The sequence below is a fragment of the Passer domesticus genome, chromosome 3 (assembly GCF_036417665.1).
Source record: "Passer domesticus isolate bPasDom1 chromosome 3, bPasDom1.hap1, whole genome shotgun sequence".
In the NCBI taxonomy this organism is placed as follows: domain Eukaryota; kingdom Metazoa; phylum Chordata; class Aves; order Passeriformes; family Passeridae; genus Passer; species Passer domesticus.
In genome coordinates this window covers 63,051,242-63,123,330 of record NC_087476.1, presented here as the reverse complement: position 1 = coordinate 63,123,330, position 72,089 = coordinate 63,051,242, and the positions used below count along the sequence as shown (strand labels likewise).

Below are 72,089 nucleotides of genomic sequence, written 5' to 3'. Positions count from 1 at the left end.
AAACCAATACATGTATGGTCAGTCCAGAAAAGTCTCTTTGATAAATGCCTTGTGAAAACACAGAATCAGTTCTGAACCTGTGTGATGCTCAGTTCTCTTCTCTTCTCTGTATTGAGTATATGCATGAAGAGTCTGTGATATGAGAACAATGTTTCAGATTAGGCTTTATTTATTGTCTTGTTCTAATTAGTTGGGTTCACAGTGATAAAATATGTAATGTTGCCAGACTCCTGTCTGGAAGATTCCTCTCTTCACTGTAGTCCCCTGTCAGCTCTGACCCCTCCATTGTCAGCACTGTCAAACCTAATAGCACCTGAAGCAGGGCAAGAAGTGGACAGAACAAAGTCTGAATGAAATGGCTTCACCTTCACTTTTAGCAATGTCAGTTCCTCTCCACATTCGGTATTTCAGGCTTTCTTTTGACAAGGTTGGCAATAATTTTGGAAATACATTCAAATCAGAAACTTCTGAACAAGTGAACTTCTTCACTGCAGAACAATATCTTCCCGCATCTTCATTCTACCTGCATGTGTGATAATGGCATGGAACAAAATGCTAGGTGTGATTAGAGTGTCAAACTCTGGTAGTGATGCCTGTTTGCTTTTTGGCTGACTGCCCTTTGAAGGACTAGGAAGAGGGTGGAAACACTTTCTAATTTGTTATTAGGATCAAATTCAAACCAGAATTAGGGTGAATAATGAGCTTTAAATTGTGGTGACAAATGAAAAGTAATTAATTTTGTCTCAAATGGTGTTTTTGGAGAGGATGCAAGTGTTATCCTGTTTTTATCATGTTCATTAAATAAAGTAGATGGGGAACTGTGTGTGATTTTGGGTGTCCAGGCTGAGACAGGTTTTCACTGGTTTTGACTGAAGTCACACTGTTGATCTGGACCTGACACCACCATGGTGGTGAGAGGGTGGTGTTCCCTACAGACAAAGCCTCTCTCAATGGACCAGCTCCACACCCATCCCTCTCTCAGGTGGGCAGTCAGACACATGGTAAGACACATTTCTTTTTGTATTCTTTTCATAAGACACCCAGGTCAACCTAGTAAGTGCTTGCTACTTTCTACAGTTTTTTTTCTGGTATCTTTATTAAAGTTTCAGCTGATGGGTCCTGGTGGTTAAATACAAAACTTTTATTCTTCCTATTTTTATTCTGTTTTTCCACATAAGCAACTATAACAATGCGACTGCATTATGAAGAAATTGTTTCTGTTTTTCATTTCAGTCTGCAGAGAACTATGTGAGCAGAGTGCACATTAAATATATAAATGCCACACACACAAAAAAAGAAATAAAATCTATTACCATTAAAAGAGATTTCCATAACTAGTTGAAATATCATTATTCTTTTGTAACTGGTCCTACAGTTTCTCAGCATTTGGAAATACTTTAGTTGATGCTATGATAATTTCTATTTTAAGAAAATGTCGGGTCTTTTATAAAGCATGACACTCTTTGTTTCCATTCTTTGTTACAATCTTTTGAATCTCCTCGGTGTTTCTCTAATAGTGTGAGAAATACTTTCAGCACCAAATAATTCAGTGAAAGACTAAAATATATTTTATTTTCCCCCCAAAAAAAATCTATTCACCATGCTTTCTTGATGTTTTGAGAGTTCTTCTTTTGTCTGTCATGTTGGTATTCTGCATGCAGTTTGGAATAATGTGAGGAGACCTTATGCCTTCAAATCACTATTGAAAATTATAATACTACTTTGTTCTTAAACTAGGCTTTAGCATATGCATACATATACTAAGAATGGCTCTGAGATATGACATACAAGTTTAATTTTTCCTTAAAGAAAAATATTCCCTGAAAGTCAAGAAGACAAGGAGGTGAGGAAGAAAGAAGAAAGATTGAGAAATATTTGTGAGAAATTTTTAAACTTTGTTCTAGAAATTCTGGTGCTGAATTTATTGATAGAGAAGAACAATGTTTTACTTGCATACTTGTAAAGGGTGAGGGAGCAGGTTAACAGAACAAATTGGGAGGATCAAGTCTGTCTGCTGTCATGTCTGTTTGAAGGGTACTGGTCCAAAACAACAGTGTTTGATCTGGAAAAGTGCTTTTCTCAGGCACACAGATAAATAGTTTCTGGCATGAATGATTTAGTGGGACACGGTGCAGTGGTGAGAGGCCACCCAGAGGAAAAAAAATTAAATTTCTCCTTCAGTTTTAGGGTGGGAAGAAATATGAAGCTGAGCATTAAGCCAGTAGAGGTTTCTATTGAGAAACAGGAGAGGATGAGAAGCCAAAGGCTGTGAGCAGCAGTGGGAGGAAAAGCCTGGAAGTGCTGCAGTGGAAAACAAGTTTTAAGTAGACACACAGGTGTGCCACGGACAGGTGGAAACTGAGAGCTAAGCAAAATCCTCAGACTTCAATACAAGTGGAACTGTCAGCCAACAACTTGCTGTCTCTTCATGCACAGTGACAAGGGATCTACAGTATATAATTACTCTCCAGAGGAGTCTAGGCCAAAAAGGGTTAACAGTACCAAGACAGAAAAGTCCAGGTAACAATTCCCAAAAGACTGATGTTGAAAGACAGTTTTGCTTATCTTTTCCTGCATCTGTTGTCAGTTGTCTGCAGAATTTATAGCTTCTCTCACATGTCAACCTCTGTTAAAACTCTACCTTGCTTAATATCTGAGTTAATAAGTCCTGCTTCCCCTGCCTTGCCTGGAAGCTGTGCACAACCCATCAATGGGAGCTGTAGGTTGCAAATGAGAATTTAAGAATCTTCAAGTTTTATCCCTGTAGTACCACTGAGACAAAGGTGTTTCGTTCACTTTCAAACTTGATTTGGGTTATAAGGAAGTTTATGATCTTACCTGCTGCTCTCCTAGGCTAACCACTGGTTTGCTCACAGGCAGAAACTCCACATACTGCAGCACAGACCTCTTACAGACTGATGACAGCAAGGTCTCTCTTCTGCTCACTGATCCATTGTGAGCTTTTCCCCTCTTCTAGCCATAGCACTGCATCTTTGTTTCTTGTCAGGCTCATGGCTGAGGCTGCAGAGGGTGGGTTGTGTCTTATTCACTTGTGAACAGATTCAGGAGAACAAGTTTAGGTGGTGAAATTTAAACTGGTGGTAAAAGGAGTTTCCAAAAGCGCCTTGCCAAGTGGTTCCCCCAAGGATGACTGGTGGGTTTGGAGGGCGAAGCAAGCTGCCCTCTATTTGCCAGAGGGAAAAATTTGGCCCTTATCCTTTATGTAGACTAGGGATTAAGTGATTCTGACTTTTTTTTTTTTTTTTTTTTTTTACGGAAAAAGCACGTAAGTGTGTTTTTCATAGGTAGCTACATTGAGAAGGGTAAGAAATTTGGCAAAAGATAAACAAACATGAAAATGCCACTTTCATACTGTTTAAAATATTTCTGATTTTTCAGCCTTGTTGCAAGACCAATAAAGAAACACAAAAATTTGACTTTTCATTTAGGAGGATTTTCTGTTGCATCACTTTTGTATTAGTTTTATTAGTGTGAATAGGAATCCAGAAATATGAACAAAATGTAGAGAGTGTGTAGAGACCATGCTGGGACAGTAAATGTATACAAGTGTGTGATCTCTGCTGGTAGAGATTAAGTACAACATAAGAATAAACTGAAGCAGAAGAGAAATCTGGAGACATCAGGAACTGGAACCTTCTCATCTTCTGAACGTTGTAGTTTGCCATACTTGTTGCTTCAAGCTGCCTCCTTGTTAGCAGAACCTACTACTAATTCTAGACTTCAGGTGACAGCATTAGGTGACACTAAATACTGCAGCAGCTGGCACCTCTGGAAGCACTGTGTGAGATCTTCACATCTATTGATCTCTATAGAGGAAGCTACAATTTACAGGAGTTTACAGAGCCTTGCTAAGCAAGCAGAAGTGTTTGTGTACATGAGGAGTTCCAAGTCCAGTAAATATTACTGTTTGACTCAGCTTTATGCTCCTATAATATACTCTTTTTCTTCCATTAAATATACTGATGGAAAACTTAGGCACCACAGTGAGTAAATAATTGAATAACATTATCATGTCCAAAGGCATATTAAATTTACATTATCCCATTATGCCTCATGTTTCTCTCATGATTTCAGGTAGTCTTTAACAGTGGGAAAAGTTCTGTTTGTGTGTTTCTCTGCCACTAACTGTTCTGTAGGCTTCCTTGGCTGCTAAATGTTTGTGCATTTTGTGTGTTTATATTTGGTATAAAGGTGGAAGTTTTCTTTCTCCTAATATTTCCTTGAAGACTTAGATTGCCCAGACAAGAGTGATGTGGGTACTGGGAAAGATACAGAAGACTTAGAGGCAAGCTTAGGGTTTATTGACAGATGTTGTGTTTCTAGTGTATGACACGCAGTCCTTGCTAAAATGTTGTTGTCTTGCGCAAGTATTGCACTGTTGGAAGTAGTTGTTGCTATAGAAGCACTGGAGCTGCTGACAGTGCTGGCAGCAGGAACTGCAGCAACAGCAGAAGGTTACCTTATGGGCTTGGGAATGAGAGTTTGCATTTTATATCCCATTGCTTCTCTTTCTATTGGGAAAACAATAGTGGAAGGAAAGGAGAGAAAAGAAAAAGAAAAAGAAAAAGAAAAAGAAAAAGAAAAGAAAAGAAAAGAAAAGAAAAGAAAAGAAAAGAAAAGAAAAGAAAAGAAAAGAAAAGAAAAGAAAAGAAAAGAAAAGAAAAGAAAAGGGAAAGAATTTCTGGATTTGCAAATTTGTTTTTAACTCCTCTCAGGTGGACCAAATTAGATGAATTAGTGAAATGAGGATAGGGAACTGTTCAGAAAGGGTTGGATATACTCAGAACTGTTTACAAATAGCTGCCAAATGATAAGGAAAAAAAAGATCAAACAGTCCCAATGGGAGCTGTAAATGGGAATAACTGTGGTGTGCTGGAGGAAAAAGAGAAGAAAGAAGCCTCTACAACAGCAGGAACTGGCTTCAGTCATAAAGGACAAGAACTTGCATAGAAAACTCTCTAGTTTGTAGACCTATGTCATGACTGCCTCGAAAATTATGTCTTGTATGTGGGTAATCATCTCCATTCAACAGCTTTAAACACTGCCCTTCAACAAAGGAGTACTTTCACATCAGCAAGGATGGGTGGGAACAGTATTCAACAGGACCTGATAAGATCTTGTGTGCACTTCTGAGTCCAAGAAGCTGTACTAGGGAGACACTCTGCTGTCCCACAACTTGTGAAGCAGGAATGTGCTCTCCTTTGCATCAATTTCGTTATATTTACTTCCTGACTGTCACTCCTCTTCTGCAGTGCTGCATCCTGCCAACAGCCTCTCCACTCCACTTCCCTGGTTCATCTCTTCGGGGTGGATCTTCTGCCTAGCCTGCTGGGCTAAGAAGGATTCCTGTGTGGCAATGCTTTCTCTATTTTCTTTCCATAGAATATGAGAAAAGAGGTCAGTGAAAAGGACTCCCTTATCTCCTGCTATTCAGATATGAAGCACTTTTCCCTCCTCTCCTGTACAACTGAGGATGAGCCCCAGCTGAGAGCAGTCTGTGTGCACGCCCAGTTTTAGGGCACTGAACACAGCAGGAGAAAGCAATGAGCATATAGCAGGGTTGCTGAGGAATTCACACTTCCACAGATTAGAGTCTGTTCTTGATTTCTCAAATATTAACTATAATGTTTGAGAAGATCTCAAATGCTGTGCATTTGCTCTTCATTAGTTGCAAACAGTGAAGCATTAGTGTCAGTCAGAATTTCATGCTCTTAAAATTTATTTTATATTATTTCAATAACTATAATGTGAGAATGGAAATCCAGTGAACACTGCGTTTGACTAAAAGCCCATCCAGAACAACAGCCTCAATATAAGGTTAGATTGTAAGAACAATAATTCTGTTGTATATTCTCCTCTTCTCAAGATGTCTGTGGCCCAGGATGATTTTAAGCAAGAGGTGATAGTTTTGTATTTAGTAGCCCCAGACTGACTATTTTTTCATTACGTTCTCCAGATGATTTCCAAACCCATGGAGGTGTTTGAGTCCACAAGACTGCAAGCAGGTCCACAGCTTCAGTATCTGGTTTTGGACATAAAGGTACCGATGGTTCATCTGAGCCTGCCGAGAGCAGGGAGGGGCTTACTTCATGCCTCTTAGATTTGTGGCAGAGTAGTAAAAAATGCCATGAAATCGTGTCTCTGAATTTGGATGAACTCGATGGCAAAGAGAAAGCTGAAGAAAATGATCTGAGAGTTTTTTGTGGTGGAAGAGGATTTGATACTTGTACATACCTTAACTGTGTCTATCTGAACTGCGCCATTGTAAGATAACCTTGAAGGCAGCTGCACATGTATCTAACCCCTGTCTTTCAGAACACTTTAATCTTGCACCCTGACAAATATTGCCACAGTGAGTACTGTATAGATAAGATGTGAGCTAAAGCCTACCAAAGTTTGCCAAACCCTTTTCTACCTATGAAATCCTAAATAAGCTTAGTATAGAAAAGTGGTTTAAGGTATCTTTGTTTCATCCTGTGAGCAGCTTGCAAGGCTTAAATGACAGTATTTTACCTTTTGAAAAGATATTCACCCCCAAAATTATTCACCCCCCCCTTTTTTTCCCCATTTAAACCTGCCTAAACAAGGATTCATTACTGTTAATGGGATTTCCTTTTTCTTTAGTGTCGTTAAAGATTTGCTATCCAAAGTCTACTTGGATAGCAACAACAACATCTACTTGGATAGCAACAAAAAATGGAGCCAGAAGGCAGAATCCTATTCCAATGTAGGATATCACTAATGTAAATAGTCTTCTTGAAAAATATTATATATATATATTTTAAAGTCTTAGAAACACTGTAAACATTTCAGATGTTATCCCATGCGGTTAACACAATGTCTAGGAAAAGAATGAATTTGTTTAAAACTGGCATTTCCTAAAGCAGAAAAAGAAAGCTTTATACATAATAACAAAAATGAAGCTTCTAAGTGAATAGTACACAGCTCATTAGAAAGAATAAACTCCTGGGGTCCCTGAAGGTAAAATAAAATGAATGTAGTCTATTTAAAACTTCATTCAATGAATATGACTTTTTCATACTGAAGTAAATCATATTTCATAACACAATGGTTTATTTTAAATTACTTCTTTTTACTATTTAATGTTCTTATTATATAAGCTACATTTTCCACTCAACTGTCTTTAAGAAATCATATTTTCCTAAATGTGGTTTACTAAGGAATGCATTTTAAAAATGAATCATCAGGCAGTACTGAGATTTCTCTATTGTTTATTTGACATATAAATATTTGGCGATACATTTGAGGTAAAAAGTCTCCCTGTAGTATACTGTAGTAATTCACAGCTGCCATGTTAAAAGACAAGTATCTAAAAATTATGTATGGAAACTGTTGGGACACATTGGGTTATGTGGAAAAATACTGACATACCAATATGCCAATACTTAACAAAATGTCTATGATTTTAAAAAGCATTGTAAACAACATTTATCCTGGACCAATTTCTTTAGCTTTGCTTTCAAGCCACCAATATGTACAGAGAATTTAGAAGAGGAGAAGACTCAAAGACAAAGCATAACATTTTCATAACATTTTCATTTGAAGTCAGGTAAAGCAGTAAATGCATCTTGTAGTTGATCCAGAGCATGTAAGAAAGAGTCTCTTCATGTCTGTCATAATACCCTTGCTGAAAGTGAAGTGTTTGGTTAATCAGTAGCTGGCGCCCAGTTCAGAATTCTCTTCTCTATAGTATGGTTGATGAGATCACAGCAAAACAGCTGAGGCTTCTCTTTAGTGCTGCCAGCCAGAAAGGATTAAGGGTGTTTAAAGGCACAGCCGCCACTGACAGATGGGTGAGCAGTGCAAAGTAAGTGAGCAAGGCAGAGGCCCTTGGTTTGACAAGACTCCACCAGCTGATGTACAGCCACCTGTGCTGGCCACGCTGGGCCAAGGGTGAATTTTCTGCTCATTTGATTCGCATCTCAGACTGGTCTACATGATATCTGCCATGAGCATAGCTTGTGATGTGTTTGAGGAGACTGTTCTGCACAAGCAAGAAGCATGTACTGCATGGCCAAACAAGTGCTGTAAGTTCAATTCACTCCTTGAAGACATACAATGCTCCAGCTACATTTGGCTACCTGTGCAGGAGACCATACTCAGTCAGAAGCTGAGATGTATAACAATGGAACACTTTGTATTTTTTTTTTTTAATATTTCATGGCATTTGCATGCTTGTATTTCATCTTGTCTGACTTTTGTTTGTCTCTGAACAGCTCAGACTTACACAAGGAGGATTTAGATGAAGCAGCACACATTCTGAGACCTAGATTAGATAGTAATGGTACATGACTGAAATTCAATGAGAAGACATATGATATATTAACTTTTTTTATAATCTGGGAATCTGAGTGTCCAGATGTGCTGACTGGGCAGAAGTGCTCTTCAATAATTTTGACAAGTTTTTCCTGGAAAGAAAGCTGTGACCTTTCTCTTTCAATATTATTGAAGTCCAAGTCTTTTGCGGGTTGAATTACTTCAAAAGGCTCTGGACTGTGTTATGATCTTAAACAAACAAAAGAATAATATTTGCCTAGCCTAGAAGGGGCTGAATCCCTCAGATATGATTGTGAATATATTTGTATTTTGTTAAATAATGGGGGAATTTTTAGGTAGTGTTACAGGAGCTTTATCTTCAAAATTCTATCTTGTGTAGTTACAGCTACCTCAAAAACCTTCCCTTCCCTTCCCTTCCCTTCCCTTCCCTTCCCTTCCCTTCCCTTCCCTTCCCTTCCCTTCCCTTCCCTTCCCTTCCCTTCCCTTCCCTTCCCTTCCCTTCCCTTCCCTTCCCTTCCCTTCCCTTCCCTTCCCTTCCCTTCCCTTCCCTTCCCTTCCCTTCCCTTCCCTTCCCTTCCCTTCCCTTCCCTTCCCTTCCCTTCCCTTCCCTTCCCTTCCCTTCCCTTCCCTTCCCTTCATTTCTCTCCATTTCTTACCAGAAACAATGTACATTTCTGGTGATAATAAGATAAGATTTTCAAGAAAATATCTTTTCAATAAGTATTGGACTGAGTCCCACTTAATTTCACAGGTCACACTTGACCATCACATCTTTGGCTGCTCCCCAGCCATTTGTACAGCCTGCCCACTAGGGATGTAAAACTACACAATATTCAATTTGGTCCTGGAAAAGTCATAGGGGGTCCTAGAATTTTAAAATTTCCATTCTTAATAGCTTTACTTAAATAAGGATTGTAGGAATATTGACAGTTTTAAAGGGGTCTTTTTCAGTAGAATAAAAAAAATGAGAATCTATTGTTATTGAGATCTGTTGTGATGTTAATTTTTTATTACCAAAATTTCACAGTGTGGAGAGGGTTTATCCCTCTCAGTTTATTATGGCAGCAGTATCAAAACTAAAACCTATGCAGAGGCTAAAATAATGTCTTAAGAACTCTGATAGAAAGAAATGTTAAGAAAATTATGTGTTTTCAGTTACATTCATTGTTTACAACTATCATTTATATGCTAAATGCTCTCCTAGGTAATTACTATCCTTGTCAGGCTAACCTGTTCACTATGCAATAAGTGTAATTTATTAGGTATCCTTCATATCTTTAATAGTCCAAAGCTCTGGTCACCACCAAAGAGGTGCCATTTTGCCTATTCCTTTAATTGCTTTTTAAGTCATTGTATTTCACTGGAAAATACAGGTGAGATTTTCTGCCATGAACAGTCTGTGTGAGATATGGCTAAAACTCAACTAGAAGTCAAGGCCATTTGTTCCAGTAGCTTGTATCTTACATGTTCAGCACTGGATGTTGTCAGTTCATTCCCCTATCCAAAAGCTGTCGGATGCCACTATAAGATGATGTGTCTGGCTGAGTTTTAGGGAGTGAGTTTGTGTTTGGGTGTACATTGTGCATCTTTTGCATGGGAAGCAGTGTAAAGCAGTGTTCTTTACAAGAGAGCTTCTCTACTACAGACTAGAACTAGACTAGACTACATGGCACAGAACTGGACCTGCTGGCAGAGCTGGGAGATGTCAGGGGAGCCCCAGTGCTAGGGACAGGCCAGCAGCTTAGGCATGGTGCTGTGTCCAAGTTTAAAAGCCCAGTGCTGGGTCACAGCTCATTTGTGACTCCCTGTGTGTGACTGATGCACCATTATTTTCACACCACAGTGCACACCACGGTACCTCAACATCTAAGCCTGGACAGCACTAACTGGCTATATATATATGGATATATATTTATAGGCTTACTTGCAAAGACTGCACAGAGGTAGGGAGAAGGGTAGAGTTGGTGGAGGGGTCTTCTCCATTTTGGAGCAGTGTGGATTTTAGGAACGGCACACATGGAGGTGGGGTAGAAGACTGCCCAGCACGCATGTTTGACACTGATTTAAGAAACTGTGTGCTTGGGTTAAAAGATGTTGAATTGATGAGTCAGCTCCTTGGAGCCCCCAGTCCCTGGTAGAGCATGTTTATAAAAAAGATTTGGGACCAGAATGTTTACTAAATATTTAATTAACTGAATTATTATCAGAGTGCAATGAATATCTGCAACTAAACTTTTAGTTTCCACTCCTGTCACTCCCTTTGCAATGTGGGAGATGCAAAGGATAAGGAGCCATGCAAGTTTTGTCAGTAAGACTAGCTGTGACTTTTAAATATATTGTCTACACCCTAAGGGAAGCCTATAAAAACTTGAACGTGAAATCATTACACTGTTTTGTCATGCCCAAATGACAATAACAACCATGAAACCTTTGCTGTGAAATGCCTTTACTTAGGCTAACTCGATTTGCAATGATTTAAATACTGAAACAAATTCCCTCTATTTTCATCTTGCATTTAAACAAAATGACAGCATATTGGCACCATCACTGCCTCATCTTACTATAAAACAGCAGAAATGAGCAATCTGTCAAGTTCCTTATCTGTGCTCTTTTTAGTCTTCTACAGTGTGTGCATATTCAGACGGAAAAAAATCCCCACACAAATACTGGTGTGCTCCCTCCCTGTGTGGCTGTTTTTAATATCCTTGTTATAGCTAAAGCTCTAGAAACCTGGAAAAGCTTCATGGGTGAGGATGAGTAGTCTCACTGGTGGGCAAAAAAACTGGGAAGGTAAAGTAATGATGGCAATACTCATTCAGCACTCCTGGGAATGAATAGCTGTCATGTATTTGGCTGGAGTTACCTCCAAGAATAAATGGATGTTTAAAACTTGGTTCATCACATCAGAAAAGGACATGAAGCAGTTCTTTCAGGGAGTGGCTACTGGTCATCCTTGCAAATGAAAGAGAAGATTCTTCTCTCTAAATATTCCTGTTGTTTTCAACAGAGAATATTCAGGAAGTAATAAGCTAATTCAGTCTGCCATGAATCTGGTCAAGTGAGAATATATGACTCAGTTAAAAAAACTCACTTAGAAATTGAATTTGAATTTAGATTTATCTAGGCTGTTTAGATTTACTAAATTACTTAGGCTGATTTAGATACAGATGAGTCAAAGACAACTTGCTCAGCATTCAGAAGCATATAAGCCATATGTATTGATGGATTGCTTCTATTAAGGAATGGATTCCGGTTTTTGTTGTTCATGATGATATTTGCATATGATACAGTGCTTTAAATAAAAAAGATGTAGTACTGAATTTTGCATGTAAATATACTGATAATATCTATGTAAAATTAACTGAGGAATCTTATTTGAAGCAGTCTATTGCATCTACAATAATAATATATTCTATTGCCTTTGTTGAGATGTTCACAATGTGACTTTAAGGTGGCAAATAATCATGAGAATGAAGCCTCATGCTTTTCAGGCAGAAACAAATATGTTCTGTCTTATTTTTAATTTTTTTTTAAGTCCAAGAGAGATTAAAAACAACATGCATAATGTTGTCAAGATGATTATTATTCTTGAATTCAAATGGCAGGTATGAAATAGAAGCAGACTGTGTCTGTACTAATGTGAAAATGTCAGAATGAAGGTAAGCATGTTACAAAGGGTAAAGACAATAAAGGGTGAAAATTAAAGCAACTTTGCACTTGGTTGTAGCATTTCTTCACAATAGGGGGATATTCTAAAACATATTAGAAGTTATTACATCATAGTGTCCCAACCTTTGATTTTTCTGTTTGTTATCCATTCTCTGATAATTGGAGAGCATGATTCTTAACATCCTATTTTATCTGGCTTGTATGTGGTACATGCACCTTCGTGCCACATGTAAAGCTTTCAAAGCAGCCTAGTTAATGTAGTTGTGCTGAATAGAGTTATGCTGCTGTAGACAGCTACATGGCACATGCCATGGAGAAGTGGGAGGAGAGAATCTATAGTTCCAGGAAACGATAGGGGGCTGCAAGAAGTTAATTGAATAAACCTGCTGACAGAAAACACTGTGTTTGTTATGCACGACAAGAAGAAATAAAGCAATTTGTATGTTCTGGTGTCCCATGGGGGCACAGGAAGATACCAAAGATTCAGACTAACATCTGAAAATGTTGGATTATAAACTGGGCATCTAAGGCTCTCAGTGAGGAACAAAACTTTATTCAATTACATGCTGCACTAATATGCAATGGCTATTGTTACAAAGGTCTTGCTTGAAATCAAGATCTAACGGAGGGCAGTACGGAACATAGACAGAAGATAAACACAGCATGAAACTACACAGCCTGTAATAACATTTAAAGATGGAATATACAGAACAAAATTCTGTAATATTATCTACAACTGGCTTGGTTTTACCAACATATCTCACAAAGCTGCTACCTATTGCAATATTTTATCCTTTCTTTTCCCCTTCCTCTCCCCATTTTTTCCTGTTCCCCTACTCCTCCTTCTTTCCCTTCACCCCTCTGCCCTTCCCCTTCCTTTCCACATCTCCATTCTGTTTTTGAAAAGACTGGTAGATTTGCTGGCTCCATTTTTCTTTGCAAGAAAGAAATTATTTTCCCTTTATGTCAAAATGCTCTCTTTTCTCCTCTTTTGTATGAAAGTGACTTTACATTATGTGAGACCCTCAGAAGTGTTGTGGGTCCTGACAATCCTTGGCAAAATATGCTGGAAATAATTTGCACATAGGCTGATGTTCAGTATTTAGTCCTGTGTCTTACCAAATGGCTACACTATTCGTGCCTTATGCAACTTCTAGTGGAACAGCTATAAAGACACTTACTGTAGTGTCAAGTATAATATTCAATGTACAAAAGCCGTAAAAGAAAAGAAAAGGGAGAAAAGTATAAAGTGACACAGCATTAAGCTAATCTTGCAAAGATGCAGTATGCTTTCCAAATTCTTGGGAGGCACAGAGAAAGCTTTATTAATGGTTCATCATCTTGCCAACTCTGCCCACGTTTCTCATATGCAAACATTACTGTTTGGGGAGGGAGTGGGTGGGATTTTCCATACATCAGATTGTAGCCATGAAAATGACAGTATTTTTCCAGAATAATTGAAGCATTACCAAGCAAGACAATGATTGATGGTGTCTTTAACAATCTAAGAATACTGACTGCTTTTCTCACAAATAAGTTACATGTATATGAAGAAAAGGAGGATATTACATGATGGAGAAAAAGAGGGTAGGAAAATAATTATAGCACTCTAAAAATGCTGCTCACTGTATTCAGTTGATTTTATTCATTATCATTTTCACAAACCACTTGTTCAATTTCCGTTTTTTATTTTCAAATCATTATACCATTGCCAGAAAGCAAAATTGCTGCTTTGTAACGTATGTAACATAATTGACTGGGTACATTAATGTTTGTTGCAGAGGCACTTAAGTTTTTAAGCATTCTGAGAGTTACAAAGATGTTGCTAAAGTTGGCAACATCAAACTGATTTTCTGTCAATACAATAAAAAGGATATTGCCTGTATTTCCTGCATCTGATCAGCTCCAGACAGCACAGACACGCACATAAGGTGATGTATAGCAGAGACTATGCAAAAAGCAGTTCACAATATGACTAATTTACAATCTGGAAATTAGAAGTAAGTAGAAAAAAAATGGCATGTGGCTTTTGTGATTTCTTAGACACAGGGTTAAATTTCCTTGGCAGAAAGGAGAATTATAGGGAGGAGAGAGTAAGCGTGGGATAGATTAATTTGTTTTCTCAGACCTAGTAATGTCATACCACTTGGCAAGTGATTTTTTTTTTCAAAGTATATGTTGCATAGCAAATGTTACAATAATCCTTTCTTACATGGGTGACTGGGAATAAAGGCCAAAAGATTGGGTATTTCAAGGAATATTTTTTGAATGTGTGGACTTATTGCATATGTTACCCTTCCAAGTTGCAAAAATATTTTATTGGTACTGAGATTGTCTCACAGAATAATTAAGAATGGAAATGATCTCTGAAGTCATCAGGTCTAATCTGTCTGCTCAAGTAGGGTCATCTAGAACTGACTGCTAAGAATTATGTCCAGATGGCTTTTGAATATTGACAAAGAAGGAGTCCCTACAATCTCTCTGAGCAACCTGTGCCAGTGCTTGGTCAACCTCACAGCAAAAAAAAAAAGTGCTTTCTGGTATTCTGAGAGGACCTTTCACCTACCTAATTGAGCCCATTATCTCTGGTCCTATCAGTGGGCACCATTGAAAAGATCCATCTTTACAGCCTCGCTTCAGATATTTATGGATACTGATGAGAGAACCTTTGAACCTGCTCTTCTCCAGGCTGAACAGGCACAGCTTTCATCCTCTACTTGTATGAGAGCCTCCAATAATTTTTATGGCCCTTTACTGGATGCTCCTCAATATATCTATGCCCCTTATTCTAAGAAGCCCAGAACTGAGCAGAGCGCTCCAGATGTGGCCTTGCCAGCGTTGACTAGAGGCAAAGGATTACCTTCCTCAAGTATCTGGCAGAATTCTGAATACAGGCCAGGATACCATTAGTCTTTCTTGTGACAAGGGCACACTGTTGACTCATGTTGAATTTGGTGTCCAGCAGGACCTCCAGGTCCTTCTCCACAGAGCTGCCTTCCAGCTGGACAGCCCCCAGCAGCCTCCCAGCTGCACAGCCTTGGGTTTTTCTATCTCAGATGCAGACTTTGCATTTCCACTTGCTGGATTTCACTAGGTTCCTGTCAGCCCATTTTCCAGATTCCTCTGCATGACAGCACAACCCTCTGCTCTATCAGTCACTCCTCACAATTTGGTGTAATCAGGAAACTCTCTGACCAATCATTAGATCATTCATGAATGTTAAACATTATTTGACCCAGTATTGGCCCCTGGGGTACATTAGTCACTGGTATTCAACTAGGCTTCATGCCATTGATCATCACCATTTGGGCTCAGCCAGTTTTCAATCCACCTCTCTGTTTCTTTCAGCCTGTGCAGCATCTCTATGAACACCTTATGTGAGACAGTGTGAAAAGCCTAACTGAAGTCCAAGACAAATGGCTAAGCTGCATCCTGGAAGATATGACCTTGACTAGTGGCAGCTTAAGAGTTGAAGATTCAGCTGTGACATTGATGGAGAGGAGCTGTGCAGCAACTATCCTTTTCACCACAGAGAAGAGTGGCCAGTCAGCTGGGCAATGCCAGCCGAGGAGTAGTTGTGAGGTGGTAGGGTGTGCCCGGGTAGATCATTCCAGAAAAATACTTGTCTACTGCTCCAGACTTCTAACGTGGGAGCTGTTGGTTGTCAGCTCTAATGTTGGAGCCATACCTTTATGGCAGCCAGCAGGGTAGTGCCTGAGCAGCATTAGTGCTGATTTACAGGGACCATAAAGGCAGAATAAAAGCAATCCCCAAGATGGTGGTAATGACGAGACAGCTCCTAAAACCAAATTCTTCTTCTCACCTTCTGCACTTCATCATCCCTTTAAAACAACTACAAATCAACAATTTCTGATTCCTTTCCTTCTCATTTCTCACCTCTGTTCTTTGTGCTGTTCTTCTCACTATTATATATTTATTAACTTTCCCTCTTTTTACTTCTCCATTGGTCCATTGTAGCCATGGTATCCATTTAACCTTTAAGCAGAGCTGTACACTGCATTAAGGCATGGGGTTATTTTTTTATCTTCTGCATCAATGTGAAAGTCATTCTTTTTGAGTCAGTGGAGTGACAGTACAGCGTAACAGATTCAATTGGGAGAATCAGAGATTCTAACATTTTCAGTGAATCTGTGATAAAATTTAGCCTTTGAATATTGATTTAGAGAGGTTAATAGGATTTACAAGATTAAGACACCAGGGTGTTCAGAGTGGCATTAGGATTATTCACTTAAAAAGAAAAGAGTTGAGCAGACAGTTGAAAACCATAAAAATCAATCAACAATTATTTTATCAATTATGGATATGCTAAAAATTCTCATTTTTCTGCTCTTAGTGTGTGTTTCTTGGAACTCAGTGGCCAGGAGAAGGGTAAATACTTTCAGACATAGGGTATTGCTGCTCTGAGGTTGCCAGGATAACTCTATCTCTGACTTTTCCAACTTCCTTTTGCAGTTTGTCACATCAACAATACAGTGTTTTAGTACACACTGGAAGTGTGGTTTTATTATTTTGGGTTTCTGTGCTTTGCATTTAACACCACACATAAGCCCTCAAACTGACTGCAATTAGAACTGCATGAAGAACAGTGTGTTTTTTGTTAATCAAAGAGGGGATAAAATTTGAATCTCCCACATTATTTTCTTCAGCCCACTTAAAAATACCTCTTATTTAGTATTGGGGCTGCTGAAGTCTCCTTGCTTTAATGTTCAAAGGTCCACATATATTGAGTTAAAAAAAATGCTTTGAAGAAAAGAAATGAACTGGATTTTTTGTCATGACTAAGGCAAGTACTGAAAGATGATTATTCAGTGAGAAATCAGTCTGAGAGTTAATGATACCATCCATGACTGAACTGTTTTCCAAACAGAAGTGTTTCAGGTGCCTTTTAGAAAGGAAACTAATCTCATTCATGCATACTCCTTATGCCACACATATATTTGACCTAAGACTTTTTAAGAAACTTATCATGTGCATCAGGATCAAGGAAGGTGCTGTCTGTACTGAAGTTTTTGCTGACTTTATATTGTCAACATAAAGAAGAAATAAATAACCCCTCTCAAAACTGGTTAAAAATGCATATTTTCCATCTTATCTCTAACAGGACATAATTGAAACTTTCCATAAGCCTGAGAATTGTTTTTCTTTCTTCCTTGAATTAAAGATGAAAGCTGCTGAAACAAAGAACTATGGTTACAGAAATACATGCCCAGACAGTTCTAAGAAATTATCTTTAGCTGGTCTTGTGCCAGCCATCTTAACTACACTTTTTCTGCTACAGGCCTAACTTCTGTACTAGACCATTGCACAGGTGGAAATATGTATTTGTGGGACACCAAACAGTAAATTTCCCCAATGCAACACAATTACAGAAACATCTGTGCAAAACATCTTTGATCTAATTCACTAGGAAAACATACAAACACTCATGATGGTCTACTAACTGCAGATTTCCCTGCACTACAAAGCCAGAAACAATGGGGAAATTGCTTCAAAACACACCAATAATTTTTGTTCCAGCACCTGTACATCTCAGCTGTTGTTCCTTGCCTGTTACGGTATAATTCGATTTAGAGATAGAAAGAAGACAAATACATTTTACATGCATTAATGAAATTACACATACAGCTTGTAAACACAAGAAGGAAAAGCATATGAAAAAAATCACTTGAATAAAAATAAGCTGGACACATGAACCAGTTTTGGTAAAACAGAAATCACTTTATGCCCCTACTTGGCTCTTGATTCAAGAATCAGTTGGAATTTGTTTGGAAAGTTTTTGATAATTTACCATTTCTGTGCTTTGTATGAATTGCTTGAGGCTGGGTAGAGCCTCAAGCCAAATGCCAAAATTTAATGAAAAACCTTATTTTAGCTGAAAAATTGTAAGGTTTTTGTTTGTTTGTTTTGTGATTCCTATTCTGTCCCTTAGAAACTTCTCAATCTGCAGTTGCAGCCAACTCTACCAGTTTCAACCAAATTTGACAGGTGGATTTTAGAATCTTTCTGTCAGTGATCTCTCTTATTCCACAGAGATATGTAACTTTGTAGGCAGGAGAGGTCCTACAATGACCCTTCTAAAGGAAATGCTGCCATGTGAGTTATTACCTTAGTTTCCAGGGAATCCACAACTGCAAGAGACTCAATAAATACCCCATCCATGGAAAATCTTATTGGAGCACTAAATAGCTGCTAGAAGATCAAGAGAAGAAAATCATATCACGTTTAATTAGTTTTCCAACTTTAGAATTCTTTGTTATGAAATATCAAGGCTTGTTTCGTGAATACAAACTTTTACACTATGTTAAGATTCAGCTGAAGACACAGTAACAGAACACATAATCAGTTTAAATTTCTGTGGCAGGTAAAGAAAGTACAGCAGTTGTAGGCTCTGGGCATTTCTTTTCTTCAAGCTTTATTTGTAAATTACATAAACACAGGGGCAGGTATAAACAAAATGATGGCCCTGAAGGGTGATTTTGATATATTGTTCCATGGATCAACATGTTTATTAATAGCACTGTTCTGAAAGGTATGGAATAGGTGTTGACAGTCACTAAAAGTATGAAATTGCTTTTCCATCTACCTATTAATCTCTTGGTCTGTCAAAGTGAATAGAAGCCTAACTGGCCTTTTCATTAAGTAAGGGTTTTGAAAGTTTTAGATTTTTCTGTCAGAGAGTTTTTTTTGATCCTTTCCTCTTCCAAAAGTAGCATCACTGCCTACAGGAGAAAATTCTCTTTACACAGACACACTGTAGGATGTTGGTGTTTGGAAAGAAATAGACAAATCTGGCACCTTCAGTTGTCATTAAATCTTACTTACAGGAAAAGATGAAGATCAACCAGTGATTGCCTAAAATGCAATAGGCAAGATGACCCTACAGAATATCTCTTGTTAGAAGTGAGCTGCAAGTATATATCTTACTGTTTAATTTATTCACTTTCTTATAACTATTCTATTAGCAAACAGACCATTTAAAATTATCTCCCATATTAATTTTGGAAAACTACAGCATGAGAGAGGTGGATTATTATATTCCTAATTAAAACACAAATACTGCAATTACAGTTTATATGCCATTATCCTGAATCTACACAGGATGACGTTAAACAGCAAAACAGCCATTAATTTTACTGTTCAAAGAAATGCTCATAATCTTTTAGAAATGTCATATAAAATATTCATTTTGAAATGCCCTACGGTGATTTCTGAATTTATTTAAAGTGGGCTGTTGATAGCTCTTTTATAAATAAGCAATTACAGTACACTAAATATATCATGGCCCATCACATTATACATTCTATAATTTCATGGATGAAAAGCCTACAGCTGATCTGCATAAATGTGGTATGTCTCACAGCAGGTGAAGAGTTTGATTACACAGGATAATCAGTGTTATTATTTATAGTAACAATTTATACCTGTTATTTATTAAAACCTAGCAAATCAGATATTGGTTTATTTAAGGAAGTCACTGCATTATAGGCTGAACCATGCATAAGAATATTAAACACATGTAAAATGCACTGTTACATTAAGAGTTTGAAATCAGCCAAGGTCAGCAGGGAATGAGTTGTTAGTATTTGGTAGCAACAGAGAAAGCTGTGCTGGGTGAGCAGCTGGGGTCTGCCCACATTCCCCCCTGGACAAGTATCATTACTGCAAACATCTTTGCCCCAGCAATATCAGAGATCCTTGCAAGCATGTTTTCTGAAGAAGCCAAGGGTTGATTAACTGCAGAAAGGTTGAAACAATCTGTGAAATATTCAGGTGATTTTTTTAGACCTGATATGAAGGAGGGTTGCCCTGCACAAATTACCATACTGCAACTTACAGTGTTCATATTCCTTGGTCATTTAGGAGAACAAACCTTTAAAAAAATATAAAGGATCATAAAAGGATAGTCATGTGGATTATTTGAGCATAGTTATAGGATCTGGGAAATTACACACACTTAGTTTGTCTGTTGGTATCTTACCTGTTTGTCACCTTGTCTGAGTAGTGTTATACTTGCCCTCTTCTTCCTCACCTGCTCATTAAAGAAATGGCAAGAGTCATCGTGGTGGGCACAGCAGAAGGGGACAGGCACTCACAGAGGATTCTTTCAGCCTCTCCCTCCTGGCCCTGTGCAGGTGCTGTCCACCTCTGCTGAAGGGGAAAGCAGAAGCAAGGCTGAGGCAGCACTGAGCCATGGTTCCATGGGAAATGGCAGTGCTGTAAATGCTGTTCTGTGAGCTAGGTGCAGTTCAGCTTTAGCTCCTTGAGGATGGTGCCTGGCATGTCTTTGAGACTGCTTAGACAGAGGTCTGGGAACTGCCCACTCTTTGAAGAAAGGAACAATGTCTCCAAGGAAAATTAAGACTTATAAATAGCAACTGGTAGGATGAAAGTTAGTTTAGAACAGCAGAAAACCTGTACAGACCACCCAGCAAATCACCTTGAAAACGCCGATATGTTTGTGGTAGTAGTATGGCAGATAGCGTAGTACTCCCAGTGTATGTTTCTGAGCTAAGCATTTGAGTTCATAGCAGTGAAAATTATCTCCACACAAAAATTCTATTCTACTTTTTTATGCATATATATTTAATTTTTAAAAGGATGTCACACTACGCTGAAATGACTGAGTATATATGTCTAGAAACAGGTCCACTTCAGCTCTCATTTTTGATAAAAACAAACAAGCAAAGGCATGGCTGTACAGTGTAAAGGCCTGGAAAGGAAAATAAACCCATTGTTTTTTGGTGATGTTTCAGAGATAGTTTCTATGATCATAGCAAATGAGCATAGGAAGATGAACTGTGTTCATACTAAACTAAATGGAACTTTTGTGCATGAATGCATGTATTAACTACATAAAACAAAACTTTTATGCAATTCAAAAGGAAAGATCCTCTTTGTAAAATTCTGCAGGATATCATAATAAATTGGAATAGGTAACTGTAATTACTGTAGCCAAGAGACATAGATGTAAAATATTTGGCTTACCTATCCCCTTAATTTCAAAGTACAGAAAAACCTGAGAAGAAATAGATATAATATTTAAATGCAGCAAAAATATGACCTAATTAAAATCTACTGCAAATAGGAAAAAAAATGGAACCGTGTGTGAATTTCTCACCTCTTGTGAGTACGGGTGTGGTGTCCTAAATATAGACTATAGAATATATGGAAGATGCTCACAAGTATTAATAAGGACTAAATATTTAGGAATTCAAAGTGAAAGTAGAATCCTGACATTATTGGGAAAATGAAAGTTAACATGGTTCTTAATAAAACAAACATAAATGCCTTAATATATAGATAAATATTTTTGTGTTGAAAATCTAGGGTTACCCTGTATGATATTACTCCATATATACTAAACTATACTACTACAGATGGAAACACCTAAATGCTTTTATTCTATTCTATTCTATTCTATTCTATTCTATTCTATTCTATTCTATATTTAAAATTTCAAAATAATTAAATTCTCTTTTTTTCCCAGGTGTTTAAAGATCTCCCTCAGAAGAGATCAAGTTCTGTTTGAAGGAAACAGCTGGATGAATAGTCCTATAATTAGATTATTATGTGAAAGTATAATTTACTATAAAAAATGGGGTTTTTTGTCACCTGAATATTGTTTATTTACATATTCCAAAGCAGCAGAAGAGAAATTATTTTACACTAATTTGGTGTGAAGAACATTTCTGGATATCCTGAGACAGTTGTACTGAATCTGAGACTGTTAAGAAATAGCCTTTGGCACAGAAGGCTTTGAATTGGAACCAGTTCCTTTGTTCTTCCAGTATTCTGGGTTGATAAACTGGCATGACACTTAGGATGTTAAAATAAAGGAATTTTCAGTTGAGCTCTTTGGTTTCAATGGACAGGAGTCACACTATGACCAATCTGAATTTCAGAGAGACTGCTCCTGGCTGAAAACAATTAAGATAAGCTCACAACTCATTCCTATGGAAACATTTAGATGGCTGTTTTAGGAACAAAGGTCTCAATTTTGACTAATAAATCTTCTCAATTGCATATAAATACATATAATAAGGCCAAAGAGACAATTAGATCAGTTATTCTTATCTTATTTCTTATCTACACAATGCAATGATACATTTGACAGTTTTGTCTTGTAGAGTGCCATACAATCTTTTTAGGTGAGTATCAACAGATAAACAACCCCTTGGCAGTTCATGTTAATAGTCAATCAATTTCACCAGTACCAATTTGTGACACATTTAGCTGTGTCAGGCTTTAGCTTCCAGCTGTTTTAATTTTTTTTTTTTTTAATCTTCCTCTACTATATTTAGGGACAGGGAGATAGAAATATTAATTTTTTAGTAAGTGGTAGTTGATGCTGAAAATAAAAAAAACTGAAGAAGAGAACTGGTTTCAGCTAAGAACTTATTTCCTGTAAAACTAAGCCTTTCACATAAAACCAAAGTAATTACTTTCTGGACAATTGTAAGAAAAGCAGTGAAAATAAGTCATGGTATTTCTTAGAGTCATAGAATCTTAGAAAGCTAAGGGATTGGAATTCATCGTAAAGACATCTAGTCCCAACCCCCACTTCCATGAGCAGGGATGCCTCTCACTTGAGCAGGTTGTTCAAGGCTGTATTTAACATAGGCTTGAACACTGTCAGCATTGGGGCTTCCAGAACGACCCTGGTTTTGGTATCTTACCACTCTCATGGTAAAGAATTTCTTCCTAACTTTAAATTTCCCTACTTTCCATTTGTACCCATTGCTCTTTGTCATACCACAGTTCCGGATGAAGTGTCCCTCTCTGGCTTCCCTGTAGGACTCTTCAGATAGAGAAATGTTCCTATGAGGTCATTGGGACAACTTTGCAGTTTGCTAGTCAGAAGAGTTACAGGCATGAAGACAGAAATGCAGAAGAGGAGACACAACGATTGAGAGGAAAGAAATTGAGAGCAATGTACAATGGAGAAGTCAGGGAACTCCTGGAAGATATAGGAGGACCATGTGACAGTAAGAGGAAGAAAGAAGTATAAAAATCATAGTTATGGTGATGAAACAGGTGAGAGATGGGAAATCCAGCTGCAGAGAGTAAAGGAGATACCTGGTATAAGCCACTATTGAAGGTTGAATCATAAAGACAATGTGAGGAGACAGGAAATGTGATACCAACGATGGTAATGTATTCAGTGTTTCAGATAAAATATTTTCCTCCTGTAGATGACCCATAAAGATGTTGAATGCTTAAATTTTGCTTAAATTTTTGTCTTAGCAGAAAGCTTATATGCCACAGTGAGTAAATACTACAAGCAGTGGATCAGAAATCATATGAGGGAAATATCCATGTAGTTGTTTGCAGGGTAGTATTTCTAAAAAATATAATCAATCACAGGGTATAGAAAGTGTCTTGGCACTAGAGTTCTCTGTAAAATTCCAGAATTCATATGTTAAATATATTTTAATAAAAACTCAACTTTGCATTATCAGGTTGAAAAAAAAAAGGCCACAAACAAGTAAGACTTTTTCATTCAGAGGTGCAAGAAGATAAAAGTTGCTGATATATCAAGAAGAGAAGAATGAGGGGAGACCTCATTGCAAACTGCTACTTCCCCATGAGGAGAAGAGGAGGGGCAGGCACTGATCTTCTCTGTGCTGACCAGACCACAGAGTCACAGTCCAGTGACAGGACATGAGGGAATGGCCTGAATTTGTGTTAGGGGAGGTTTAGGTTGGATATTAGGAAAGGTTCTACACCCATAGGGTGGTTGGGTTCTGGAGAACATGCTCCCCAGGGAAGTGGTCACAGCACAAGCCTGAGAGAGTTCAAGGAGCATTTGAACAATACCCTTAGGCACATGCTGTGACGTCTTGGGGATGATGCTGTGCAGGGACAGAAGCTGGACCTGATGGCCCTTATGGGTCCCATCCACATCAGCTTGTACTGTGATTCTTTGAAGATTATTTTTTACAGAGAACTGTTTAGAAATAAAAATCGTGTCTTTTTCTGGGAATTTCTTAAGCACTTATTATCACAAAGATGATTTGGATGACTTTCCCAGGAGTAAAAAAAATTGTTCTAGCACAAAAATTTGCTTTTCTTAAGTGCTACCTGGCACTTTATGGACAGCAAAGATTGGAGCACAGGTAGGAGGTGATTTATGGAGAGGATTTTTGTAATAGGCAAGAGGTAAGAGTTAGGTGAAAGGTGAATAATAACCAAATGGAAGACTGAATGCTCTGTACTGAAAGTAGTGATAAGTGGAAGCTGAAGGCATATAAAATAGAAAGTAAAGTGGAAGACTAATGACAGAAATAAAAAGCAAATTTAAATTTTGATTCCAGAAATTTTCATATAAATAGTTTGTAAGAAAAATGCATTTCTAAAGGTTTGATCATTTTCATAGAAAAAAACCTTTCAGTTAATTTTCTATGCACAATTTCCATCAAAAAAGTTAGATTTTTTTTTTCCTAGGCAACAAAAAAGGGGAGTCTTTGAATGATTCCTGAATTGAAACAATCTCTTGGGTTTTTTTGTCTAGATCATCACAATATATTTAGCAATTAAAAAAGGAAAACAAAAATATCAACACCAAAGTCAACAGTAATGAGTCAAACCTGTACATTGCCTTATGGGTGTAATTTAGGAATCTGCTGTCATAATATACACTGCACTGAATAAGCTCTGTGGAGTTTCATGGTGTAGAAAATGCTGTGAGAAATATGGTTTAGCTGGGAATTCTCATTCTGCCATTAATGTTGAGATACTGAGAGACCAGGCCAGTTTCTGAATTAAAAAGCAAAACAAAACAAAACAAACACAGGAGCAGGAAAAAAAAAAAAAGAAAGAAAGCAGAAATGGTAGACTTCTAAAGATGAAATCATGGAAGGTTGGAAATTATCCTGGGATGAATATAATGGAAGGAAGTTAGATGTAGAAGCATGTTAAAGTTGGTAAAACATTTGAATGGTGCTAAAAATTTTAAATCTACTTGCAGGTGTAGATGTTTATGACAAGGTAGGATTAATGTTAAGTAAGAGCCATATAATCAAACCTTAGCATCACATAGGCAGGCTACTGATTACCTGGAACACAGAAATATGATAGTGTATATTCCCAAACAACAATTTTATTATTTCTGTAGGTGTTCCACAGGTTATATGATATTGTGTAATACTGTATGAATTTAGTCACTTTTATTTTGGACTTTGGTTTCTAGGAGAAAATGTCAAATTCTCTAAAACTTTGTGTCACAAAAGGAAAATGTTCAATTAACTGTTTGTTTTGGTTTGGTTTTTTTCTATGAGTTATAAAAAATAGCTATTATATAGTGGTTTAATTTCTGAGTCCTGTTGGAATGAGTCTCAATCCTCCATATCTCTTGTGTGCTAGCTCTTCATTTCCAGACACCAGACTCTACCTTGTCAAAAGGAAGATAAAATATGCAGCAAAAGCAACAAGGTGACAAATTTTATCTACATGATGGTTGAGACTTTTCCAACTTCCTCTTTGGGTATGTAAATCAGTCAAAAGATAAAGACTTAACTCTTGGCTCAGACAATCTTTAGATTCATAGCGAAAGGTAGGTTTCAGTTATGAATAGATCCAGAAAAATAAGGACTAAGGTTCCTAGGAATCTCATAATTGAGAAACTGGCTATCTCTATATATCAACTTAGCTTTCTTTAAAAATTTTTAAGTCTGTAGGTTTGTCATAAATGTATTTCACTTTTTGTTTTTAAAGCAAAGTAAAGCAGATAGGTTAGACCATTTGAAGTGAAGCTAAAAGCAAAGCAGAATAGAATGTTTTTAACATCCTAAGGAAAATTGTTATTTCCATATTGACAGTTTGTGTCTTTCTTGTCAGATAAGTAGATTTTTTGAGGAGTGCATGTTTTAGATATTGAACAGTAAGAATTCAGGGAATTTCCCTGATGGATGTATGAAATAACATGAACTTTTTATTTGTCATTGTCAAGTCAACAGTCAGAGACTGATGATGCAAACGATGTAGTGGTGGATGGAGAAATGTGAGCTAAAAAGAAAACACTGACAGGCAGAGGGGACTAAAGTACCTGGCAAGGTTATCTTATTATTATATCCTCATTATGTGTCTGTAAATGGTCAAAAAATTAACATACATTAACTGTGTACTGCTGTTGCAGAGGCTTTTCAGTATTTCTTTATCTTTTCAACTAGACAAGGTCGGGCAAATATTCGAACATACTCTTGGAAAACTTTGCTCCAAAAAAGGGCAGATTGCATAAGGTGTAGGTTATTTTTATATTTTCAAGATCCACTCTAACATGTGGCTGGGTTTTCCAGGTCATGATATATACATTTTTATGTATGAATATGACAGAAACCATGAGAGTAGAAAAAGGAAAATATTATTTAATCTGCCATAACAGCAGTATCAATGATAGTGCATTTGAAAGACTGTAAGTTTTCTTTTCAGTGTCTGGCACTATTTTAAACCAAGAACAAGGAGGCTTTACTTAACCTAAATAATGCAACTGAACTTCTGTCTAAGAAGAAAACAAGCTTAGCTAGTTCAATTGGGTGAATATTTATTTTCTTCTCTCTCCCTGTCCCTTACTTTCCTGTAACTATACACCCTAAGATGGTGCCACCAGAAAAACATTATGCTCTGGTGCTGAGCAGAAGTGATGAGCTAATAGCTGAAAGACTTTGAAAAGGCAGGACATACATTTATAAAAATATATATTCTTCATCTAATCTTATAGGAAAAAAAAAAGAAATAATTCAGAAAATACACTTAGAAGGCTGAGGAGGTGTAGTAGCACTGTGTAATCTTGCAAGATTGTTAGTGGGCAGAGCCTGGGTGTGGTGCAACACAAACTAGCTAGGGGTTAATCAGTGGGAAGCAATGTGACAGACATTGGAGTAGCTTCAAGAAAACATTTTTAGAAATAATATCCTTAAATTGATCTCATTAGATGGAATCTGCCTAGGAATGAAAACTGAAATAGGAGAACTTGTGAAAAGAATGTTGCCATTTTTAGCTTGGCTGGCGACAAATGATTAAGAGAAGGAAGAAAGCTGAGAGCTGAGATAAAGCTGAACTGAGAGCAGTAGCTGAGTAGGTTGGTCAAATGTTCCTGAGTGAGGAAGAAGCATAGACTTTTAGAAATGGACCCACAACTGACTGGAAATTTTTAGCTTGATTCTTTGCTTTCTCAACTGGTCTGACTGAGGAAATCTTCCCATTACACATGCAGAGTTAAGCATTTACATTCCAGTGTATAAACAGTTAAAGTCTCACTTTCCATTTGTAAATTATACTGAGTATGCTTAGATATTCACCTACTTCTTGCTGTTAAAGCTATTAAGTAAATAGCTTCTGATTTCAGTAAATAAATTACTGTGAACTCCTTAGAATTTTGAGTATTCACTTCTTTAGTCACTGCTTTTCTCACAATTTCATATTTCTTATTGTTATATCTGACAGTCCACATTGCATGTATGGTTAGGCTTACTAGACTTTTATGCAGATATTTTCTGGGTAAAGGCTTCTGTACACCTCCCAGCTGTTAGTAACCTATCTTCTCTGAAATCTTTTGAAAACAGGATACTAGTTTCCTGAATACCTGTGCAAAGCATTCCAGTGGTGATCACAGGTATGACTAATTTTTAACTTGGTGATGCTGCACAGGTAGTTTACAGCATTTGACCTGTGACACTAGGATGCAGGGAATGTAAATAATAATGCTAATGTGAGGATGAAATTAAAATTGCTCTTGTTACAGCTGTAATGTAGAGAAGCATCTGAGTTGTGTGTACAGGTGCATATCCATGATGCTTAGCAAATCCCTGTCTCTTCAGGGGTGCTCCGGTTACAGCTTTGCAGGTGGAGACAGGGAACTGACTTGCAACAAAATGAGGACTGTTTGGCAGCCAGCTTCACAGCAAAACATTTGACTGTTATAGGACTCAGTTCTGGAGAGTACCTCAGGCAGATCCTGATACCACAGATAGGCACAACCTTTATGCTTAAGATGTATTGGTTAATTCCCTGGGTGGGTGAGCTCCCTGTGGCAGGTACTTCCCTGGCAGTCCCTACTATAGAATTGATTACTGCACATTGGTAATTTGATATAGTCTAAAGTGATACTGCAGATGTAGTCATAGAATCTTTTCTGTATAGTCCAGACAACCAGAAGATATCTTGTGCATTATTAAAGATGATAGATAGAAATTAATTCTGTATGCACTGCAGTGATCATGCAGGACTATGGACCAGCTGGCATGTAGCTCCTAATTTCCATGGCTATGTTCTTGCAAGGACATTGCAATAGATACTTTGTCAACATCCCAACAATGCCTGGCCACCCAGTACAAGAGATTTCACTCCCCATGCAAACCAGAGCCCATGGAAAAATTGGGTACATCCTGAAAGGATTTGTGCAACACCCCACCCATTCAATTTTACATCTAAATAATTTGAGCAGAATACCTTCCAAACCCAAGCTCAAGTGTTGCTACCAAAGGAAATTGAAAGTCAGAGTACTCTTTTGTTTTTTTGTGGATAGTATTTTTGCTTTCAATATATCTCTGAAGCTAAAATATCCCAAGCACATGTAAGTAAAGGTTTGTGTGTAGTTCAGGTTAACACAGAAATAAACTAAACTATAAAAAAGGGAGGATAAAACCAAAAAGGTATGGAACAAAAACTTAGTTTATTAGATTATTACAATACAAAAGTATTGTAGTAATCATGTTGCTTTTCCTTGTACACATTTCTGTCTGAGACATTAAATATATTACCTGGTGACTTGGAAATTAATTGGGAAGTTATAATGCTAACTGGACAGTTGGAGTTATTAATTTCATTTGGTTTGATTAATGGTTTCACTTTTAATGAACCATTAGGATTTAATTCTGACTTCAGTTACCCATGAGTAAAAATCTACATTGAAGTTTCAGGTTTGCTTAGATTTTATATTCATTTAGCAAAGATATATGACAAAGAGATGACATTTTCCATGCAAATATTGGCACTTGTGTAAAGACAAGGTGTAAATGTAATAAATGTGGCAAGAGAACATGGCTTTGAGAACATGGCTTTGGAACAGTTTCTTCATATTTTTGCCTATATCTTCTAGTGTTTTCAGATTTTTCAGTCTTTTTATACATACCAATATTTTGTGCTCTTTTTATTACATTTTAATATCACTTCCTCTGCAAGATGACATTCAAATAGCACAAAGAAACACTTAACATTTTCTTAAATTTTCTTGTAGTTTGTAGTTTATACAATAATGCTTCTTTAGGAGGCACATTGGCAGGGGCAAGAGACTGGTTGGTGGCATCTACCTTCTCTGCAGGAAGTTCTCCCTGGCAAGTCAAATTCTCCATGGCACTCAAATTTCTGTAGCTAAAGAAAAAGTTCTAATGTCATAAGTTAAGATTAATTTCTGGGGCTCAACCTCTGCTCTTATTCCCCATAATTCCCAGGAAAAATAAAGATGGTGAAGGCTGCTCATGTGACATAATGCTGTGCCAGAGTACAGAACACTCCAGGTGCAAGGTAGAATGCCTCTGCAAATTTCTGGAGCCTTCTGTAACATTTTGGAGACACCTTGCTGTGTATCACACTATGGTCTGAAGTGTTACCCTCTACAGCAGGTTACACACAAAAATTTTAAGAGAAGGCAAATTTTTTTTTGCCCTGAGCATTTCAAATGAATAAAATATTAACAAGTACAAATCTATACAAAATCCAAACTGTAAACTTTCAGTGCCATGGGCAGCTTTCTGGGATTACAGGAAGTTAGAACACGAAAGGAAGCTTAATGAAGTAAGAGGAAAATCAGTATCAGATAAGTAAGGAGCTTTAGGCTGAATTTTTTATCTGGAATTAAATCTTCTATCATAATGAAAACAGCCATAAGATATCAAGATGTTGATGATGATTATTAGTATTAGTATTATTGAAACAAAATAGGAACATTCTGACAGAAAATATGAAGAAATTACAAGTTGTTTAGGGATGAAAACAAGGATATTCTTGACACACTAAAAAACCTCTAAAAGTATCCACAGTTAAGCTGCTCGGTGACTTATTTTTACTAAGTAGGGCTTCAGATGTTCAGCGCTTAAATAGATGTAATTTTTTCACTTTTCCCAAATTGGTGTCCTCATTTATCTGCCATTTAAGCAGACAGTAGTGCTGCTGACTTAAATGACCTCCACTGGCATCAGTGGGAATATTTACACTCTAAAGTTAAATTTCTTTAATACTTTACAAGCCTGGCTCTTTGGAGGCAGATATTTTGTGATTCTTCTCCCATGAATGAGGACTAGTAATTTGAAGTCTGCTGTCTTTTATTTTTTTCTTCATACCTGTGGCACCAATTTATAGTTTCTTGACTCTGTGCAAGGTGTTGATAGTTAGTCAGGAGAATATATCTTTTCTCAGCTGAAAACAGTAAGCCTCAGGCCTCAGGGTTGATATTGAGGAAGTTGAGGCTGAAAGGCTGATACAGCATAAGATGCCAGGTTAGATGAATAACTCCCTCCCAGCAAAAAAAATTGATATGCAAATTACAGTTATAAGTAATGGGTGTTTAGAAGTAATTTTTTTAAGGAGAAAGTATGAAAGCTCTGGTTACTACTAGATGACAGATTTGATGACAGTAATAGTTATAACCAAAAAAATAGCATAGCAAAGGGACAGCAATTTGTTGACATTGATTTAAATTCACGATCTCTAATGTTCAATCTTCATTGGCAGAGCAACTGCAGATGCAGGAGTGAAAGTAATTTTCTGCATCAGTTTTGGTAAGAAAAACATGAAATAAAGGAAGTCACAAAGAAGCTGGTATTTTGGAAGAAAATTTCCCAAACACTTCACAGTCACTAGTCTCTTACGATATTTTTCAGGCTTCACCACAACTTAACTATTAAGGTAATGCAGACACATATAATTTTTATTGCTTTTCTTTTCCTTATCAAAATCAAATATGTTGATTTGGATTTGTTGTGCTTTTTTTTCCTCCACAAAACCTCACTGATTTAATTTATTCTCCTCCATGCAGTAACTTCTCAGCTTTAAAACAAATCTGAAAGTCAAACCTTACCAAATTATAGCACATGGTATTGTGACAGGCTGTGTAACTGAAGCTATAGAATGTCAACTAAAAATGATCTTTGAATGTGACACTGATCTTGACAAAATACATAATTAAGATTCCAATACTTTAATTGGGAGAAGAAAAATGATCACAGAAATGAAAAGCACAGAATTGTCTGTGGCGTTATAATGCAGCTAGTAGTTTTCCTGATGTGCTAAATTGTAAGTTTAATCTAACTAATCCTGGAGAAGAAGCTTTGACTCTTGAGGTACTTTGCTAAGTCATTGCTACAAAAGATAAAATAATTAGAAATAGCAGCATCAGAAGGAGGAGTGTGCTTTTATATATAATATTATTCTATTACATGCAGCACTTTTAGTGGGACATTCTGAAAAAGTAATTAAGTGTAAATTTCCCTTATTTCATTTGCAGATTTACATTCCTGTAAATAATTGCAAAGGTCACTTTCTATGGATTTGCAGGAAGGTCTGAATGTCACAAAGTATTTGTTATTGCCATACAAATAGTTACAGGCAACATCTTTATTTTTAATTCACTAGCTAACATTGTTGATTTTTATCTCATCAAAATTACAGCAAGAATACATGAATTTATGAGCTAAAAATAAAATTAACCTTATGTAAGTAGTTCTGCTACAAAATAATGCATATATATTTAACTATGTCTTTACAGTTGTGTTACTTTGTGACACTTTTGGAACCAAGAGCAGAGCAGGGTAAAGATGCTTTTAATTTTTAAAGGAAGAAGAATCAACCAAAGTATTTTTACTCTGGAAGGTTTTGTAATACAAATATTTCGTAGTCTGCAGATCAAACAGGCTCATTTTACAAGAAATGTGCTATCATTTTGTATGACATTGCTCTTCTGCGATTTTAAACTCTGAGATTTAAAAAAATAAGACATGTGGTGCTCTGCATCAGCATTAGTAGTGTCTCAAGTGTGTTAAACACAGACAACCCAACTTCTCTGGTGCACGTCTCATAATGAAACTTAGTGGGGGGAGAATAACAGTGATCATCCACACACAAAATTATAATGAATAGATGCAGAGATTTTTTCCTTTAAAAAAAATTCAAACAACTACTTATTTCTTAGTTAAAACAAAAAGAAAGGAGAAACAATTTTTTTTATATAGCCCTCAACAATCTCCTATGTGTCATTTAAAATCGCAGTAGGAAAGAATTTTAAAAGATCAGTTAATTAATTGTTTTTACAGACTGTGTTTCTATAGTTACATATTACTCACAGCATTCATGTAAAAGTTGACATCAATTATATAATATAATTCAGAAGTAAGAAAAGTGCCACAAATTGAAATTGAAACTTTAGCTCATTGATTGATTTTTGTAGTGGGTCTCAAGAAGAACTTAGAAAGACCAAATGCTGTGAAATTCCAGTGGGTAGTGACATTTCCTTCTCTTGCTCAAAAATGGAAAAAGTATTTATGCTTCCCGGTTGCTTTACTTCAAAATATGGAGAAAAGAGAATGACAGAGACAGAGAGAGAGAGCAAATATATATTTATATATATTTACATAACTGATCCATAGGAAAAGAAAACCCACTGTGAAGTCACGTATTTAGGTTGCATACTGATTTTGTGAATATAAGATGGTTAATGCATTTACATAAATCTAGGTAAATGTAATTATCCCAAATTAACTTATCAGAAAATGGAGACAGAAAAATTATTTGAGGAAAAGGTCACAGGAACAGGTAATAAAGGCAGTTCCCCTTGCTCTGCCTGTATTCCAAATTTTGTCTGTTAATAAGAACTTTTAAAAAAGTACTTTTTTTTTCTTGCACAGGGAGATTTAGGGTACAATATTTAAGTTTTGATAAAGACCTCACTTAGATACAGGGTTTTGCCTTTAAAACAGGCTTTTTATAAAGTTCTGTTTCAGAAGAACTTTGCTCCCAGAGAGGTGGAGGTCTTTTTTGCTGCTTTCTTCAAGGGATAGAGAGTAGAGGGCAACCATTGTTCCTTGATAAATACTGTAGCAAGTCCCACCTAAAACATATACCTTCTTTGCTTTTCACTTGATTCTCAGTTTAAAATAGTTGTAGTACTGACACAATTTACAGACTGATAGTTCCAAAGACAGAGCTTTCTTTGGCTTATAATAAATTTTGGCAATGGCAATACAGGTATTTCATACATTGCCCAGCTGTTCAGTATCTGAATAATTGTGGGCAAGAGGCTTGGGAAGTTTTTCTGTTTGATCAGACTCTTGAGATTATCAGCAGGAGTTCTTGTTTTGATGTGAACATCTGTGCCAGACTATGAAACACCAGCCTAAAGCTGCTGAGTGGCCATCAGATGGTAAAAATGGCTTTTATCCACTTCTGACCTTATCAAGATCAGCTTCTCCCAAGTGAAAGCTTTTACAGCTTTCTTCCAGTGTTTCAAAGAGTCTACTCTTTAATTCATTCATTCATAAAGGTTATCTATAATTTTTTAATTTACCATGCTCTCAGAGAGACTTTATTCCAGGTCATTAATTTTTTTCCTGAGTAATTGCAACACTCTTCCCTGCATACTCTCTAGTTCTTCTGAAATATTGTGTATAGTCTGTAAAGGATTTAAGACCTCCTAAGCCAAAACTTCCACCCTGAGAAGAGAGGAATAATCCCTTCAAAATTTAAGCAATTTTAAGCACTTCAGTCTGACAGTGGTAAAAGCAGCAGCAGACATGTTAACAGCTTTGAAAATAGAGCTATTTTTTTCCAAAATTTATAGCTTGGGATTTTGAAATATATTGCCATTTTCCTCCCAGAAGCTTCACTGTCAGTTACTAAGTAAAACCATCATTAATCACAAGTAGCTATAGTCATGTGCTGATTGTAATTTGGTCACATTGAACAAAAGACGAATGATATAGAATACTATTAGCAATGATGGTTTTAATGTAGACATTTATCATTGATTCAGGTTCACTTGATATGACTTTGGGATAAAAACAGGGAAAAATTGCCTTGCTGTTGGAAATTTTATTGCTATTAAATCATAATTTTGGCAAAGATGTGCAAATAAAACTGGCAGAGCTTTCCTTTCCCATTTTTCCTCTTCTAAAAGACACAATTACAGAGGACTTAGAAGAATCCAGATGCAGTGCAATTACAAAAGCGAATGCTGATTAGTTGTCATCTATCTAATATCTAATAATAGAAACACATTTTTTTGCAAACTATCTATTTATAGGAGTCACTCAATTTACCCAGCGCATCAGAAGAGGTAAGATCCTATAGGAGAAGGATAGTTCTATCTGCAATTTTTTGAAAAGGCATATTTATTCCCCCCCTTACCTCATAAAACTCTTTCAAACAGCTCTGCATAAGAGTGTTAGTGGCACTGAGACTGATGGAACACTGAAGAAAATTTTCATTATTTAACTTTGTTCTAAAATATGAGCCAGAATACAAGGCAATTTTAGGTTTCTTTTGAGGTTTTTCTTCTTTTTCTTATGCTACACAAAGTGATTATATGTTTTTCATGTAAAAAAGTAATATATGCTCTGTGTGTTAAGTACAATTTATTTTCTCTGAGGTAACTATATAGTTGCAAAACTGACAGGAGGAACACAGCATAGAAATGCATTTATAATTCAAAATTATTATTAAACCTTGAAAGAGATCTAGACCTACCTGTCTTTTCAAATAAATAGTCTTGAGACTGAGTCCTAATTCTTCATCAAGAAAGAAATGTACTTTTTTGCATATAAAAAGACAGAAAATGAAATGTGTGTCATTCTTGTTTTGGCTTTGAGTTTGAGGATGGAATCCAGGAGGTCCATCTGTGGTTGCAAGATGGCCAAAATATAATGGCCCTGAGTCAATGCAGGCAGATAGGTGCACACTGGGAAGAAGAGGGAGCTGTAAAAGACAAACCTGAGGAATAGGTTTAGGAAATAGTTTAAGGGAGATTTAAATCAGATTGGGGATGGTGGAGTGGTGACAGATAAAGAAAGATTCTTTGTAAGTTTGTAAATGTCACAGATCTGCAGGTCACAAATATCATATGGATTCAAATAATCACTTGCAACTAGTACAGGCCATGAAGGTGGGCATTATATTTTCCACAGTTTTGTTTTGTTCTGTGTTGTTTTATGCATAGCTGGATGTATCTGCAAATGCTGTGACCTGTGATTAAAGCCTTGTGGAGAGCAATCCATAGGCCAGCATGTGTGAAAGAAACTGTGGTGGTGTTTATTGAGAAGAAAACACTTCACTATTCCCTAGCAAAGTAGGTACTGAGGTCTCTGCAGTCTTTTTGGTTACTTGTTCTTTGAGAATTTTAACTCTTTTTCCTGTTTTTACAGGAAAGGGTTTTTTTACCCACTATTAGGAATTATTTTCTATTAAATTCTATCCTTATTTGAGAATAAAAATCTGTATATTAGCCTAAATAAAATCTTGAGTACTTCTTCCTAAGGTTGTGACCAGATAGTACTGTCATGTTTAAACAACATCAGTGCACTCGTTTGCTGTTTGGTGCCTTACTGCAGTCACACAGTTACTGAACACTGAAGATGAACTTATCAAATGGCCTAATCAAAACTTATTTTTCTGGTTTTTGCAGTTCCCCCATTTCAATACAGACAATGCATACTTTTTGTTCTATTGATAAAACCATGTGGAATGCATTTCTACCTTTTATAAAGAAAACTGTCTTGAAAGACATTGCTCCTGAGCACATTTTTAGCTTTGAAATCAGCTGTGCAACGCAATATGTGTAACATAGGATAACCTTTAAGATTCCTTCTAGCTGGCCCTGAAATGAATCTTCAGATCCCTTGTTTCCACTTTCCTGCAGGACTCCCTGAAGATTATATGGAAAACAGTTCTGTCTTGATGTGTAACAGAGTTCATGTGAAAGCTCCAACTCATAGTGATATCGGTGAACTCCAGCAGCATAGCATGCTGCATAGATTTGTACATCATATATATAAAGTCTGAAGAATTTGGACCTTTGTATACATCTTTCTAGGATGTCAAGCTGCCTTGCTAGTTGGGAAAAGGCATCTAGCTAGTGAATGATGGTGCAGGGAAGTGTATGTTTTTGATGTATGCTGTCTCTGATGACAAAATGGAGAGTGATCTGGTCCATTACAACTTTCAAAGTTGTGGGAAGTATCCTGTAAGCCCAACCAGGTCATATGCAAAGATATCAGCAATTTCTTAAGTCTTTGCCAGAACATTTAGAATTTCCAAAGCAACTAAAACTGACTTCTACTACTTATATTCTATAGGGGGGGCTGTAGCAATTCAATTTTGAATTCCATTTAAGTGGGCAACAATTCCATTTTTGTTGTAATGTCTGATATGCAAATGAAACAACGGTCTCAAAAGGAAAACCTTTTACCAATCATCAAGTTACTTAAACTTTAATTCTCCAAATATGTGTTGCTTAGAAGAACTTGCATATTCTGCAAGTGCTGGTCTGAGCTATGCTATGTTTTTTCAGATCTGGGTTTGTTGTTTTGTTGTAGTTTGGGTTTTCTTGTTGATGTTTTGGTTTTGCCTTTGTTTTGTTGGGTTTTTATTATTGTTACTAGTTTGAGGTTTTTTTAATAATTGTTGGGTTTTGTGTGTATATGCGTGTGCACATAAATTGGGAAACATCATATTTCTCATATTCTTAATTGATCTGTCTGAGTTTCATAGAGTAAAACTGGGGTTGTTGTTGAGGAATGATGTTACTCTATTTTTATCACAGTGCCATGTAGTTTGAAGTGTAGTTATAGATTTTTGCTCTTAAAACATAATTTCAGAACTGAATTTTAAATTACTTTCCTACAACTATAATTTCTGTTGCTGAAGTCCACAAGGAAGCCCTTGAATTTCCAGTGAATCACCGAGAGAATCACACTGATCTTGCTAGATACTTTGGAGACAAACTATTCCCTCAAAAGCACTAATATGTACATAATTGCACCACATCAAACCTGCCCACAGTGTGCAGTTACCAATTTTGACCTGTGTTTTCTATCTGATAACAAGAGACTTACAGCCAGTAACTGCACCGAGTAAAAATCCCTGAATAACCTCAAGGCTCTGATGATTTACTAAAACCTTTAACAACACAGTTTATGTTTCCATATATTTTTCCTATCACTGCTGCAACTGTGATTTATATAAGGAATGCTTGTGCCCACTTTGGAAATACAGTCTTATGTTGTGCAATCACTTCCGAGCTGTTCTGCACGCTGTGTACTTTGATGAATAATACTTCACACAGAGACATTCCCAGCAAGCACAGAATTCGGGAGGGAGAAGAGAAACCCAACCCTGTCTACTACTAAAATTGTTTCTGTTCGCTGGTGAAGGTAACCAGCAGTTTGTGTATAGTGCCATTTTTTCACTGCACACTCCAGAAAAGCCTTGGTGGCTGTAGGCTACTGTGCTCTTGCCCTTTCCTAAACCCACAACAAAATACATTGCTGGCACCCACATCTATAACACTGAAGGTCCTACTTTACATGCCAGTTTAAAATAATCCTTGAGATAACATGAACGTATTTAAAGTCCCTGCAATGTGTTTAACTGAAGGAAGCTGGTGATGTGATTGACAATCTCTACTAATAGGCTTAACCTATGCCAAAATTTCTGTTTGAACAGGCAGAATGCATGCACTAAACTGACAGATTGAAGGCCATGGAAAAGTTTGATTAACTTCCTACAGATATTTGATCACTGCCCATGGAGGCTAAGCCTCCATATACCAGGAGCTTTGTAGAAACTTCTTCCCTTCTTCTGTTATCTTTGGAGGTTTCCTGAATAAAATAATCCTGGCAAAGATGCAACCTAACCTCTGTAATCTCCAGACTTGTCTAATCTTCAAAAAAACCTTGATAGTATTACCTCTTGTAATGACTCTTGAATTGAAGATGCCACTTATGTCTTCAACTGTTTCACACTCTTATTTTATGCTGAATTAGTCTGTTGCCGAAAACATTAAGATTTACGATTCACTCCTTTCTTTTTACCATCTCCAAATTAGCAGTGGTGGCTGATGATAGTAATAGTGGCGTGTTGTTGTTACTGAAAAGAATTAATCTTTTGTTGTGATTTTCACCTTTTAGGTAAAATCTGAATCTCAGGCCAAGAGTGAAAAAGCTTTTAATTTTCCTAGGCTTTGGGAATTCTTTCATATTGATTGTCATAAGCAGGTGATTAGATATTAAGCTATCACTGTGGAACTATGTATAAGACAGAAGAAACATTTCCTAGTGGATATTAAATTAAATACGACATCAGATGCTACTTGGTGTGGTATTTAAGGCTGGTCAGGAAAGAAGAATTCTGTTTTGGCAAAACATATAAAGATTTCTGGACTAGATTTTGTCCCACACCGGAGAGATCTCAGATCTTTTAAAGCTGGTGGAATGGAAACATGAACCTGCATTTTCTATACCCCTGAGCTGTAAGAACTAGACTGTAAAATCAGCTTCCTAAAATATTGGGCTGGTGCTGTCTCATCTTATCTGAGAACTGACTGGCCAGTAGGTTCTCCTGGGAGGAGAGATGTCACCATATTTCAGTATTACTCAGAGCTAGTGAGAGAAATCTCCTGCTTCAATTTTTCTGAGAAGCCAATTGGGAAGTGATTTAGACCTTGGTTCTTCTGCATTCTAGATGAGTGTTCTCATGGCATCTTTGTCTCCCATCAAAATCCTGAACAGTCGTCTTGGCTGAACTACTGGTGAAAACTGTCTTTTCATTGATGGCAGCAAAGAATCAACACAATGACAAGCACCAAAAAGTGTGTTTCACCATGATGGATGGAAATGTGGATACATACTATTAATATGTATTTTTCACCATGTCAAGGAAATCTTGCCCTCTTTTCTCTGTTCCTCCCCCTTGGCTTCCCCCATCCTTACAATTTGCAAGCTTCCACTGAAACTGCAGCTTCCTAAAACCAGTGAGATCTTTGTGTAGGTGACAAAATTTACACAGAGCTTTTTGAAAACAAATCTTTTGATAGAATTTGCTGCTGTGACTACAAGGTGCATTAAACATCCTTGAATATAAACACGCTATTGGACAAAGTAGAGTAATTTGGAGTTATTTATTTCTGTCAGTATCAATTTTTCTATGTTATCGTCTTAAAAGAAATACCCTCTTGATGTATATAATCCTGAATAAATATCTTTCATTAACAGAAATTTGTTTTGAGGCATTCCACAGGTGAGAAAATGACAGTAATAACATTAAATGCCAATATATAATATGAGCCCAAAAAAACTAGTCAAGAAAAACACATCATTATTTAGTTACAAGAGGGAAAAATCCAGTGAATTTGCCGTGCAATAGTTACAGATCATGTGTCTATTTTATTTTTATATCTCATGAGATAGGAAAATTAATCAACTATTGTGCTAAATTATTTCATTTCCTCAGTATATAAGAATACGTAAAAGGCTTCCAATTCCTGATTTGTGAACTATGAAGAAGCTACAAGAGAAATGCTTCCTCTAAAGGCCCTTGGATTAAGCACTTCTCAGTCTAAATATTCTTTGGCTCTTTGCCATTCACTGGCTTCATCAATCATTTGCACTTATATAGCACTTTACAAACACTATTAAAATTATGTCTTGCCTCATTCCTGAGTGAAAGGTAAATATCATGCCATATTCATTAGAAAATGGGGATAGATTTATGTAGATACTAGAGAGAACACAGTTAACCAGTAAGTTTTCCTACATATATTTGTGGCTTTTCCTCATTTTGTATTTTTGCAGACAACAGGATTTTCATGTCATTTATTTAACAGATGCGTTTACCTCTCCAGATTGAACCTGTTCTAAATTTGTAGCAATGTATATAACTACAGAGTCACAGCATGATGACTCTCAATTTATGTTGCTATAATCAATAATATATTCAAATTATAAAGCCATGATAGGCCATGTTCCTCAGTTTCTTCCTGGGACATAGTTGGCATTCCTGCAGTAACCTTCTAAAGTACCCTAATAACTCAAGGGTATTAAAGGAATGATATTGCCCATTGAAAAATGAAGCACAGGGATGCTGAGTTGGAACCTGTTACTTGCAATTTATACGCAATGTCAGAACTGCCCACTGTTAAGTTATTTAAATGATATAATAGTTTTTGTAAGATATGCGTAGAGAGAGTGGGAGAGAGCATGCTATAAACATGTATATGTATATATATAGTGGAACATCTGCTGTACATTCAGGTTTATATTTTCTTCATACACATTAGAATATATTTTTACTCAGAGATTGCTTTCTGGAATCAGTATGTCACAAATAGCAAGACTTAGCTTTTTGAAGTTTATTCTTAAAACCTTATTAGAATTGATGAAGAAATATTCTTCTCCCTGCCACAGAGGGGCTACTTTGTGGGCCATGTTGAAAATGGTATGAGAGAGGGATCACAAGTAAAAGAGAACACTCAATGTGGTTGCACTTTGTCTTCATCCTTGCATCCCATGCCGTTCCCTGCCCAGACACTGGAGTAGGCTTTTCCCTCCTGTCCCCTCAGCCCCATGAGCCCTTGTTCCCTGCAGGCCTGCTGGTCCAGGTTGGTCCTGGTGCTTCCAATGAAAAAAGGGAGGAAACTTAGCCTAAGTAGCAGGAGAGATGAGTCAGTTACTTTGAGGCACAGGATAAACAAAGGTTTTACTTAAGAAGGCTTCCCTGTTTTTTACTTGGTAGCAACTTTCTTCCCTTGAGAGAGCTGAACAGGTTCAGCCAAGACCACTCATCTTCTGTGAGTTTTGAGCTTTTCTGTTGCTCTGGATTTCTCTCATATTCCAAGCATGCTTGCTGGACTACGTCTATTACCAAGAATTTAAAAGCATAAGTGCTGTGAATGAGGAAATAAGACAAGAGAAAACATCTAATGCCAGAGCAAAATACTTTTTTTACAATTGTGACTGCTGTGTTTGACCTGCTAAATTGAATGCTAAAATGGGGCAAATGGGGCCAGGTAGGTCAGAAGTCTTGTCTTGCATTTCTGGCTTCTGATTCAGAAGAAATAGTAGTAACCCTCTCAGTCAAATTCACAATAACAGCGCCATTAAGTAGAGGATCAAGACCTCTTTTCTTTAGCCTGCCAGCAATTTGTCTTGGAATAAGTGATAATTACTAGCCAGGATTTGAGAAGTATTGCTTATGATTTCCCCCCCTTGGCATTGAAAATTTTTTCTGTCTTCTCCCCAGCAAGCCAACTCTTTGAGTAATATATACTTTTATTATTTGTATTAGTATACATTTAGTAGCACTACTATCTTCCTATGGCAGATTTCTTGATGTACGACAGTGTAGATAAGTTATCTCAATTGCTATCTACAACATAATTAATTCTCAGACAGGACTGAAAGACAGGTCTATTTGGACCTAGTATCATTTAAGCTGAGTGCTATGATTGAGTTTCAGTGCTTGATTTATAGGAAAATGTTACGAAAGGATCATTAATTTCACTAAGAAAAAAATGATCTCTTTTCATGAGGAAAACCAAGATGTCTTATTCTTAAACCAGCATTTTATTTTTCAGTTCTGCCAGCAAGGTCAAAAGTAGTTGATCATAGAGCTCTAACAGTGAGTATTCTCATCTTCCTGTAAAATCTGACTTTTTTTGGCATATTCCTTGCAAAATAATAACTCCATTCTTCTCAGACATTAAGCCCTCTTTCACATTCCCAGCTGCAAAAAAGATATTTATGATATAGGCTATCACTCTTCATGCCCTACACATAAAGGGTTGGAAAAGAAATTTTTTTACTTTTGGTGTTTTATTTTTTAAGCCAGCCACCCAATCCACAGTGACCTTACAGAATAAACAATAAAAATTCCACTCTATTTATTTCCTGGGAGTTTCTTTCTCTTTATGACATTTTTTTTTTTTTTTAATGAAAGCATTTAAAAAAAAAATCCCCTCCACAGTTTTGCAGTACTTCAGGGAAAATTTCGATCTCTTTGGGAAGGAAACAATGCCAGTGAGGTTGTGTTGTGTCATCTGTGCTAAAAGGGGTGGGTAGATGAGACAGGCCTGAAGTAAGCCCAGATGAGAGGAAAATGCAAGCTAAGAAAAACACCTAACTGCCCCATGAAAAAGGAACTACTTTCAAAGTGCTTATGTGGTTAATGACAATTAGCATTTGCCAAATAAATTTCATATCTCAAACAGGTAGGTTTCTGGAGATGAAGTTGCAAACAAAAGGGGAAGTTTTGTTGTGAAGCACATGAAGGAGAGGTTAAAAGTCTTGTTGGAAGGGTGCAAGTGCAGCTGTGGAGGCAGGCAAGTCCCTCTTCACCCAGCATTGCTGCAGTGAGGGCAAAAAGGATGAAGCCACAAGATTCATGAGTTCAGCTGCCTTCCTGATCAAACCAGCAAAATCTGTTATTCCAGGAATTAGAATCTGTGGTCAAATACAGTGCCAATTACCCCATGAGTAATTATGTAACGTATGAAAAAAAAATCGTATCAAAATTGATTTTACATCTATTTAGTGTATAGATTGTACATACTATGAAAGTCAACGAGCAAGTACAAGGAGGGGATGGTTCTAAAAGTGAATGCAGAAAGGCAGGAGAACTTGACTGTATGTGTGGATCAGTCACTCTGCCAGAAATCCAATGAAATATGCTTTTATCTTTGATAAGGTATTTTATAGATTCTCCTTGCATGTGTTTATGATAATATTTTTTATATATTTTCTCTAGCACACCACTTTCACTATTTTCCTCTCACTTTATTGACATGTGTAACGTGTACTATTGCTTTGTCATGTATTAGCCACAGAACCACAATTGGACTTACAGCTGTTTAGTCCATGGATAAATTTGACTCAGCTGGATGTAGATAAGCTAGGAGTGAAGTTATTTTGAATAGGTGTGCTACAGTACATTTGTTCTTAAAACTGGCTCTTAACTAAAAAGAATAATATTCTCCAAATGCATGATTACAGCTCGAGGGCTACATTTGAAGAGATGAGGTGGGGGGAAGTTACATGAATAAATTTTAAAATTGGCAACAGGATTTCAGTATTTATCTCCCCAAAAGCATTTAAATAGCAGTATTAATTAAAAAGCCCGCATTCACTAATTGCATCAAAAGTGTACAGAATAAGTTTTCAAAATTATCCGCTCCTCTGCTTTCAGATTTAGATCGATTTTAGACTGTGGGTGATGTGCTGTATTCTCCAAATTCAGATAGCACACTATCATCATATATTTCTTCAATTTCATGACAATTGATAACTTATAAATGGCTATGTAGCTTTGGAGCAGATCTGTAACAAAATAACAGAATCTGCTTAATTCCCATGATATCACTTAGGCCCTGATCTTGCAGTCAGATTTGCACAGATGGACTCCTGTATCCAGACCAAGCCCACATATGCCAAAGAGGCTCCAGACAATGAAGGCATTGGCTCATGGAAATCCAATTGCAAGATCAAGACCCTAATTCCCTTTAGTTTTGTCTCTTCCTAATGAGAGCTGTCAATTACTTATAGCAATTAGGTGGGCAATGGATGTTAATAGGATGAGATTTTAAATATGCTACTTCAAAATTATATGAATAAATCATACAAATTTCTTTGCCTGTCTATTACCATATGTCCTCCTTTAAATATATTTCATTTGTTTTGTATTTGTTAAAAAAGGCTCATAATATAGAGGCACCACAGCTGACTTTGAAGAACTTTAAAGGTGAGGTGAACTTTTCAAGGACAGTCACAAAAGAGAAATTTTAGCAAACAATGGAATTGTTTGGTTGGAAAATAAAGTTATGGATTTACTAGTAGAGATGCTTCACTTTGTTATTTCTTTTTTTTATGTTAGAACTCATGAAACAAAAATTTCTACAATAAATGGCTTTTAATTTGTACATCAGAGGGAATGAGATTGCAAGGCTTATTTTGGTTATAAGGACATGACTCACCCCTATATTCTTTATGTTTAAAGTTGATGTCATTTATTAACATCAGCAGAAATCTGTTGGGATATCTTTCATTTCCTCATAAGAAAGATATCATGCAGTTGTCAGTAAAATGCAGATTTTAATCCATTTTCTTGAATTTAATGCAACCTTATGCAAATGACGTATTATAATATGCATAGTTAGCATGCCAGGCACTGGGTGTCTACTGTGGAGAAAACAAGCTTAAGTTAAGCAGATATGCCTTCACACTGCAGAATGCTCAGTTGCCAGATCGGGTCAGCACTAGAAAATTACAGGTTCCAGTATTTTAAATAGAGTCTTTGCAGAGAGCACCATTAAATAACTGCACAGATCTGTTCATTTCTGCAAGCAAAGGCAATAATTGGTAACTCTTGTCATTCCCTACAAACACTGTGTTCCTCCAAGAATAGCCCAGTGTGATTAGCCCTCAGTAGATCGGCTGTTCCTTCACCAACTCTCTCCAGTGGCTTTTCCTCTATGCGCATTTGCAGATAAAGCCGCTGTAACTGAGCACAGCAGATGACTCATCTTGCTGAGTTCTGTACATCTGTTCCAAAACAGTTCATTGTTTTCTCAAAAAAAGAACAAACTTCTATTTTTAAGAAAGTCTGGGTTCACAACATTGTTATTAAGGGAAAGCTCAGGCAGACATCTTATAATCTTAGCCTGTGACATGAAGAGCACTCCTGCTGCAGCCCAAGAGTAATACCTAGTCTAAAAATGCTCTTTTTTTTGACATTGTTTTTCTATCTGTTGACTTTTCTCTCTCTTACCTAAATGCAGAATTCAAACTGTGTTTTCATTCCTAAATCACATTTCATTTCTAGGGATTAGGGGTGATTCAAAAGCAGTTGAAAGCAGAATGCAACTGGAGTGCTCATCTAGTTCATGTACAAAAAGGACTCAGCACTTCTGCCCATTCCTGATCTTTCAAAATGCAATACTTCAGTAGGATTTTTAGTTTACACTTCTTCAAATAGCCATAGATACACACACTAAAAGATCAAGAGTTTAAACTTTCACTTAAAAATAGACAATTGGGTATTTCTGCACTATTGAGAAGTCAAAAAGGATGATAAAAATGTATACTTGAACTAAGTCATGTACTGTGTCTTAAAATTACTAATTAGAATGGATAAATTATATATGGCTACTGACGTGCTATAGCACAATACTTTAACTTGAAGCTCTGTTGGCTAGAACTTAAACATTTCCAGCTTGTTTAATATTGACTTAGCAATCATCAGAAGAACTTTACTGCTTATAAATGAAATAATTTGCTTGAATATTTGTTTATCTCTCAGACACTAATGTCAACTTTATGATTGTTAACTCAGTAGTTGGGTAGGATCAAAATCTGGGAATTGAGGAAATAAAAGCTCATCAGTCAGAAAAACTGGAGTGTAATTGATTCTGCCTTTGAGCTGGGAAATAGACTTCTTGACTTCAAAACTTCTTTGTACTGCTCTGCAAAGATCAGACTCTCAAACACTAAACCTTAACACTTTTGCAAGCAGTAGGATTTTAATTTTCACAGTGAATGTATTATGAATTTATGAGGTTTTTAGGACACTAACTGGGGCAAACCAGCTTGGTAAAATGATATAAGTGAGCATACAGACAGAAGTGTTGGTAGTTAACAGCATTCTTTGGAATAATAATTAAAAAGCCCACAACTGTAGATGTTTTTCTAAGAGATAAAATCAGGTGAAAGGGAAATGATAATGGTGGAAACAAGAACTGGTCTGAAGAGTTGAATGGAGGTCAATATCTAAATGGGACCTACAAAAAAAAGCTGGAGAGTGACTTTTTACAAGGGTTAGTAGTGATAGCACAAGGGCTAACAGCTTTAAACTAAAAGAGGGTAAGTTTTTGGAAATTAGGGAAAAAATATTTACTGTGATACACTGCAGGTTGCCCAGGAAAGTTGCAGATGTCCCATCCTTGGGAATGTTCCAGGCTAGGCTGGATGGGGACTTTGAGCAACCTGGTCTAGGGGAAGGTGTCCCTGCCCATGACAGGGTATGAGAAGTAAATGACCATTAAGATCCCTTCCAGCACAAGCCATTGTATAATTCTATGTTTGCATGTCTTGAAGGGAGATGTTAATTGTTTGCAACACAGACTTATAGCCACAGGGAGAAGGGGTCTTTTATTCTTCTTCTTTGAAGCTTAAAGTAGAAAATAATATTTTGTTTGCAATACTGTAAGAATCAGAATATTTCTCTTTGAAAATGTCCCTTGGGTTTTCTGTTATGCCTTAGGTCTGCTGTATTTAGACACCAGTAATGCAAGAGTCCATAAGATTTCACAGGAAGAATGGTGAACACCATCTGCATCTTCATATTCAGTTTCTTTCAAGGCAAGGATGTAATAAAATCTCATAAACAGAACAATTACCAAATAAAAGCTGACCTTTTAAAATCCACTGTTCATACAGGGAGGCCACTGAGTGTTCTTCCAGTGTTCTTACAGCTGGAAAACAGCATGCTTAATTTTATTCCTGGATGAATGTCCTTGTGTTGACATTGTCCTTTACCTTAAATAGCTGTCCATCTTGATACAGTTATGCATTGTAGCCATGGCCCTGTTCCATATTTGCTACATTCAGATAGAGAGCTCAAGGTTTTTAACCTTATTTTTAAAATTTTTCTTATAGAATTAATCTTCCTTTTCCTTCTGAAATCAGAACATGCTAGTCCAGTTGGTATCTTTGCAAGACCTCTCACATAGCATTCAGTAATTTCCCAGGTTCCTTGTATACTGAAAATGATAAAGGTGGTGATCACGCTGCTGTTGAAAGTGAGAATTCAGGAGAAAGTACCTCCAGGTTTTTGCATTACAAAACCTTCAGCAGTTAGGTAATGTTTTGAGATGCATCACCTCTGTCAGCTTGGCACTCCCACAGCTTTGCACAGCTGAGGGAAACAGACTGAAGCTGAAGTAAAAAATGAGACGTTATTGATGCCTTTCTGTCAGTAAATGGGTCTTGAACCCTGAAATTTTTCCCCTTCCTGGATTGTCTTTCAGCCTTCACACTCTTGACTTATTAACTTTGCACACTGCAGGGTTTGTATTGCTAATTGGTGTAATCTTAGGGGAAAACCCACGTTGACAGGTAGAAAAACTATTAAGCCCAGTTGGCCAAGTATCAATTTATTTCTTTATAGTTTCAAAGGAAAACAAGGCTTACATGGTAATGCTCCGTGTGCAGCTACATGTATGTGGCACATACACATATCAAAGCTATATGCACACTTGTTTTTTACACCTACAGAACAACTTTTAGTTTCTTGATTCTAACCAAATTTGACCAAAGGGTAAAGTTTACAGATTACGAACTTCCTGCAGGATTTTGGGTAAGTGGGTAAGGGGCTTAAAGGTAGGTATCAATTCCCTTCCAACTATGGAAAAAACTGCACTGTGAATTCAGCCTTTATGAGACAGCAAAGACCCCATGCTCTGGAGAAATACTTTATGGAGGCTCAACCTTGGAAAAGTTCCAGTAATAGGTTATATCTCAGGTTCTGATGTTCATAAGAAAACTAGGTTCCTTTGTCTTGGAGCTCAGGGAACCCACCATGTAAACTGTGTTAGAATTAAACAAAACTGCATGTATTAAGTATTTGATTTAAGTATTCTGCTCTCACATCATCTAGATATGTCTCTCTTAAGTTCTTTGAAACTCATGCTATTTGTTAGTCTGAGTGATCAATCACAATATATCTAATGCCTATATAAAATCACAACTTCCACATCTGGCTGCTTGCCTTTGCACCTGATGATTTCTCTGGAGAAACTGTATAAATTAAAGACAGAAAATAAAGGGTATTGTAGAAGTAAAGGCATCACAAATACACTTAAATACTTATAGTTCAGAGGAGAAAAATGTATGGTCTTTACTCTTGGGGTTTTGCTGAGGATTTATTTAAGGAGCCAGAAGAGAGCTGACAATAGCGTAAAAGGAACAGTAAAAAAAGAATCACAATTGTACAGTATGAACAGAGAAGTAAAAATGAATAAAACTCTCAGTCAAACTTGAGAATTTTTGTAGCTCAGGAGAATGCTGCGGCTGTATCCATTCCCCCAGGCTTGGTCATTAGCAAACTTTCTACTTGTGAAAACTGTGTAAGATTGTATTGTGGCTATGGTAACATGTGCAAGGCACAGAATAAGGGAAGGAAGGCTTTAGATCAGCTAGAAAGCACACATGGTGCTCTGTGTGCTAGTAATTTTTTACAAATATCTAACTGTCATTACTGAAAACTTTCTCCTGTCAGAGAATTTCTGTATCTCTGACTTCTCTGACCACTTTTTGTGCTTTTCTTAGAGAAAGGAAAGAAAGATCAAATAAACAAACAGCTCTATCTATGAAATTTTATTTGCACTGATGTTAATTGGACAGGGATTTGGGGTTTTGCTCACCGGTTGTAACTCTTGCTGTCTCATGTGGCTTTGCTTTTCTTATTTATCTTATTAAGCTCTTTTTTTTTACTGGAACCCAGGCGCTGGGAATGTTGTACTGCCTGTTATGGCTGAGTTGTATAAAGTGAACTGAGAAATGACCTTTTAATGCTTCCTATGGAATTAAAAGCTATTGTAGAAGAATATTTATATTTTTTTTTCTAGTACATGTACCCATCCTGTGGAAGTCTTCCTCTGCAAACGTATTATTCTGTAAAATCTCTCTCTTCCACCTCTCTATGGCCCCTATTCCATGTGTGTGTATATATATCTTTACTAAACCCTTCATCAAATGTAGAAGCATCCTGGAATCAGAAGACAAAAAAACAAGGAACATGATGAACATTTTGACAGACAATTGTTTCTTTATTTAGAGATAAATTATCCTCTTATTGCCTTCTCAAGAATGCTTCTTGGTCCCAAAAGGAGACTGGAACAGAATATCACTCATAGTCACCTGCCTGATTTATTTTTTGTTGTTGAATAGGGAGTCATTTGCTATGGTGCCAGTGCAATACCTTCAGCAGGAACTGTACTCCCAGATGCAGGAATGAAGCAGGGAGACAAGTTCCCTATTTTGCATGGTCTTGTCCTCATCTGAAGAAGAGAGCCACCTACTTCTGTAAAGCAGTGTCAAGTCTCAAAATAGACAGGACTAGGAAGGAAAAGAAAGGTTTGCTTCCTGCATTCATGCATCAGTGAACCTGTGCATGGCCCATCTTTATTTATTAAATAGTCTTAACTTTACATGATTAATTTCTGTTCTTTTAGCTGCAATAATGTTATTTTTATTTTATGAATTAAATCAGAAGATGTCAGTTTAAGATGACAGAAAATTGGCTTTTAAAAAAGTTGTTCTTCCCCCTCTCAGTTTTGAAGAAATTGTCTTCAAAACTCAGCCTTCCCTGTCATATCCAGGATAACACTATTGTGTCCTTTGTCTGAGATTCTGATAAGCATTTGTTACCTGCTTGAACACAAAGACAGAGCTCTTCTACAGCCCCAGTGGTATTCTGGTATCTATTTTTGTGATGATGTCTTTGATTTCCATGTGAATCTGAGCTTGTGATATGTGCCTTCTCACAGCCTGTGTCCAACCCATGGGAATATGATATTGGACACTAGTGTGATACCAAGACTCAGTAACTTGAATATATTTCTGTTGTTGTTTCAATCCCATTTGTCCAATCAGTACCAGTAATGTGTAAATTATGAGAAATCCAGTTGCTAAAATGGTACTATCAACATGAGTTTTATGCTCAATCCTAAAGCTTTATGAATATTCCTGAGTATATTAGTTAGATGGACGCTACTGTAACAGTTTATTGGAAACTGTTTGTGTAGATACAGAGGTTTACAGCTCCTTTCTACCAGAAGAGTTGCTGACAAGGAAGGTTGAGCTTTTTTGAGAGATAACAATATTGGGATTTGTTCAGCTTCCAGCTGGAGAAGGTCTCTTTGCACACAGGATTCATTCCAGAGAGGTCTGCACAAACAGCAGCCCTGTTTGGAAATCTGTCAATGTACAGGCATTTATAGAAATGCCTGGTTTCCCTTACACACTGTGACTGGAGTGGAACAGAGTAACTAATCCGTCAATTCAGTTTGAGCTTTGACGTTGGGCACCATTATCAAGCTCCCTGGAAAATATGTCTTCAGCTATGGGAAAGAAATGAATAATCTTAATGCCTTCTCAGATGTGGAAAGCATAGTAAAAATCTGAGGTTTGAACAAAGTATTTTCCATCAGAAAGATGAGCCTTGAGAGAAGAAGGAACTCTCAGATCTACCAAATCCTGTTATTACTGCATGTGCACACATCTACATGCACATATACACAGAGCTTGTAGGCAGTAGATGCCCTAAGCTTTTATAAATCAAGAATTCTGAACTATCAGCTAGCAAAACCTCGTGTTTTGCTGGGGGTTTGACAATAGGGAGAAAAACATCTGACACATCTGATTAGAAACTTGCTGTAGATTGCAAAGTTAGTTTTGATTATTCCTTCTAAAAAATATTCTTTCACAAGGCAGTCTTCCTTTAACAAGTAAAATTTTATAGGGTAAAATATTCTTACTCGGAGACTACCTGTCAAAGACACCTTGAGAATTTTGTTATTGAAAGTGCACAGAATTTATGCTTATATAACACAATAATTGCAAGTACCTGAATGACCTGGAAGACTGTGCCTCATTTTAGGAAGAAATTTAACCTCCAGACTGTCCAACTGGCCCCAGATTCCCAGATTTAAAGAGTTCCAATGCTTTAGAGCTTGCACATTGATTTTAACTGTGATTTATTTTTACTTGTTTGACAATACATATATGGACGAGTAAAAGAAGGTATTTGTCCTTCCAATTGTTCTATTCTGCCTCAGATCAGGTTGCTTCAAATGCCACATCTGCTCACTCCTCTCCCAGCAGCAGTTCCTGCCCCGGACTCCTGAGGTCTGCCTTGCTCCCTGTCCTGGCTTCCCTTCAGACCCTGCCTCAGGCCCTTCCTGTCAATGTGATTCACACAACAAGTCTGTCCTACCATCTCCTGGGGTGTATCTTTCATTTAGCAGGATAGGTGAAGCAAGCTCATGGTGGGGAAAGAAAGTGCAACCTGCCTGTGGTGCCTCCTCCTCTCCCAGTGAGAGCCGCAGGTACCTGTGAAGGGGTGAGGAAAGAGGTTTGCTCCACTTTTGGAGCAAACTCAGTCACTGGAGGGAGGGGTTTTCCTCCAGGATGCCAGAGATGCTTATTTATCCAGGAGACCAGGTTTATCTTCCATCAAACTCTTTTTATATTCCCACATGACTCTTAAAATGTTAATGGTGGGCAGCCTTTTAAGTGAAGGATTTAGAATTTTTGGAAAATGTTATATTAATATTTCCTGGTTGAAGTAAGGAGTTATTTGTGTTGACTATTTCCCTTTTCCCAAGGCCTGGGAAAGGTTTTGAATTGACAGCCTTTTACTAACCTAATAATGCCATCTCCACAGATGGACAGTTTGATTTATCAACTCAAACCCTGTGGAGAGTGAAGGGATGACAGGAAGAGTGAGGCAGTGGGTGTGGTTATCCTGGAAGCCAAAAGCAGAGCAGGCATGTCTCCTCCCAGGAAGCATATCCTTGCAGAGGGCAGGTCCAAGGAGATTCCTGTCCTGCTTTTGCTGCTGTGTTGTTCACTCGCACCCTGCTTTAGCACCAGTGAGTCACAATGCTTCATTAATGTCAACGAGATTTGCAAGAGTTTTCTTTTTTTTTTTTTAAGATGCAGGTAAACCCAACAACAACATTAGTGCTGATATTGAGACTGAAATAGTCAGTCTTGCAACAATCAAACATGGATTAACTGTACTTATCACTGCAGGAACATTTAGATCTTTAAATACCTGAGAATAAATCTGTTGTAACTTTTCTTTTGATCCCAGAAAGCTCTTGGAATGAATGGGAAGCTTTTTCTTATTTCTGCATAGTACAGAAGAATTGATTTTTCTGTGGGTGATAATTGAAAGGGTGTTAGCCATAGTCTTAAAGGTCACCGACCAAAATTAATATCTTAGAGAAAATCAAGATGATGTTCCATGAGTTAATTCCTTTCTACTTTAAAGTATACATTTAATAGCATATGATGTTCCCCAACATTTAGCAGGTACATGTTTTGATTCCATTTATTCAGGTTTATGGTTAAACGTATCCATTTACACATACTGCTTTAAACACAGCAGGATAGAAGCACTATTCATTTTTTCCATCTTAAGTTTTTTGCATTTATTTTCATCTTTTCCCACTGCGCTAAGATCCTCAGAAACATTAACATTTTTGATGCTGTAATATAAATGAATCACCTCAATGTCGTGTTTTTAGTCAGTGTTTCTCTCCCCCTTCTCCACAGTACCTTGGCTTTGTCCCCACCCTATTAGCTTAACTCACACCCCCAGCATTGCATAGATTTTATCAGAGGTGTTTAAATACACTACTGTTACTGAGGGGTTAAGCAGGTAGGATGATTGCACTAATAAAAATTGATAAGTAGTCAGGTTATCCTTCCTAATTTATTGCCATGGCAACAGACAGCACATGTGGCTTGTTGCTGAAGAACAGAATGCTAATAATCAAATGTGTCTTACCCAAATGAATATATAACACAGCTTACTAATACAGTGCCTTGACATTGTATACATTACTGAACAACAGCATGCATTAATTCTGCATCTAAGCTCCTTGATGCATATGCTCTGGAGAACAGGAAAAATGAAAAAGCACGCCTGCTACGTCAAAGCTGTTCATTAAAGTAATGTATTTTAAATAGTATATACAGTGAAAGATCCAATTCTCCAACACTTATCTTGTTTATTTCAGTATGTGGTTGGTATACTAGGAAAATGAAGTAATGCATAGTCATTGTGAGATGGCATAAAAATAACCAACACAGCATAGGAGTTCAATTAAGCAATAATCTCAGGGAAAAAATGGTCATTACTAGCAGTTAATGGTTGGTTTGTTAGTTAATGGCCCAAGGCAAAGCTGAAAGCAGTTAAGCCTCTAACAAACTGGTTGTGAATTATGGCAACAATGGTTTTGCTGGGGATTTTTCCCCCATTATCATAGTTTATGATAGAAATAATGTATTTTTAAAGACAGTGGTTTTTACACAGGATGTTAACTGGAAATGTGGTGTTTCAAGGAAATAAAAAATTTTCTACCCAAAAGGGACAAAGCCACGAACTTTAGATATATATGCAGTATATATTTTATACATGCGTATCCTATATGTATTTCATATTAAATATAAAAACTATGCTACACACACATGTAATATCTTAGGGATTATGTGTTAATGTAACTGTCAATTTGAAAATTTCTGTATCATTGAAAATCCATAAAGTTTATCTGTGTGTACATACACATATATACACAGGCCCATATTCATATGGACATTCTCTGTGTTTACTTTGTACACACACAGAGAAACACACAACTTTTGCCTTTTTGCCAATGCCCTCACTATATACTTCAGTAAACTGATAAGAAGAAGAAAGAACACAAGAAAAAACTTTCAAAGTTGGTAAATCAGGTCATCCCACTCATCCCAGTGTTCTACAAACATAAAGCCTCTGGTTCATCTGAAATCATCAATACCATCATTGTTTGTTAACCTGAGATCTTGTACCATACTCTTTTGCTTTGCACATAATGTTAGAATTAATTTCTTTACAAAGTCTTCCTTTCTCTTAAAGCCCTCAGGATTTGCTGTAACCAGAACAAGCCACGGACCCAGGAGGCTTGAAACCGTTGTGCTGGGGAATCTAATATTGTGTCTATTTTAACCTAAAGCTTTGTTATGTTGAAATGGATATTTTGCTCATGGAAATTGTTGGGATGCAAGTGCAGTCTACCTCCAGAAAGCAAAAGGGTGATGGGGTTTTAATCAACTTCCTGGAGATTTGAAAGTATCTTGATAAACTGAAATGGTTGGTGAAAATTGCCAGGATGTTAGAGTAAAATAGCTTTACTCACCTCAATCTGAGGTGAGGCAATTTCAGATAAGACAGGAAACCATAAAACTGCCATGAACATAAAGCAAACTATATTTACAGTATGAGTACCATATATTCATTCTGAAAATTTTCATGATTACTGTATAGTGTTAGATAATTTATTTAGATGCTGGTGTAGGTAGGGTGCCAGTTCTAGGAATGGTGAATTTAGACTAGATTGCATTCTGGTGCCAGCTATTTTTGTACTTGTAAAATAAATTTTAGTTGGATATGAAAAAGAAAGAAAAGTAAAAAGAAGGACCTTCTTCCCAGAATTTCCCAAGAGTGAAAGTTTCCCATAAGATCCTCAAAGGATGGAATTTTGTATAGAAGCTTCAAAACTACTTTTCACTTTTGAAAACTGTTCTTAAATATGTACAAATATATGTAAAAAAAGGGTTTTTTTTGACAAAAGTCAATAAATGAATGGGCAATCTTCAAATATACATATACCTTGTCTCAGCTTTGCCTTCTTCCATTTTTTTTCCAAAGGACTCTCAGCACTGTGCAATAAAATAAAATAATGACCGCACAGCATAGTCACTTTGTAGACTAGGCTCATTTTTGAACACTGGCAATATTCTGTCCGTCCTGCTGTCCAGCAGAGTTTTCAACTAGTGCTTTAGGATACTTTTCTTCCTTTCTTATCAGGTACTTGAGACTCACCAGTGAGAACTGCTCCTCTGAACAGGTGTTACTGGGATTGCAAAGGAAGTTGCTATTGTGTGGAATCTCTTTCAAGTCTGAAAAACAAGTAATTGAACTATCAGACAGTGGGAGAGTGGTGGAGGTGGGAGGAAGGACTCCTTTTTTTAAGCTACTGAATACTGTTATAAATACTTGTACCAAGGAAAGAATTCAAAGTTCCTCACAGACACCAAACAAGTTTTATAGATCAATTTAAATCTGACGCACCATGAAGAAAAAGGCAGAACCACTGGGCTGAATCACTGAGCCAGGTAGGCACACTTAAAGGATTGGATCAAGAAAAGTCTATTTCTAACATTTCCTGTAAGAACAAACTGCAGCACTATGTGTTCATGTTCCATGAGGCTTTACATTGGGCTCAAAATGTCAGAAAGTACAGTAGTTTAACTACTTGAAAATGTTAAAAGAAATATTGCCTGCAAGCCCAGAGTCCTATTATCTTTGACAACTATCTGTACCAAAATAGCTCTTCTCCCGGTAGCAGACTAGCTCCTCATCTATTTAAAATCATTGAGGTTAAGTCTGACCTACTGATAATATTTCTGTCTTTTTTTTTCTCCTTTTAAAAGAGCATTACCAGTTCTAGTATCATCACTGAACACAGGTTTGGTTTTAGCATCTATGGACTAAAAGCACAGAAAATATTTAGTTGCAGTGACATGACAGATGACTCTGTCACTCTGAAAAGAGCAGTGCCTTACTCAGTAGTGCATCCTAGGGAAGATCTCCATCCATTTCACAGTGATTTTGATGTAGGAAATCAATAATGTGAAACGTACAGATTGAGATGTCTTCAGTTATGGTTTTCTGACATTGGACTTCCAAATCATCATAGTAAAGAGTTACAATTATAAAATGGCTGTTAGCTACCTCAGGGCTGTCTGTATCAACAGGATAGGGTGAGACTGGAATGTTTTACCAGCTTTTAGCAAGTTTTATAAATCCCTGATTCACTTACCTGAAAAATCTTTCCTCAAAAATCCTTGGATGATATTTCTCTTTCTCAGAAAATGGATAGTGGATAAAAGAAATTTAGATTATGTGGACTGAACTGCACCAAGTCTAACATGAACTTTGTAGATAAGTGGACACTTAACACCACCTAAGTGACTTTTAGAGTTAGGAATTCTGAGTCAGCGCTATATTCTGTTTTTAGTGTTACTTAGACATCAAGGGCTAAATCCATGAGGGATGGAGGTATTACAAGGATGAGTACCTAAAATAGCACCCAACTCTGCAAGTTCTCCATAATGTGGGAATGCAGAAACCAAATAAATAAAATGAAGTCTGTTGAAGTCATCCAGCAGGAAATAAGAACTTGGGACATTGAAATAAGCCCTATATCAGACTGCAGATGGAAAGGGGATCCTCCAACTGTAAATGAGTGTGTGGAACCTCCCCAGTATAAGGAAAGTAATCTAGAACAGTCAGAGTTTTGTGGTTTGCGTTTTTCTTTTTTTTTTTTTTATTCATGTAAAACCACATATAAGGAAATCTAGCATTGTTAAGAATGCTCTTGTACAATGTTGAAAGACCCAGAATAGTCACCTCTTTGAAACTGACTTCTTTACCTGTGAGGCTGAATGGTCATTTTATTGGTTGCATTATAATGTGAATGTTAGATGTTCGATCACAGGGGTTAAACTTGTATAAACAAAACCTTTCACAATCCAGATGAGTACTCTAACTATTGAAATATTTACTAAGAGCAGACAGTGGGTTTCATTATTGTCTTAATTCTCCTCTGAGTAAGGCTCAAAACCTCAAAAACAACATCCAGTTCTGACTTTGCTGTAAAAATGGAAATGGAAGGCATCTAGGTAACAACATCCTCAGAATCCAAATCTGGATTTCAAGAACCTTATGGACTTGGACACCTAATATATCTTTTGGAAAACTAAGCCCTTTTTTGTATACAGCCCCAGGGCCTTGCTGTACAAAGATAAAATAAAAAGACAGCCCTATATCCTGGCTTGAAACATGTGGTGATCTCTATAGTTCTACTTTTCTGTATATGAAGTGATAGCTAGAGATATTTTTTGACAATATTCAAGCACTAATTAGATGAATTCTCATTTTCAGACACACTGAGCAATTACACAAAAAACCTAAAGTCACTGAACAATGAGTGCACAGGATCACTGAAAAATCACTCCCTTAGTGTTTGCAAAGCACTTTCATAGCTAAAGATGCTGCATAAGTGTTCAGTATCATTAGTGCTATGTGTAGATTATGTTGCCTCACTTGTTTCAGATCATGTCTAATCAGGATTTTTCAAATAATTCCCCTCTGCGTCTGGAGAGGAAATTAAATCTAAATGTCTTCTGTACATCTGAAAGTATTTTGTGTCAGAGTTTGAGAGAAGCTAGAGTCAGACATGAGGACAGGGTGGGGAGGGGGTGTTGTGTTTGTCAGGAGACAGCAGCCTTAGGCAGTGAACTATTTGTTCAAACAACAGTGAGAAATAGGAGTGGAGGGTGAGAGTCATAGATACAGAAAGTATCAAAATAGGGGCAAGAGACAGAAACAGAGGCAGAAACATGATTCTGTAAATGAGCAGGGATGGGTAATAAAGAGAAAGCTGAGGAAAAAGAATAGTGGAGGATGGAAGGGAAATAGGGCCTTTCAGTGGGGAGTAGGGTAGGTGCTGAGGAGAAATGAAGCAATCAGAAATCATTACAGAACTGACTGCATGACCTTAATTTTGCCCTCCTGTGCATGCACACCACAAGTGTATCTTTCATTATGTAATTTCGTGCTATTTTTTTCCCCAGGATGAGCTGTGTCTCGGGAATGCCTTGGAGCTGTGCAGTGGAGGAGACAGCTGCTGTGCAGCCTGGGCTGCAGGGAGACACACCGTGCTTGGGAGGGGGCTGCACACAGAGCTGCTCCTCAGCTACCGAAGTCTCTCTTAAAAGAAGTAAAAAAATCACCTTTTAAACATAATCCTTACTGTGTCAGCAATGAGAATTTCAGACTAAAACCTGTACATGCTTTCTTAGAATACACCTCTTGGTGATATAAGAGCTGTGGGGCTTTGGGCTTCTTGGTAGAGTAAAAAGCATTTTAATCCCAGAAATGCTCTGAAATTCATAGATCAGGGAAATTCAGGTACTGATACTCAGGGCTGGGTTTCAGTATACTCAGAGTGCAACAACATGACACCCAATGTCACACATCAGCAGAAGAGGATAGGACTGAATATTGAATAGCTATCCAGTCAGGATATATAATCTCCATATACCATACAATGATGTTGTCAGATTTATTTTAAGTGCTTTATAAAATATAGATAAGCAGTGATTCTGGGTAGACCTTGGAGAAATGGGGAGGGAAAGGCAATGAGACTTCTCCCTTCTCATGTAGCCGTGCTTTGTATGGTGATGGTTTTTTGCCTCAAGTTTTTTCATAATCATCCTCATTTCCTGTTCTCAGTTCACATGCCTTTCTGTCTTATTAAGATCCCTCTTTTTCCACATTATAGTAGAGAACTTCCAACTTTCTTCCCATTGCCCAGGAGCAGCAGGTGCAGTGTTGGACTCCTGACACAAGAGAGATGTTCTCTGTCCTTCTGATCAAGGAAATGGAAGCCCTTGAGTTTTGACCAACCAGAATTAGAAAAAAAAGCTCTAAGAGCTTTACTCCTACACTCTAGATTGCAAGTTACATCATTTGGGTGGAATTGTCAAATAATTATTTGCCAGATCATGTTGGAAATAATAATATGAGAAAAAACATCATAGCCTTTTTGAAGGCAGCAGCAACTGCTAAAATTTAAATATTTTAAAATCAATTGCAGAAAAAACCTTATAGCAGGAAGATGGTGGTATCTATTGCACTATAATTACAAAGTTGCATAGCAAGGAACAAACACACTGAAGAACATGGTATAGGCATCTAGAGTCTATAGGAAAACAGAAATAGACACACTCAGTGCAGCAGTTAACAGCTAATTTCTCCCAAAAGATGAAGAGATATTAGACAAGATTTCTGGGAGATTTTGACAGTCTCCTACAGTATATATTTTTTCAACTAGGAAAAACATCTCATTCACCTTTTGAAGATGTGTTGTGTTTAGGGCTAAGCTGTAATTAATGCATGCATTGATTTTGTGGTAGGAATTGAATGCTTCAAAACCAAAGCTGTGAAATGGCACAGGGAAGAAGTTGTAATTTAATAAGAGAATGAAAATAACTGTGGTAAGTATTAAATTTGGAGGCAATTCTGCTGGATAAGGGTAGATAAAAGGTGATGATTCTTGGAGAAAGCTGTCTCCAGGTGGGACTTGCTGGATGAAGTTTGACATTGGGAGACTGAGACTGGCAAATAGTAGAGAAAGGAAAGCAAGTGATGGAGGCAGACCTGGAGAACCAGAGGCCTGGGTGGGAAGCCAGGAGGCAGGTGGGCTTATCTGCTGGAAGGAATACACAAGCTGTAAAACATACCTTTAAAATAATATCAAAGTAACGAAATAGCACAATGAAAAGCTGTAAAATACTGATGAAATCTGTGCAAGCACAACGTATTGCAGAAGTAATTCCTAGGAGTTCTTCTGGGTGAAGAAATCCTCCAGGAATATGAGCAGGAGTGGGGAAATCACGCTCTTTTGAGGGTGGTCACATAAGCAACCTGTACTTCTTGTGCTTGGAACCATTTATGTATTTCACCTCTTACCATTTTCTTTGAGTGGATCCCAATTTCCTGCTCAGGCAATAAGGTTATACCCATCTCTCGTACACTAGAGAAAGAAATCAGAGACACCCCCCTTTACCTGTCTTTAGCAGATGGTGTGTGTGTCTGTCTCAGTGCTTAAATTAATCCCGTGCCAATTCTCTGATGCTCTGGTCTGTCTTTGTAAGGGAAATCCCTGCTCAATTATCAGCTTCTACTGGAATCATTCAGTTGATTTCAGCAGAGAAGTAAGAGCACAGCCAGATGAGAACATTTATAGTGGATGCTGAAAAATGTGGGAGCAGCTATTGGGGTTCTGAAGGAGAGGTTTTGCTGTGTACAGCTTTTATTCTGAAATAGAGAACAGTGGCTTTGTCTGGGTTAATGCAAAGAAAATGGCATGTCTCTGCTGCTGTTTGAAACTACCCCCACTTTCTATTTGCAGGTGATATAGAGAGTGAAAGGTGGCCAAGAGAGTGCCTCCTGGATATGAAGAGATCACTTGTTTTCAACTTCTGGTTTCATGAATTGATAAATCTCTTGTTATTGGTAACACTCTGTAATAATAAAAAGGAAAAAGAAGGAGAAAAATGAAAGCCTCTAAAGAAAAGAAATGGAGCCTTGTGCAAAGGTGTGCTCAGCAGAACTATTGTTTTTTCTTTGATTTTTCTTAGGCAGAATTAATCTTCTGGAATGCAAGTTAGTCTTCAAAAGGTGATTTTCCTTTGGAATGCAAATTACTATAGTGATGCTTCCCATACCACTGAGGGAATATGGTAATGTTACTATGCACTGATCCAACTATTTCCATTTACAGCATTCAAATACTCACAAACTTATCTCTATGACCCCCTGTGAAACACTTAAACATTGGAATTGGAGTTATACTACTAGGGACACTGAGGCAAAGTTTACAATCCATGGCCTTCCAGTAACTGGTGAATGGATTCAGTTTCTACTCAAACCTACCCATGGGCAGTTAGCGAGCTGCTTACCGTCATTAAAATTTACTTTTGGGGGGGTCAGTAACTAGGTGAAATAAATGTATGGGCATACTTATGTCACCATAAGCTTGTTCTGAAGATCAGATTGGGTAACTCTACACTGCATCAGCTTGCATGAGCTGTCTGGCATTGATCCTCCCTATGGTCAGCAGCACTCTAGAAGAACAGAGCCTTAACATTCTTCTAAGCCATCTCCAGACACATGGTTTGGAGTTAGGGATAGCCTTTTTTGTCTGCCTGAAGGTATCCTGATGTCATCTTTTCCTAGGAGTAACATTTTTTTGAGATTTTTGGGTTGAATCCGCACACCCCAGAAATGTGAATGAGAACAGGGATCCCAAGTTCATGCTCAGATACATGCTTGAGCTTTCTCTTCGTCAGTGGAAACAAAGTTTTTTAGTATTGGGGCTGAGTTTTTCATTTCCTATGTCTCTGTAACCTGTCTTTGCTACATAAATTTATGCCCTTCTTTCTGATGAACTTTTGGAGGGACCTGAGACCATCCCTCAAGGGACAGGCTTGTCTGAGTTTTGTTTGTGTATGCCAAGGTTGGAGGCACTGCTGATAAACATATCCATTTCAAAGCGAGAAGACTCAGGAATATCTGGTGAGATATACATATCTGTTGTATGGAATTAATGCTGAAGTGGGAGCACTGATTCACACATCACGTTTGTGCCTGTAGTTTAAATTAGGGAGTGTTTTCATAATATTTTTTGTGCAGTGTGAGAGGAAATCAGAATTTGTGGGAGAAGTTTGTTACTTAGAAACAGTGTCAATCTTTTGGCACTTAAATCTTCTCATATATAGTTTAAAATGAACTGTTGGTTCTTTTTCAAACTAGAAACCTTTCTGACCTGAGAAACAGCAGTCTAATAATATTGCCTGTAAATGTATTTATTGAAATAAATGTTTTGTTAAACCTGTAAGTGGGAGAAAAGTTCATGTTTTATTGATCTGTTATTCACTCTGTTTTAAACTTAGTGGTTTGGTACTAACCCTTCATGCAGATATTGATTATTATTAGAACAAGGAGAAAAAGATTGTGGGGGTGGAGGGAGTTTGACAGGCAGGGCTCTTTAAATTTGTTGAAATACCCACTGAGAAAATCTGAGAGGTCTTATTCAATGGAAAGACCAAGGCATATGTACACAGAAATGCATATGATTGTGATTCATTTGAGATATTAAAATTGTGTGAATGAAAAGGTATTAGAAATGGAAGACCTAATGGCAACACATATAAACTGGAAGCAGAAATCCCTTTCAATCTACAGATAAACAGGCTAACTATTTCAAAATATGTTAAAATTTTATAATATTTAAAGGGAGCCGATATCTAAAGATCATTATCAACATTTTTACTTCTGTCCCATCTTAAATTTGCTCTTCTGAATATCATTTAAGTTGCTGAGTCGTCAGAGCTAACCCTCAGATTTTCATAATGTTCTTACATGAGGACAAGTATTGATTCCCTTGTTTATCATCTGATTTTATTAATGTGTAGAGCAAGTCAACGTAGAATGAATCTAGAATTCACTGCCACAAGGTGCCACCAGGCTCAGTGGGCTTCAAAGAATGATGATGCATTAAATACATACTGAGAACTTCTGTGAATTTACTTCTCATAAGAATGATCCTGTGATAACACTTCCTTTTCTTTAAAAGATAAGGCATGACCCCTAAGATTCAAAGTGGAAATCTGGTTTGCATTGTGAAGATATTTTTCCTATAGATACATTAATCCTCCTCTTGATTTCTCACCCTTTTTTTTGAAAGACCACAGATTAAATACTGGATTTGATATATCACCAGTGTGACAGGGAAATGAAAATTCTGGTGTTGCTATCATATTAATGTGTATGCTCTTTTTAGGACCACAATTTAGATTCTTTGTGTTGTTTTTGTTCCTGCTGGTATTATTTCTGACAAGATTTCATAGTGGTGTGTATTGAATCTTAAAGTTATCAGTGCAATCCTGTATTCCCAAACTCAATATTCCAGACTATATTAATTTTTAGAGCTGAATAATTTGCACTCATTTTTTACGGGTTACATTGCAGTACTTAATGAAAAATATCAGGTCCTGCATATACTGTAGCATCAGGAAAGAATACTATGCTCTACTCAGGAAGGAGATCCCGTGCTAAAATCTGAGATTTTTAATTTTTGTGAGGTCTGATTTTCCATGCTGCTTAGCTGGTATAGATGAGATTTTACATGTGGGAGATAAGGCACCACATCTGAGCTCAGAGTAATCATACTCTGCAAAACCTTATTCAGAGAATGATAATGTGAATATCTAAATTATGTTATGGAACATAGTAGTACATATACAAATAATAAATTTAGAAGGAAAGGTCAGTGACAGTGTAAAAGTATAAGAACCTATCTTTTTATTTTCCATTTTTTGTCTCTTTTTCTTGGACAGGTTTTCACCATAGGCCATATGTGGTTGTGTGCATAATAGACAGACTGCTATTATTCCTTTATTTGATGGTACAAGCATCCACTAGAGAAGTCAGAGTTCCCAACTGTACCTTTTCTCTTTGATAAAAAGATACCTATTTTGCTCCTTTATGTAATATGTATTGCAGTTTCCTTTGCTTCTTCACCAATGAGAGTTTTTTTCCTATATTTTCTATTTTTAAAATTTCTAGAACAGAAACCCTTCCCTATATAATATCCCTAGAGCTACTATGAAATCACTGAAAAAATAAATGTTATCTTATTGTCCTTGATATTTTTTGTCACTCTAGGCATAGGTGAGCTGCATCATGCCAGGGAAGAGTACTGTGAAGAACTACCAGCAGAGGATATATCCCTTACAGAATTTCCAGGTTGGGGTGCATAACACAGCTGATCCACCCCTTTCTTTTTGCTTTGCACTCAGGAGAGTGGTTTGTGGAAGAACGAGATTGTAACATTCCCCACAGCTGTGTGTGCATCCTTGCATCTTTTCTCCTCCTGCTTATTTAGGGAGCAAGCTGCCCCTATGAATTGCCTCACTGGCTTGTTCCTGACTGTATAGAACAGACAAGCTTCTTGTGGTCCTATGCTGATGAGGAAGGAATGGTTATGAATCGAGTGCTGAATTAAACAAATCCCAGTAATTGAAAATCAATATTTTTCTCAAGCTGCCATCTGCAGGTGTTTAGCTGCAGACCGCTGATGCAGTAGCTGAGCCTTATGCATGAGATGCTGAGACACTGCTGGGAATTAATTGGTGAATTAATTAGAATACAAAATGAGCAAACAGAATGAGGTTCAGGAAACAGGTCTATCTGTGTGGATATTTTCACCATAGGAGTCTCCCTTTACCCTGCTGGGCTCATGGTGTCTATCTATAATCCCAGGGTAAGAAAGTTCAGAGCAGGCAGTCCTCTGAAATAGCTGTCAGCACTTTACTCAAACATTGAAGTCGGTCATAACCTAATCCTTTGCTTGTATAGCATGAGTTCCTTTCAGGCATACTGAATAAAGTTAAGAGTCACTTACATGAAGGAAGTAGATTGTTCTGTAAAGCATAAACACCTTTAAATTCAGTTTTTAAATTGCCTTGCAGCTGGTTTACATTTCTTTGTAGAAGACAAAAGTAAAAATGTATTTACCATTTTGCCAGATACTTCTGAGAATGATAGCATTACAACTGCAGGTGTGCAGATGCCAATTATGTCTTTTGTAGCCTAGATAAAGGAATAGCAATAGTCTGATGTTTGCAAATATTTACTGCAACTTAAATCAGTATTTCTTTACCAAGTTACTCATCCAGACTAACAGGCATATTTAGAGTTTGTGGAAAAGAGGTCTTCGTTTTTTCCCATCTCCTATCATTCACATAGTTCATCTGTTTCACTTCCTTTTCCAGCATCTGCTTGTCACCTACACTTACTGGTTCCTGAGCTACATTTCTGACTGCTTTCTGCAGGATTCTATAAGGCTCTCTTGCAGCCTTCAATGTCATGCTCTGCTCTGCCTCTTCCAGGATGTACTTCACACCCTATAAGTAGGGAGAAATCAGCAGTGAGGTAAAGTTGGCACTAAGGATCTTCTTGCAATAGATGCAAAATGTTCACAATGTCCTTGAGATAACTTGAGCTTCTAATGTTTATATAAACAGCAGAAAAAGAGTTTTTGAAGGTACTTTGAATGCTGTTTGTATCCAAATGACTGCAAGATGCATGTTGAGACCATAAACTGAATGAGAAGGGGTTACTACAATACAGTAGCAATAAATATGTAATAATGCACCTCAGTGCAGCTGTGTCAAAGATTTTAGAAAGGCAGAAAGAAATGAAGGAGTAGGGAAGATGAAAATATGAAAGATTATTTGGCAAAATGAAGACAATTCTCAGGAATATTTACAGATCTCTTGCCCTCATTCCTTGAAAGATAAAGCCTCCTAGCTGTCCTAGCTGCCATGTGGACTACACAAAATCTTGCCTTGGAGAGCAGACTTTAGTTAGCTCACATCCAAAACCAAAAGAGAGAAGAAAGAGCTACTATAGAGGAAGAGAGAAAAATAAATTAACCCAGGGGATTATTTCTAGGCAAGAGTGTCCTCAAGCAAATAAATCATCCAGTCTTCCTTGGCTGTATTAGTCAGCACACACATACACTTCTGAAGCCTGCCACTGCATTAAACTTCTGCAGAGGGAATATCAGACAAGTCAAGAAGACCTGTGTAGAAACTAGTAGAGTAGAAACTTGGAAAAGAAACATTTTACTATTTTTAAAAATTGATTCATAAAGATACTAAAATTAGATCCTCAAAGTCCTGTGCTTGGTTCAGCACAGGCTGTCATACTTAGAGTCTGAGTCTGATAGGCAACTGACTGCTGAAAATCCCCAGATATCTCCATGAGGCATACATCATGCATGAACCTAAAAACCCCACAGAGTCTGCAGATGTTGTCTCCAGCTGCAAGCATTGCTGAGAAGAATCAAGGCTGGGATGTCCAATGTCCCATTTGAGCATGGTCCATCCTAATCAGTGAGGCAAGACTTTGTGAATAGCCATTGGGAATTCTAGAAAAGAGAGAGAAGGTCTGAACTTTTGTTGAATTGATACCATAGAACTGTGCAGGAACCAGGCAATGTTCCCCAAAAGCCGTAGCCCAACACGGACTGATTGTGCCTTTGCTACATCAACCAGTTATTTTGCCTTTTATTTGATGCTACTATGTTTGAATAATTATTTTCATTAGACTTTATATCTGTGTAAAAGAGTTTCACCACAGGGGCTCATTGACAAAAAATTCTCTTCCCCTTGCTCAGAAAACTCCTGATACTATCTTGTTGCTAGATTCCAACAAAACTTTAGCTACAGCTGCCATATTGTAGTCATCTTGAAGATGACACCAACAGTTTACATGCAGCATTTATAGAAGACCACTTTCTAGTTTAGCTTTACAAATTGCTGAATATTTTGCTTAAAAAGTCAGTTGTCTTCCTGACTGTGCCTTTAATGTTCTCACATTGGATTCCTTCACAGCACAGTATATTTTGAACTGCTAGTAATGTGGTCAATGCAGCAGACATTACCTTGCCTGAGCTATTTTCTGGTGTGGACTGTGTGGGCAATGCCCTTTTAAACAGCTTCCTTAATAGAGTGGACCAGTAACAATAAGAAAATGCTCTTTTTGGCTTCCATCTGACCTTTCTTCACAGGCTTCATAAGAGTTTTCTCTACTATAGTGACAACAGAGGCATTGACATAATTACACTTCAAACACAGAATTGAAAGTAACAATTTAAAAGGTATTCCTATAATGCTTTTTATGTTTGAATCAACAGGCACTTTTGATTTCTGACGAGAAAATATTTCATTTCCAAACACACCACAGAGATGAAATTTATACTACTTATTATTCTGTTCTTTTTCCTTTGCCAGCCTTATTACAAAAAAAGAAGAGATATAATCAGCTCTTTTCTCTGACCCTGCTTCTCATCAGTCATCTAAATCACACTATTTTTTATAGTGTAGATTTTAAAAAATCTACTTTTTTAAAAACAAATGGATGAAGAGATAGAAACAACCTCAGAGCAAACTGAGACTGGGAAGTGAGACTGGGAAGTGGGATGTGATAGTAGAAGATCCTAAAACAAAGTCAAACACATGAAAACTCCAGCAATGCCACAACAGCTGCTGGGGGCTGTATGCAGAGTGCATTCAGGAAAAGCACAAAAAATTTAAGATCGAATTAATTGCAGTGTTAAGTCTGCATGTCTAAATTTCCAATATAGTAACCTATTTTATATGACAGAGTCTGTCTGTAAAACAGACTTTCACAATGTGCTAAGTGACAAAAAACAACCTGGCAAAACGTGAGCCTGCCAGTTGTATCCTATAAAATGATTAAATAAAAATGGCATTATGGGGTTCTATTTTCCTTTTCCTACTGATTTGCTGCTCAAATTTGCTCTGCTTTCCAACAGAAGAAAAAAAAATGTTGTTATTCCACCCTCCACTTCCCAGTAGCCAGTTCTATAAGCACTTTCTAGATCTGGGAATTAAGCCAGGACTGTGTTTTGATTTAGATACTGCATTCAACAGTGTCGGTAGTGCAGGTGCTGCTGGCCAGATTAGGTCTATTGGGACACCTGTACAGTCCCTTATATTTTCATTATGCTCTTAGTAACACCTCTGTGAAGGTTTCACCATGTAGGGAGTGTAAAATCAGAAGACTCTAGGTTTTCATGAATGTAGCCAGTGATTTCAGGCAGACAGCTGTGTTCAGGTGTTGTAAAATATGAGATAAAATGAACAAACCCTGACCACTAGATTCAGGGTTTGTTTGCAAAGGAAAAAGAAATGGAATTCCATTTACCTTGAAATGGTGGCACATCACAGCCAAAAATAAAGAAACCTGATATCCCTTTTAATCACCTGTATTTGTAAGGCAGAAACCAGATCCAAAGAAGATATTTTTTTGGATCAATATTTGCTGAAGGTAGTCCTTTTTATTTTACAAAAGCTTGATTTTTGAATTCCTAGATGTTAACTTAAATGTTCACTTAGAATCATCCATAGACTATCCATACAAGCTATTGTAATATTTTCTATTTTTCTGATTAGAAGTGCTCAGTCTTTTAACAAACTTTGAAAAATTGCACTCAGCCACACCAGATCCCTTTGTTTGTGGTTATGATCAGACTTCTATGGATCTGGTGTCAGGACACTTCTTTTAAACACCTAAAGGTCTTGTCCTATGTTATTCTCATACATAGTATGAGAATATCCATAATGTTACCCTTCTACTGAATATGACAAGATTTCTGCTGCAAACCAAATAAAACAAATCTTGAATGTGGGCAAAAGGGAACATACTGGTCAAACAGTAAATTCTTGCAGATAAAGTATTAATTGAAAGTTTTGCTACATTTTGTTGATCATTTATGTAAAGTAATTTGTGAAAATATTCATAAGTAATAAATGCTTCAGTCAGTCAAGGCAGTAATACCCTTTGGTTTGCCAATAGAACCATAACTCCTCAAACCAAAAAACTTTCTGCAAACTTCTTCTTGGTTATTCAAAGCATTGTGCTTAAGATTGCTGAGCCAAGATATTAACTGCCCATGTATCATAAACAGTTAAATTTAGATATGTCAGCATTTTGATTTGGTCAAGATACTACTCAGTATCTCTGAATGTTTTCAGAATAAGAGACTCTTAATTCAAAAGATTGCTGACAGAACTGACATGAGTGGATCACATCAAGCACAATATGTTGTTCCTTATTTGGAACAGTACATATTGTTTTTCTTTCTCTGTGGATGTTTATTTGAAGGATGAATAGGTCACTCTTAGCAGGAGAGCTCATCATATGAGTGCCAGATACAGAGGACAGATGAGTCAGTTCCACACAGACGACAAATTATGCATGCAAGATAAAACTATATTCATATTTGCATTTGACCTAAACTTCAACTTTGAAAAATAAGTTTAAAAGAATTTATTCTGAAATTCAAAAATTGTTTTGCAGAAAGGAATCAGTTCAAGCAACACAGCTGAAGAACAAAGAAGTCTCTGCTGGTAGGAAAAGAACACATTGAGAATGAAATACTGTACATCAGTGTGCATGAGCTCAAGCCTGTATTTAATACACATTTTGAAATGTGTTTATCTGATGAATGATTGATTGATGCTGCTGCAGTGTTCAAATCTCAGCCACTGTCCGGTCATTTCTTGTCATTGTAAAATATGGCTTGGTGTAGAAAAAAAACACATTTCTTTGTGGATGGCAGTACAAAACTTTATTATTTTTAATTAAACCTGCATGTTTTGGTTACAGAACGGTTACTGACTGCTTTTTCTCAATATGTACAAGTGAACATGAGGTGGGAAAGTCACACAGCTCCTTACAGGAACTGCAGTAAAGTCTAAAAAAAGAAAGCTGCAGTGAATAAAATCACAATGCTGAATATGACACTCATATCTGTATTGTCTCTTCACTGTCTAAGAAATGGGAACTACTGGACATATGACTCATTATTTCTTTGCTGTTTTGCTGTAATACAGGAATTATATTATTTGCAATATGTGCATAGATTTCAGAAGTGTAACAGATGATGAATAATATACAAAAATCCATGAAAATAGGCAAGAAGTATTTGCAGCAGTGTTCCGGGGTGATGGGTATTCTAATGTGCACATGTTAACCAATTAAAATGAAGCCACGTGTACTAAACATCTCAGGAGAAAGGCTAGTGATCTTGCAAATAGTCTCATGAAATAAAAATGTGTATTTGATTGTTGAGGAGGCTGTTGTCTGGGGGAGTGAGGGGAGAAGAGAAAGTATTAGTCATTTTACTATGTCAGCTAATTATACCCATTCTTATCCCATTTAAAAGTAATTGGGAATGGAAATGTGGCTTCCCTGAATGACCTACATTACCAGCAGTTGTCTGTATTCCTCCTGGGCAGAACATTTTAATAATTCCAGTCAGTGCTGTGCCTTCATTAGGTCCAGAGTTGTGATGGGATATGCACCTAGCAGACTGGCAGCAGCCATAACCTCATGTAAGCATACAAGGGTCCTTTCTTCTAACCCATTTACTTAGCAAAACCCAGAGAGATCTCAGCAAATCAGAGGCTGGGCAATCACCAGCCAGATGATGCTCAACAAGGAAAAGTGCCAGACTCTTTCCAGGACAGCCCTGGATATAGACAGCTGGAGAATGAGAGGCTGGAGAGAAGTACCACAAAAAGGGACCTGGGGGTCCTGGTCAGTGGCGAGTTGAACGTCAGTCAGCAGAACCCTGGCCTGGAAGGTCAGTATTGTCCTGGGGTGCACTGGGCAAAGGGAGGGGATTGTCCTGCTCTGCTCTGAGCTGGGGCAGCCTCACCTGAGTGCTGGGGCAGTTTTGGGTGCCACAATATAGAAGAGACATTAAACTATTAGGGAGTGTCCAAAGGAGGGCTATGAGGATGGTGAAGGGCCTTGGAGGGAAGCCGTGTGAGGAGTGGCTGAGGTCACTTGTCTTATCCAGCCTGGAGGAGACTGAGGGGAGAGCTCGTTGCAGTTACAGCTTCCTCACAAGTGAAGAGGAGGGCAGGGACTGATCTCCTTTCTGTGGTGACCAGTGACAGGACCCAAGGGAATGTCTGGAAGCTGAGTCAAGGGAGCTTTAAGGTGGGGATCAGGAAAAGGTTTTTCCCCAGAGGGTATTTGGGCACTGGAACGGGCTCCCCAGGCAAATGGTTACAACACTGACGTTGAGAGAGTTCAAGGAGCATTTGGACAATACTCTTGGGCACATGATGTGACTCTTGAGGATGGTGTTGTCCAGGGCCAGGAGCTGGACTCAATGTTCCTGATGGGCTCCTTCCAACTCAGCTTATTCTGTGATCAGCATGACATGCAAGTGCTGCTAGTTCACCACACTTTTAATGACCTAGAATATTAAGGAGATCTGACCTTCTGGTCAGTGGTCAGATCAATAACTAGGTGCAAGTTGAAGATGCTAGCATCTTCTGGAAAGAGCATTTAGACCCAGCATCACATGGTTTGGTTTGGTTTGGTTTGGTTTGGTTTGGTTTGGTTTGGTTTGGTTTGGTTTGGTTTGGTTTGGTTTGGTTTTTTTAGTTGCTAATAAAGCCAGTTCCACCCTTTAAATACACAAGTTAGATTTTACTTTGAATGTGAGATCTTTGTCTGGAATAGGATCATAAGAGCAGCTGCCAATTTAAATTCTGGTACTTAGGGAAAAAATAATCTCTGACATAATTTATAAACCACAGATACTCCTAGTGGGAACTTTGGAAGAGGGAGTGTTGTCGAGAAGAGACAAGTGGGGAAAAGGAATGAGTTCCAGCGTGATTGCTCTTGAATTGATGGTGTTGTAAGAGCAAGATATGCTTGCTGAATCCCATCTTCAACTCCTGTTTCCAAACAAATAGAAAAATTGAAGATTATGGCTTTCCAAAAGATTATATATGGCTTCTCCACCAGGTAATGTTAGTTTGTTGTGCAATGTCCTGTATGCACTGATGTCAGCAATTGTCAGCATGTTGTGTCATCTCCGTATGTATAATTTGGTTGTAAATGGTCACCACCTCTGTGCTGACAGACAGTGTCTCCAAAGGATATTCATTGCCAGTTAGTTTTTTTTTAGTGATCATATCACTTAAAATAAAAACCAAAAAGAAACAGTGGGAAGATTTGTTTTATGCCATTCCTTTCTTTCATGTTTTTTCTCAACCATATAACTTATACTCTATTTTTTTGTTCTAATTTTAAGCACATATGGGCATGACAGATTTTTAATGAAAATCTCAGTGCCTGAATACCTGTTTCTGACACTTTCATACAACATCCCATGGAGAAGAAATAGGCCTTAACATATGTGAAAAGCTGAAAGAGTAAGTGTGAAAGCATTCCAAGAAGATACAGCTCTCTTTTCCAGAGCTGTAAACAGGTTGGGTAAAACTTTAAAGTAAAATATCTTTACTTCCTGCTTGCTTTTTGCCTCACTTACTGGTAAGATTGCATAACAGGACTAGTTACTGCAAAGAACATTTCTTTTCCAACAGTCTCCCTCTTAACAGGTTTGGAGTTTTGTTTGTTTGTTCATCTGTTTTTTGTGTGTTTTATTTATTTGTTTGTTTGTTAAAAAAAAAAGGAATGAGACAAATTTCTTTTAAGCCCTATGATGAGTAAATTTATAAGTAAGTCTGATAGTCTTTTTCAATTCCTTTGCATATACAAATCTTTCAAACCTTTCAACTCCCTTTGCTGTCTGGCTGTAAACAGTAACTATGTTTACTGCTTTATATAGTATTATGTGCTTCTGCAGTCCTTGAAACTGTGGAAAAAATAGTTCTTTTAAATCTCTGTTTGCAAGAAAAAAATGAAACATCTGCGAAACTTGAATGTGTGGCTGGATGTTCTTAGCAGCAAAGAAATTTGAAGTGAAAAATCTACAGGTCTGGTCAGTATCCATGCTTGCAGGTCACTTCTGTCACATAGTCCTTAATTAACCCTAGGTTATGGAACCATTTAGCACAGAGCTGTGGTCACTTTCCCAGTGTCAAATGATTTTATTTGGAACAAATAAACCCTCTTTTTATAGAACAAAGAAGGCACTAACACAGGAAAAGAACACACCTCTCACTGCCTTTTTTCCCCTTACATTGCCTTACAGCAATGCTATGAGGTATGGAGAAGAATGAGTGACATTTGTA

The 72,089-nt window shown here is 37.2% G+C and overlaps 2 long non-coding RNA genes across 6 annotated transcripts in view; both read left to right on the top strand.

Moving 5' to 3' along the window:
* Window positions 1-15,562, top strand: part of LOC135298120 (uncharacterized) — a 23,732-nt gene extending 8,170 nt beyond the window's left edge. The window contains exon 3 of one of the 2 annotated variants that reach the window (XR_010360104.1): window positions 15,337-15,562. This is a non-coding gene — a long non-coding RNA (uncharacterized LOC135298120). Of the gene's footprint in view, window positions 1-5,977; window positions 6,569-15,336 lie in introns of those variants that run through there. The other variant, XR_010360103.1, reaches the window with a different exon arrangement.
* Window positions 15,563-50,942: 35,380 nt separating this feature from the next.
* Window positions 50,943-61,434, top strand: LOC135298119 (uncharacterized). Of its 4 annotated transcripts, XR_010360102.1 has the most exons (6): window positions 50,943-51,142; window positions 51,481-51,688; window positions 54,673-54,980; window positions 57,504-57,649; window positions 58,848-58,928; window positions 59,846-61,434. It is a non-coding gene; the product is annotated as an uncharacterized LOC135298119 (long non-coding RNA). The 4 variants fall into 4 exon arrangements; XR_010360099.1 differs by lacking the exon at window positions 58,848-58,928; XR_010360101.1 differs by having other exon boundaries at window positions 58,848-61,434.
* The last annotated feature ends 10,655 nt before the right edge of the window (window positions 61,435-72,089 follow it).